The sequence below is a fragment of the Adiantum capillus-veneris genome, chromosome 8, assembly GCF_014529385.1.
Source record: "Adiantum capillus-veneris isolate H3 chromosome 8, ASM1452938v2, whole genome shotgun sequence".
Classification (NCBI taxonomy): Eukaryota; Viridiplantae; Streptophyta; class Polypodiopsida; order Polypodiales; family Pteridaceae; genus Adiantum; species Adiantum capillus-veneris.
In genome coordinates, this window is record NC_140938.1 from 55,604,182 (window position 1) to 55,676,270 (window position 72,089).

Genomic DNA, 72,089 nt, shown 5'->3' on the forward strand with positions numbered 1-72,089 from the left:
CTCCTAAAAGAGATTATCAAGGTCCTTCAACCCCTTCTTAGTGTCAACAATAGGCTGATCCTCTTGAAAATTTGCTATGTCATAAAAACTGATATCTAACCAACCCAAATGATTTTCTCATATTAAACTGATCACTTAATGTGGGAGAATAAACAGGAACAAGGGTTAAGATATTGAGATGTTCTTATAGATCTATCAACACGGGGCAAATAGAAAAGGGGCCCAAATGAGAGATGGTCTATCAAAGAGCAAGGCTAACCAATGGAGAATAAGACCTTAGGGTTAGCTTCATTGAAGACCTTCAATAATGTGTGTAAAATTCCTTTTACCTTAGGTAAGCTAGGGCTGAGCTTGAGGTGGGAACCCAACCCAGCTCGAGGTGCTTGTCATGCTTGATGACTAAGGTGCTTAAGGTGCTTGATGATTAAGATGCTTGAGGTGCTTGACATGCTTGAGATTCTAGGGTTGTACTTGAGGTGAGAACCCAGCCCAAGCTTAAAGTGCTTAAGGGCCAAGCTTGTGATTGGAGCTGGGCCTATGCATGATGGGCTTGAGTTGTCAAAAAGTCAAATATTGAATCCCTACAAGGAGGGGGTGAGCCCTACATGAGGGGGGATGAGAGAGAACACCCACACACTCACACTAGGCATGCATGGTACAAAGAAAGCAGAAGGGACACTTGTCAAGTTCCTCTTCATGTTGCCCTCATGGTGTGCCTGAAGCCTATTGGTTGGCCACCCAAGGGGTCCAATGATAACTTAGGAGATTTAATTAATTGAGCTTGCATTTATCAAGTCCTCTCTCTCAAATGGGAAAGGGGGACACTTGTCCCAAGGCTACCCTTGCTGCTTGTAATGCCTCATGCTTGTGATTAGCTAGGCTTGGAGGGGTCCAATGAGCCTCAAGCATGAGCTACAAGGGGGGGTCGACCCAAGCAAGTTAGGGGGTTTCTTAGGGGGTATACTCACCCACACTCACTCACAAACACTCTCATTGTGTGCTATGCAAAGTGCAAGAGCTCCCTCTACTTCTCCAAGCAAGTAGAGATTGAGAGCCTACACCAACTCTCTTGGCTATGGAGTGCAAATCCAACCAAGAGCCATGCTTCAATGCTTAAGCTTGCCATCTCCTTCTTCTTCATTACTATGCTATTATGTATGCTAGCAAGAAGAGTTATGATAAGTGAGGAACTAATTCTTTCTCCTATGAAATGTTTCTTCTTCCTCTTCCCTACCCTCATTCCCTGCTAGCTTTCTCCACCTTCAAAGGTGTTTGAGGTCTTGGAACTGAGGCTTGGGATAGTTAAAGCTTTCTTCAAGTTTCTGTTATGCTTGTGATGCATGAAGCTTTCCATCTTCATTGCATCACCTAGGTCACAAGGAACACAAAGATTGTATTGTAACAAGTCTCTCTTAATGGGAGAAATCATAATACAAATGCCTGTTTGGTGGGGGGGACCGGCTCCACATGAATCCGGTCCTCAACTATTGTCATGCTCTCTAAATTCTCTCTCTTCCAAAAGTATTGTCCATGCCAAGTTAACTAATTTCTATGATTATGTTGCTATCTTCAATTATGTTCAGTCGCTATGCACACAAAGTCATTTCTCAAAAGTACTCTCATTAATTTTCGCTACTCTCAAGTTAAATAGGCCAATTCCATTACATTGGTATCAGAGAATTTGGTTTCTCTTTTCTTGCTTAAGAAGAGAGGTCCTTAAGTAGCCTATAAATGGTTGATGTTGTTAATTATATTAGGGTAAGTGGAACTGGGATCTATTATCGGTTTTGTTGAGCCCACTATGTGGGATATAGTGCACACCTTGGGAGCTTTGGACTTAATAATGGAGTCTTTTTAGAATTGCCTACTGCTTTACCATTATTGAGCCATAAGAAGTCTGAAAGTAGCTAGCCCTCGGCAACTCTGCTATGTTAGACCTACTCATCTACTCTCTATGATTAACCATTTCGAGCCGTGGGTGTAGATAGATAAGATCCAAATTTTCAAAGGATAAGAGGAGTGGAAACTAAGGTTTTGAATTGCCAAAGTATACACTAAGTACATACATAAATTTTGTTAACATGATTGACAATAATCAAGAGAGTAGAATGATCATTGATAGCTTTGATTTTGCACGTGAAGGTGCTAATGATGATGCTCCCATGTTTGTGAATTATCTCGTCACTAGGTTGCAGCAAGCTATGGGCAACCCTGCTTTGCAAGCCGAGGTTACTCAACAACTTCGTGCTTATGGAATTTCCCTTCCTCTTCAAGAGGAGAGAGAGCTTCGGAGGCCTCTTGAAGAGACCCCCAAAAGAAGACTCTCTCCCATTTGAGAGGAGGAATCCAAAGAGCAAGAAAGCAATGAAAGTTTAAGTTCCTCTAAAGACGTGGCTCCATGAAGACGGCGGTCTAGACGATCGCCCACTCCTCCCAAGAGGAAAATATCAACACAAAGTCCTTCTCCTCGTCACTCCGAAAGGGAAGAGAGGAAACAAAGGAAGAAAAGGGCTAGGAAGAGGTCACCCTCTTCTCCTTCTTCTTCACCTTCCTCCTCTTTCAATGAAAGCTATGGCTATTCTTCTAGAGAATACAAGAGGGGAGAACTTCGAAAATCATTTCTTGCATGGCGAAGGCCACAAAAGCTAAAGAAGTTCAAGGAGGGAGAAAAGAGTATCTCTTTTCTCACCTATGATGGCACCTTTAGTGCTACCAACAAAGTGTTGGCCTTCATCCAGCAATTTGATGCGGACTTTGTAGACGAGGGCTTCATAGAGTCCTCCAAGCTACACCATGTAGCTGTGCACTTCCAAAAATCAGCTCGTCAATGGTGGGCTAGCCTTCATGGCAACGGTGAAGCCCCAAAGACATGGAAAACTCTACGAGTTTCCATCATGAAGCAATTCCTTGCAAGGGATGCAAAGGACAAAGTGCTTACCGAATGGTGCATCTTGAAGATTCTTTCTCATGAGTCTATCCACAAGTATGTAGACAAGTTTTGAGATTTACATCTCAAGGCTACTGTCTTTCAAAAGATAGACTTTGCTGAGCAAAGGCAACAATTTTGTGTGGGATTACCTGAAGAGATCGCCGAATACATCAACTCTCAACGGCCTGGTACTATTAGTGACTTAATCCATCATACCATGGTTGCTTCACACATCAATTTCCATCAAGGGGCTAAACAGAATGTCAAGCCCATGGAAAACAAAGACAAAAATGATGCAAAGGGGAAAACCAATGTTCAAAATTCTTCCCAGTGCACTAACAACAACAACAACAACAACAATCTGTCCAAGGAGAAGGGAGTTTAGAAAGGCAAAAACAAACTTTCTCCTGAAGAGCTTGAAGCTTTTCTCAAGGACCATAAGTGTTTCAAGTGTGGGGAGCAAGGACATGGCTATCGTTCTTGTCCCAAGAAGAATACTCGCAATGCGACTCCTAGGGCTTCCCCCATCGAAGCTCCAAAAGAGGATGCTCATTGCAAAGGATCATCACTTTCCTATGCTTGGGGAAAGGTAAGAGAGCATGATGCCTTCATCTTGTTTGACCCTAGCTCTACTCACAACTTCATATCAACAGAGTTGGACACCAAGTTGGGCATTCAAGCTTTCGAGATGGGAGATATGGTAATGGATGATGCAGCTTTCAAAGGACAGCAAGCCTCTGTTACTCCCTTAATTGGGAAGTTGAGGCTTCATGTCCAAAGCTATGTTGACAAAGAAGACTTCTACATCTCTCCTCTCCAACATGAGGATGCTATCCCAGGGGCGCCATGGTTTGATCACATGGCTGCCAATATGAAGTTCCCTGAAAGGAGAATCCACCTCACCTACAGGGGAAAGAACATGTATATAGATGCTAGTGAGTGTGGTTGCACTATTCCACTTGTAAATCCTCTTGCTTTTGATAAGTCAATGAAGAGCTCAGTTTCTGCGTACATGATTTTTATCAAAGAGTCTCTAAAAGATCCTAATGTTTCATCAAATGTAAATGATAAGAATCAAGAAGAGTTAGAATTGTTTAATTTTCTAAAAGGATTCCAAGATGTGTTCATTGATGATAACCCTATGGACTTACCTCCAAAACGAGGGGATGATGAGCATCGCTTTGAGATTTTTCCAGGAAGCTCACCGTCTAACAAGCCTCCTTATCGAGTCTCACAAGCTCAGCAAGAGGAGATCATGAGGCAAGTACAGCAATTGGTAGACAAAGGGATGGTGAGGCCTAGTTCCTCTACCTTTTGTTCTCTAGTCCTTTTAGTGCAAAAGAAAGATGGTACATACCATATGTGTGTGGACTATTAAGCACTAAACCATATCAATATCACAAAAAGATTTCCCCTGCCTCGGGTAGAAGATTTGTTTGATAAGCTACAAGGCTCTACCTACTTTAGTAGGATTGACCTTAAGAGTGGCTATCATCAAATAAGGATAGTGGATGAAGATATCCTAAAGACCGCGTTTCGCACAACGTTTGGTCTTTATGAATATCTAGTCATGCCTTTTGGCTTGACTAATGCACCAGCTACGTTCAATCGTGTAATGGAGAAAATTTTTAGACCTTATTGTAAATTCACTAGAGTGTTCTTTGATGATATCATCATCTACTCCAAGTCTTTGAAGGAACATAAGCAAAATCTCCAAGTGATTTTTCAAGCATTGAGGGAGAATAAACTTTTTCTCAACCAAAAGAAAAGTGAATTTTTCCTTCAAGAGATTCAATACTTAGGTCATATTATCTCTCAAGATGGTATCCATATGGATCCATCGAAGTTAGAGGTAATAAAAGCACGGCCTAACCCAAGGAATCTACATGAGCTAAGAAGCTTTATTGTTATATGTGCATACTAGAGACGCGTCATAGCAAAATTCTCTCAAGTAGCAGGACCACTACACGACTTAACTGAGAAGAACGTAAAGTATGTATGGAGTGCTAAGGAGCAAAATGCTTTTGATAAGCTCAAAGAGAAGCTTACTTTCCAACCAGTCCTCATACTTTCGAATCTCTCAAAGCCATTTGAGGTCCAATGTGATGCTTGTGGTGATTGCCTTGGAGCAGTTTCGCTTCAAGAAGGGCATGCCATAGCATATGAGAGCCGAAGGCTCAATACTGATGAGCGAGTCTTGGGCATTTATGAGAAAGAGATTTTAGTTGTTCTACATGCCCTAGACACATGGAAGCACTACTTATTGGGGACACCATTCATTCTACGAACCGATCACCAAAGTCTCAACATGCCGCAAACCAAGCTTTCCGACAAACTAATGAGGTGGGCAAATTTTCTTTCGCAATTTAATTTTCATATTGCTCACATTGCTGGTAAGCACAATCAAGTGGCCGATGCACTTTCATGATGACCAAAAGTTAATGCGGTGTCTAAGCTACTCACAATGATCTATCTTCTATGATAGATGAGTATGCTACTGACGCTGACTATAGAGACATAATGTCAGCCCTTGCTTTGGGGAAGAAAGAGGAACCATTCACCATGCAGGATGGTTATCTTCTCCACAAAAATAGGCTATGTGTTACACATTGCCTTCGTGAGAAAGTTATGTATGAATCCCATGCTCCTCCATATGTGGGGCATAGAGGTATTCAACCTACTCTTTGAGGAGTAGAGACGTATTTCTATTGGCCTACCATGAAAGTGGACATAGAAGAGTATGTTTCAAAATGTGTAGTATGCCAAAAGACCAAATATGATAGAGGGAAGCAACCTGGATTACTCCATCCATTGTATATCCCACATTCACCATGGGAGAGTATATCCATGGATTTCATCTTTGGATTACCCAAGTCTATCCATGGGAATACGGGAATATGGACAATAGTTGGCAGGTATAGCAAGCAAGCACATTTTATTCCTATCAAAAAGACTATTAAGGCACATCAAATGGAAACTCTCTTCATATCACAGATTTTCAAACACCATGGATTACCCACATCCATTGTGTTAGACAAAGATCCTAGAAAGACCAATAATTTTTGGAAAGGTCTCTTTAAAAATCGAGGAACGAGATTGAATTTCTCTTCGGCCTATCACCCACAAACGGATGGCCAAAGTGAGATAGCCAATCTTACTATACTCGATCTACTAAAGACTTATGTTACAGAAGGTAGATCAACGCTCACAATGGGAAAAGTACTTACCTCTTGTAGAGTATGCCTACAATAATACTGTACATACTTCTACGGAAAAAGCACCTTTTGAGATCATTGAGGGAAGACCTAAAAGTCCCTTGCTACTCAAAGTACATGGGAAGATCTTCGCCACCAATGAGTATAGCCGTGACCTACAAGAATCTTTTCAAAAGATTAACGAGGCTATATCCATCTCTCAACAAAGGCAAAAAGCTACTGCTGATAAGCACAGAAGGGCCTTAATGTTCAAAGAAAATGATTGGGTCTTACTCAAGTTTCCTAAGGCTAGATTAATGCAAACGACGGGTAAAAATCCTACGGGCCATCAAAAGTATTATACTAAACTAGCAAAAAGATACCATGGTCCTTTCCAAATCTTGAAGCCCATCAATAAGACGGCTTATCAACTCAAGTTACCCAACCATCGGCTCATACACAATGCCTTTCATGTAAGCCTACTTAAGCCTTACAAAGGAGAGCCACCAAGTGAACCAATTATTGAAGACCCTCCCGAAGTTGAAGACCAAGAAGAGGTGCTACAACCCGAAGCTATCCTTCGACATGACGACAAGGTACTAGGATATGGTAAGATTATCCGCCGACGGTATCTTATTAACTTCAAAAATCACACACTTAGACGATAGAGTCATGGGCTAAGAGATTCTAAGAGTTAATCAAAGTAAGGGAGTAATACAATGTTATTGGTGAGCCACTTAGGTATATATCTACATCCAATAAATAAGGTGCCCTTTCTTCTTTCTTTGCAAATCACTTAGCTTATGTTGCATGGAATGTCTCTTTTTCTTTGTAGATGATGTGAATGGATTGACTATAGCTTCTTTGTTGTTTTGTGATGCTCTCCTTCTCCAAACCCTCTTCTCTATACAAGGTTGTGCTCTCCTCAAAGTATCACTATCTTTGGTGGCAGAAAAGCTAGAGCTTGTTTATAAGCATCCTCTTTTGTTGCCTTTAGTTCATTTATTTGTCCAATGCTCTTATTAATGATTGAACAAGCTTCCTCTATCAAGTCATTTCATCGCCAACACTTAATACAAGCTCCTAAAAGAGATTATCAAGGTCCTTCAATCTCTTCTCAGTGTCAACAATAGGTTGATCCTCTTGAGAATTTGCTATGTCATAGAAACTAATATCTAACCAACCCAAATGATTTTCTCATATTAAACTGATCACTTAATGTGGGAGAATAAACGGGAACAAGGGTTAAGATATTGAGATGTGCTTATAGATCTATCTCAACACGGGGCCAATAGAAAAGGGGCCCAAATGAGAGATGGTCTATCAAAGAGCAAGGCTAACCAATGGAGCATAAGACCTTAGGGTTAGCTTCATTGAAGACCTCCAATAATGTGTGTAAAAGTCCTTTGACCTTAGGTAAGCTAGGGCTGAGCTTGAGGCGGGAACCCGACCCAGCTCGAGGTGCTTGATGATTGAGGTGCTTGAGATGCTTGAGGTGCTTGATGATTGAGATGCTTGAGGTGCTTGACATGCTTGAGATGCTAGGGTTGTACTTGAGGTGAGAACCCAACCCAAGCTTAAAGTGCTTAAGGGCCAAGCTTGTGGTGGGAATTGGGCCTATGCATGAGGGACTTGAGGTGTCAAAAAGTCAAATATTCAATCTCTACAAGGAGGGGAAGAGCCCTACATGAGGGGGGATGAGAGAGAACACCCACACACTCACACTAGGCATGCATGGTACAAAGAAAGCGGAAGGGACACTTGTCAAGTTCCTCCTCATGTTGCCGTCATGGTGTGCCTGAAGCCTATTGGTTGGCCACCCAAGGGGTCCAATGATAATTTAGGAGATTTAATTAATTGATTTTTCATTTATCAAGTCCTCTCTCTCAAAGGGGAAAGGGGGACACTTGTCCCAAGGCTACCCTTGCTGCTTGTAATGCCTCCTGCTTGTGATTGGCTAGGCCTGGATGGGTCCAATGAGCTTTAAGCATGAGCTACAAGGGGGGGTCGACCCAAGAAATCTAGGGGGTTGCTTAGGGGGTATACTCACCCACACACACTCACAAACACTCTCATTGTGTGCTACGCAAAGTGCAAGAGCTCCCTCTCCGTCTCCAAGCAAGTAGAGGTTGAGAGCCTACACCAACACTCTTGGTTATGGAGTGCAAATCCAACCAAGAGCCATGCTTCAATGCTTAAGCTTTCCATCTCCTTCTTCTTCATTACTATTCTATTATGTATGCTAACAAGAAGAGTTATGATAAGTGAGGAACTAATTCTTTCTCCTATGAAATGTTTCTTCTTCCTCTTCCCTACCCTCATTCCCTGCTAGCTCTCCACCTTCGAAGGTGTTTGAGGTCTTGGGACTGAGGGTTGGAATAGTTAAATCTTTCTTCGAGTTTATGTAATGCTTGTGATGCATGAAGCTTTCCACCTTCATTGCATCACCTAGGTCAAAAGGAACACAAATATTGTATTGTAACAAGTCTCTCTTAAGGGGAGAAATCATAATACAAATGCCAATTGGAGGGGGGATTAGCTGCACATAAATCCGGTCCTCAACTGTTGTCATGTTCTCTAGATTCTCTCTCTTCCAAAAGTATTGTTCATGCCAAGTTAACTAATTGCTATGATTATGTTGCTATTATGTTCAGCCGCTATGCACACAAAGTCATTTCTCAAAAATAACTCAAGTTAAACAGGCCAATTCCATAGGCTACGCTCTTCATCCTGTGCTTTAATAGAGAGTGCTGGCTTCATATGGAGATCTTCTACTTGTCTTCCATACATCTTCAAGAACATATCCTTTAAAGAGAAATAAGATACTCCTAATAAAAGTGTGATCTTTATTTGGTGTTTGTAAATGTTTTCCTCTTATGACCAAGCGCATGTGCAACATAACCATATGCGCTAGGGTTTCATACAGTGTGCACTATCTTGTGGTTTGATGCACTTTGTACTAGTGCATGGGATCCATCCTCCTCAACCTTCATAGACACATGTTGTAATGGAAATGGCCTATGAACTTTGAGAGTAGCGGAATTAGGAAATTGGATGAAGCACTTTGTGAGATTACTTTGTGAGCATAGCGGGTGAACTTAATTGATGGTAGCAACATAAAAATAGTACTTAGTTAACTTGGCAGAACAAAACTTTTGCAAGAGAGAGAGTTTAGAGAAAATGACAACAGTTGAGGACCGGATTCATATAGAGCTGGTCCCCCCTCCAATAGGCATTTGTATTATAGTTTCTCCCATCGAGAGAGACTTGGTACAATACAATCTTTGTGTTCCTTGTGACCTAGGTGATGCAATGAAGATGGAAAGCTTCATGCATCACAAGCCATAAACTTTGTAGAAAGACTTAACTATCCCAAGGCCTCAAACACCTTTGAAGGTGGAGAGAGCTAGCGGGGAATGAGGATAGGGAAGAGGAAGAAGAAACATTCCATAGGAGAAATAAATAGTTCCTCACTTATCATCACTCTTCTTGCTAGCATACATAATAGCATACTAATGAAGATGGAGAAGATGACAAGCTTAAGAATTGAAGCATGTCTCTTGGTTGGATTTGCATTCCATAGCCAAGAGCGTTGGTGTAGGCTCTCACTTCTCACAAGCTTGGAGAAGGAGGTGGAGTTCCTCAACTTTCACCAAGTGAGAATGAATCCACAAAATGATTGTGTGTGTGTGGTGTATACCCCCCCATCACACCCTTTGCTTGCTTGGGGCAAGTTCTACCTTTTTCTCATGCCTCAAGCTCATTGGACCCTTATCCCCCTAGCCAATCACATGCAGCATGCATTTCAAGTACATGGGGTACTCTTTGGACAAGTGTCCTCCTTATCCCTTAGAGAAAGAGAGCTTGAAAATATCTAGATATTTGTTGGATGGAACTAGAAGCTCATTGGACCCCTCTTTAGCCCAACCAATAGCATTCAAGCACACCATGTGGCTAAGCATAGGGAGAGTCTGACATGTGTCCCATGTGCCCCTTTAGAAAAGGGGTGCCCTTTGGGTGAGTGGAAGGTTAAGTCAAAGATTCTCCTAAATTTGGGGTTTTCCTCTCCTTTGTAGGGTCTCTTTTTTACTCAAGCACCTTACCCCCCATGAATAGGAAGCTTCTCAAGCACCTTCCTCATCAAGCATGACAAACACCTCAAGCACCTTAGTCATCAAGACAACAAGGACCTCAAGCACCTTAGTCATCAAGCACGACAAACACCTCAAGCACCTTAGTCATCAAGCATGACAAGCACCTCAAGCACCTTAGTCACAAAGCACGACAAGCATCTCAAGGTTAGGTTGGGTTCCCACCTCAAGCTCGCCCTAGCTTGCCTAAGGTCAAAGGACTTTAAACACTAACTATTGAAGGTCTTAATGAAGCTAACCCTAAGGTCTTTTAAGCCCATTAGATGCACGTTGCTCTTTGATAGACTACCTCCTTTTGGACCCATATTGAAATGCAAGCATCTCTCCTTTTGGTCCCCTACTGAGATAAGTCTAGAAGCACTTATTGCACATTGCTCTTTAGTAGATCATCTCCTTTTGGACCTGTATTGAGATGCAACCATCTCTCCTTTTGGTCCCCTGTTGAGATAGGTCTAGAAGCACATGTCTCTATTCTAATTCTTGTTCGCGTTTATTCTCCCACATTAAATGATCAGTATAATATGAGAAAATCATTTGGGTAAGCTAGATATTAGATTTTATGGCATTACCTCTCTCTTGAACTCATAGTCGTCCTCGACTATGAGGTAGAGAAGATAAAGCCTAGTCATTAGTCCATGTTTCTTAGCGGGTAGAGGATCCCTTTTTACCCTATGACATCATTCCAAGATGGATAACTAATCCATTTGGTGCTTGGGAGACATAGCTGCCGCAAGCATGTCTGCTCTTTAGTCCATATCATACTTCCAAAGTAGAGTGACAAGTTCTACTTGGTGTTTGCGAGACGTCGTCACCATAAACATGATCCTAAGCATGCATACTTCTTAAATTTGTGCACAATAAAAATAGAACTAGTCTTATGAGACAAAAACATTGTTCATTTAAAATGCATTTTCATATGCTTATTTTAAGGCATCATTGTGAGCATTGACAAGGTTCATATTATCCTTAGGCTAGGTTCTTTGCATCCATCTAGCATCTTTAAGAGAATAATTCTTAAACTTAATAAGATATTGTCAGATAATCTTACCATTTCTTAATACCTTGTCTTCATGTCATAGGATGGACTAACATTGAAGTACTTGGCCTCCGATTTTTGGAGGGTCTGCAACTATTGCTTCTTTTAAAGGTGCTCCTTTGTAAGGCTTATGTAGGCTCTCATGGAAAACATGGTGAATGAGCCAATGCTTGGGGCAACTTTAATTGATAATCCATCTCATTGATTGGCTTAAGAATTTAAAAGAAACATAGTATCTTTTTGTTAGTTTAGCATAATACTCTTGGTGGCCCATAGGATTTTTGCCCATAGTATGCCTTAGACGAGCCTTGAGAAACTTTAGGAAGATCTAATCATTTTACTTAAAGGCTAAGGCTCTTCTGTGCTTATTAGCAGCAGCCCTTTTTGCCTTTGCTTTGAGATGGATATAATCTCTTTAATCTTTGGAAAAGGTTCTTATGAGTATCGGCTATATTCATTAGTAGCGAAGATCTTCCCATGTACTTTAAGTAGTACGAGACTTTTAGATCTTCCCTCTTTAACTTTGAAAAGGTGCTTCCCCATAGAAGTATGTATAATGTCATTGTATGCATACTCTATAAGAGGTAGGTTTTTCTCTCATTGAGAACATCGATCTACTTCCATGGTATAGACTTTTAGTAGATCAAGAATCGTTAGATTAGTTATTTCACTTTGTTCATCCGTTTGTGGATGATAGGCTAAAAGAGAAATTTAATCTACGTCCTAGATTCTCAGAGAGACCCTTCTAGAAATTACTAGTCATTCTAGGATCTTTGTCTGACACTATCGATGTTGGAAAGCCATGATGCTTGAAAATTTGAGATCTGAATAGGGTTGCCATTTGATGTGCATTAATAGTCTTTTTGATAGGCATAGAGTGTGTTTTCTTGTTAAGCATGTCGACTGAAACAATCCAAGTTGCTTCCCTCGATCAAATTTCAACTTTTGGTATACCACGCATTTTGAAACATACTCTTGTATGTTTACTTTTCATGGTAGAACAACAGAAAAACATTTCTACTCCTTGAAGAATAGATTATGAATTCCCTCTTTGCCCCACATAAGGAGAAGTATGGGATTCATACATGACTTTCTTATTGTATGGGTGAGTAAGACATAGCCTATTGGCTGTTTGGAAGATAACCATCCTTCAAGGTGAATGGTTCTTTTTTCTTCCCTAATGCAAAGGCTCTAATTACATACTTAAATTCTCGGTCAGTAGCATACTCATCTATCATAAAAGATAGATCATTGTGAGTTGCTAGAGACACCACATTTACCCTTGGTTGTTGTGAAAGTGCATCGACCACTTGATTGTGCTTGCTAACAAGGTGAGCAATATGAAATTTAAATTGCAAAAGAAAATTTGCCCACCTCATTTGTTTGTCGAAGAGCTTGGTTTGCGTCATGAAGTTCTTGAGGCTTTGTGATCCATTTCTAGGATGAATGGAGTCCCCAAGAGATAGTGTTTCCACGTGTTTAGGACATATAGAATAGCTAGTAGCTCTTTTTCGTATTTGCCCAATACTCACTCATCGAAGTTGAGTCTTTGACTCTCATATGCTATGGCATGTCCTTCTTGAAGCAAAATAGCTCCAAGGCAATTACCACAAGCATCACATTGGACCTCAAATGGCTTTGAGAGATCTAGTAGTGTGCGCACATGTTGAGAGATAAGATTCTCCTTAAGCTTCTTCAAAAGCTTCTTGCACTTTTGCAGTCCATGAATACTTAACGTTCTTTTTTGTCAAGTCATGTAATTGGGCTTTAGCGAGAATTTTTTTAATGAAGCATCTACAGTATGCACACATACTTATGAAGCTTCGTACCTCCTGTAGATTCCTTGGATTAGGCCATCCTTTTATTATCTCTAACTTTGTTGGATCCATACGGGTGCCATCTTTAGAGATAATGTGACCTAATTAGTGACTCTCTTGTAGGAAAAATTTACTTTTCTTTTGATTAATGAAAAGCTTATTCTCTCTCACAACTTGAAAGATTACATGGAGGTGTTGCTTGTACTCCTCAAGAGAATTTGAATGGCTTGAAATTTTTTTGTCATCATGAGTTTGAATGCGTCTGGAGCATTTGTCACGCCAAAACTTGTAACTTATCAAATAGATCTTCTACCCGCAGCACGGGAAATCTATTTTTGTTTGTGATCTTATTTAGTGATCTATAGTTGACACACATGTGATATGTGTCGTTTTTCTTTTACACTAAAAGTAATGGTGAACAAAATGGAGAGGAGTTAGACCTCACCATCCCTTTTTCTACCAATTCATGCACTTGCCTCATGATCTCCTCTTGTTGAGCTTGTGAAACTCAATAAGGAGGCTTGTTCGGCGGTGAGCTTCTTGGTAGGAGCTCAATGGCATGGTCATCATCCCTCATTTTAGAGGTAGCTCACTAGTCAATGAAAACATCTTGGGATCCATTTAGGAAATTAGACAAGTCTAATTCCTCTTGATTCCCTTTATTGCAAGGATATGGTGTTCCCCAACTCATTAGCATCTATGTACATGCTCTCTTCCCTGTAGGTGAAGTAGATTCTCCTTTCAGAGGACTTCATGTTGAAGGCCATGCGGTTAAACCATGGTGCCCCAACGATAACATTCTCATGTTTGAGAGGGGAGATGAAGAAATCCTTTTTTTCCACATAGCTTTGAACATGAAGCCTTAATTTTCCAATTAATGAAGTAACTGAGACATCTTGTCCCTTGATAGCTCCATTGGCTTTCAATGCATCTCCCATCTCGTGGGCTTGTATGCCTAGCTTAGTGGTCAACTCCGTGGATATGAAGTTGTGAGTTGAATCAGGGTCAAACAGAATAAAGGCATCATGCTCTTCCATATTTCCCCAAGCATAGGAAAGGAGAAATCCTTAGCAATGAGCATCCTCTTTTGGAGCTTCAAACATAGAGGCTCTAGGAGTCTCATGGCAGGCAATTCTCTTGGGGCAAGGACAATAACCATGGCCTTGCTCCCCACACTTAAAAAATTTGTGGTCCTTACAAAAAGCTTCTAGCTCTTTAGGACAGAGGTTATTTTTACCTTTGTAAACTCTCTTCTCCTTGGACCAATTGTTGTTGTTGTTGGAATAGCCTTGGTAAGAATTTTAGGCATTGGTTTTCCTCTTGGCATCACTTTTGCCTTTATTTTCCATGGGCTTGACATTTCGTCTAGCCCCTTGTTGGAAATTGATGCGCGAAGCAACCATGGTGTGGTGGATTACTTCGGTGATAGAACCAGGCTGTTGAGAGTTGACATACTCGGCCATCTCTTTGGGTAATCCCTCACAAAATTGTTGCTTTTGCTCGACGAAGACTATCTTTTGAAAGACAATAGCCTTGAGGTATAAATCCCAAAACCTACCACATATTTGTGGATAGACTCATGAGAGAAAAGCCTAAAACTCCGCCATTTGGTGAGCACTTTGTCCTTTGCATTGCTTGCAAGGAATTACTTCATGATGGAAACTCATAGAGTTTTCCATGTCTTTGGGGCTTCGCCGTTGCCACGAAGGCTAGCCCACCATTGACGAGCCAATTTTTGGAAGTACATAGCTACATGGCGTAGCTTGGAGGACTCCGTGAAGTCCTCGTCTCCAAAGGCCGCATCAAATTGTTGGATGAAGGCCAATACTTTGTCAGTAGCACCAAAGGTGCCATCATGGGTGAGAAAAGAGATACTCTTTCCTCCCTCTTTGAACTTCTTGAGCTTTTGTGACCTTCGCCATGTGACCTTCGCCATGCAGGATAAGATTTGCGATGTCCTCCCCTCTTGTATTCTCTAGGAGAATAACTATTGCTTTCGTCGGAAGAGCAGGGAGGTGAAGAAGAAGGACAAGAGGGTGACCTATTTCTTGTCCTTTTCTTCCTTTGTTTCCTCTCTTCCCTTTTTGAAGTGATGAGGAGAAGGACTATGGGTAAGCCGTTTTGTCTTGGGAGGAGTTGGCGATCGTTTAGTCCGCCGTCTTCGTGGAGCCACATCTTTGGAGGAACTTAGGAATTCATTACTTTCTTGTTCTTTGGATTCCTTCTCTCGTATGGGAGAGAGTCTTTTTTTGGGGGTCTCATCAAGAGGCCTCCTAAGCTCTCTCTCCTCTTGGAGAGGAAAGGAAATCTCATAAGCACAAATTTGTTAAGTAACTTTGGCTTGCAAAGCGGGGTTGCCCATAGCTTGTTGCAACCTAGTAACAAGATAATTAACACACATGGGGGCATCATCATTAGCACCTTCATGTGCAAAATTAATGTTATCAATGTTCATTCTACTCTCTTGGTTATTGTCGGCCATGTTAATTAAATTTATGTGTTTACTTGGTGTATGATTTGGCAATTCTAAACCTTAGTTGCTACTCCTCTTAGCCCTTGAAAATAGGCACTTAAGTATCTACACCCACGGCTCGAATTAGTTAATTATAGAGAGTAGTGGAGTGTGTCTAACATAGTAGAGTTGCCAAGGGATAGCTCCTTTTGGACTTCTTATGGCTCAATAATGGTAAAGCTATAGGCAAGTCTAAAAAGACTCCATTATTAAGACCAAAGCTCCTGAGGTGTGCACCATATCCCACATAGTGAGCTCAACAAAGCTGATAATAGATCCCAGTCCCACTTACCCTAATATAATTAACAAAATCAACCACTAATAGGATACCTAAGTACCTCTCTTCTTAAGCCATAAAAGAGAAACCAAATGCTCTGATACCAATGTAATGGAAATGGCCTATGAACTTTGAGAGTAGCGAAATTAGGAAATGAGATGAAGCGCTTTTGTGAGATTACTTTGTGAGCATAGCGGGTGAACTTAATTGATGGTAGCAACACAAACATGGTACTTAGTTAACTTGGCATGAACAATACTTTTTCAAGAGAGAGAGTTTAGAGAACATGACAACAATTGAGGACCGGATTCATACGGAGCCGGTCCCCCCTCCAATAGGCATTTGTATCATAGTTTCTCCCATTAAGAGAGACTTGGTACGTACAATATTTGTGTTCCTTGTGACCTAGGTGGTGCAATGAAGATGGAAATATTCATGCATCACAAGCATAACATAAACTTTGTAGAAAGCATTAACTATCCCAAGCGTTAGTCCCAAGGACTCAAACTTCTTCAAAGGTGGAGAGAGATAGCGGGGAATGAGGATAGGGAAGAGGAAGAAGAAACATTCCATAGGAGAAAGAAGTAGTTCCTCACTTATCATCACTCTTCTTGATAGCATACATAATAACATAGTAATGAAGATGGAGAAGATGGCAAGCTTAAGCATTGAAGCATGGCTCGTAGTTGGATTCACATTCCATAGCCAAGAGTGTTGGTGTAGGCTCTCACTTCTCACAAGCTTGGAGAAGGAGGTGGAGTTCCTCAACTTTCACTAAGTGAGAATGAATCCACAAAATGAGTGTGTGTGTGTGTGTGTGTGTGTGTATACCCCCAGCACACCCCTTGCTTGCTTGGGGAGAGTTCTACCTTTTTCTCATGCCTCAAGCTCATTGGACCCATCTCCCCCTAGCCAATCACATGCAGCATGCATTTCAAGTACATGGGTAGTCTTTGGACAAGTGTCCTTCTTACCCCTTAGAGAGAGAGAGAGAGAGCTTGAAAATATCTAGATATTTGTTGGATGGAACTAGAAGCTCATTGGACCCTTCTTTAGCCCAACCAATAGCATTCAAGCACACCATATGGCTAAGCATAGGGAGAGTCTGACATGTGTCCCATATGCCCCTTTAGAAAAGGGGTGCCCTTTGGGTGAGTAGAAGGTTAAGTCAAAGATTCTCCTAACTTTGGGGCTTTTCCCCTCCTTTGTAGGGTCTCTTTTTGACTCAAGCACCTTACCCCCCATGCATAGGAAGCTTCTCAAGCACCTTCCTCATCAAGCATGACAAACACCTCAAGCACCTTAGTCGTTAAGCACGACAAGGACCTCAAGCACCTTAGTCATCAAGCATGACAAGCACCTCAAGCACCTTAGTCACAAAGCACGACAAGCATCTCAAGCTTAGGTTGGGTTCCCACCTTAAGCTCAGCCCTAGCTTGCCTAAGGTCAAAGGACTTTTAACACTAACTATTGGAGGTCTTAATGAAGCTAACCCTAAGGTCTTTTAAGCTACATTAGATGCACGTTGCTCTTTGATAGACTACCTCCTTTTGGACCCATATTGAGATGGAAGCATCTCTCCTTTTGGACCCCTGCTGAGAGAAGTCTAGAAGCACTTATTGCGCATTTCTCTTCGATAGACCATCTCCTTTTGGACCCGTATTGAGATGCAACCATCTCTCGTTTTGGTCCCATGTTGAGATAGGTCTAGAAGCACATGTCTCTATTCTAACTCTTGTTCCCATTTATTCTCCCACATTAAATGATCATTTTAATATGAGAAAATCATTTGTGTAAGCTAGATATTAGATTTTATGACACATGGTCTTTGGGAATTTTATTGCCCTCTCAAAAGATTTCTCCACAAGATTCCTGATTACATTGTTACGAACAAAACCTTTATGTTTATTGTTTGAACGTACCAATATAAAGGATGAGCCAAGGAGGTTAATTTGTGCAGCAGCCAGCCAATTATGTAGCCAATCATCTTCCTCGAGCTCCCAAGAAATCTGGACTTCAACACACCATGGTGGGCTTCGATGACCCATTGTGTCTTGACCTGAATATGGGAGTATCCTGGCTACACGCATCCACATGTCTTTAAAAAAAAGCACATATGTAGTCAATCCAAGAAAGGAGAGCTAAGTGTTTCTACATGATCTAAAGCCACCATACATACCAATTTTTGAGAGCCAATATATTTTGAAGTACTCAATGAAGGCATCCTCCTCATGGTATTTGAGTAACAAGAAAGCTAGCATGCCTTGAATGTGCTCTCATATTTCCACCTCACACATGCTTGAAAGCCCTCGCATGTGCACGACTCCAAGGCTATGAAACATGGAAGCCCTAGTTGGCCAATCACATACCTTCCTAACAAGATTCTTAAGCCAACATCAATGCACATGCCACAAGCACAAGTAGATAGGAACATTGAAGGCGTGCCTGGACTCACATTGAAAAAAATAAGCAATCAAAGAGAACCGATAAGTATTCATGTATCTACATGATAGAGGGAGGCATAACACCTAATTTTAGATATTTCTATCTCTGCATCCTCCACCATGACAAGAAAAGGCTCCCAACATTTATGGTAATCAAGCATAGAATCTCTAAATCGTGACAACCATAAATAAGTCACCTCCAGCGTGGCACTTAAAGTCAATACCCAAGTTATGGACACACCATTGTGAGTGAAATTAAAATTGACAAAGATGACCATTTCATTATGCCAACATGCAGGTCAAGAATTGAAGTACATACCTTGTATTTGTTTGTTTCAAATGTGGCATCCATCGCAGTAAGGTTGGTATCACCATACATTTTGAAGATCTCCTTTTACCATATTCTGATTGAATGCCAAGAATGAAATCCTTCTCTCGTGTAGAATTGTCTCAAGCGCTATCTTTCAGGCCATGTTGAGAATGTCATGGATGGAGAGGAAATCATCTCTCATGGTAGAACGAAGGGAATCCACGGTAAGTTGATTGTGCAATGCTTTGATATGTCCATCCGATACATGTTCAGGAGTGAATCCTCGCTGAAGAAGATTATACACCCATATTTTCTTTTTCCTTGGAAATGACAAGGAGAGAACAAGATTTGGTAACCCTCACCATGACACACCAAATTGTCTTTATCAGTGATAGGGTTAAACATATGAGATCAACCTAAGGCTTTGATCATGCTATAGGCGGCTGATATTGAAATGGCACTAACATCCTCTTTTGATGAGGCTTTTATTTCGTCTCCTTCTAGTTTTCTTGCTTGTGGAAGTCTCACTTTGGTAATATGATGATGCATCATGGGCATCACTAGAATGATGGGAAGAGACATGTTGCTTGTCGTGCATACCATATGTACACCAAAACCTACAAGTTGCAAGTCAAAGTATGAGGCCAATGCAAGAAAACACCTAATTAAGAGGTGATTGATAATCATTTGCACTCGCACAATCTTTTCAATCCATGCATCATTGAGCAACCTCTTTTTTTGATCCGGGTGATGATGATGGTGAGTGTATTTGTGCAACATAGCACTCGTCATAGCCATCAATTTACCTTCGTTGTGCGCACAAAGTCATCAACTTGTAATAATTGCCCGCCACGTCTCACTTAATGAAATGCCACTTGGACTCCCACTGCTTGAATCTCCCAACTCGAGGTTGTTGCATTTGTTAGTTGCTCAAAGCAAGCTGAAGTCGCCACTCTCAATATGCGGGCAATTGGAGCTTGTGTGGACTCTTGCACTGCTAGCTCATGGGTTTTGTATGTGTGTTGTCGAAGGTGCTAGGAAGTTGTGGCAAGGCAATGTAAAGCTCATCCCGAGAGGCTCTCCCGATTTGTAGCCACGTGGATGGGAGTCTAGCATTTTTTTTATGAAACTATAGATATAGATTCCCATTGGATGCAAAAGAAAGATTCGAGTGTCATTCTAAAGACATGTTATGATCACCCTTACATTGAAGCCAACATGTTATGATCACCCTTACGTTGATGCCATCTTTATGATGCATTTGGGTGTCCTTATATTGCAGGCTAGTGAAGTTTTGAACAAGACCTAGCTTTTCATCGTGTGAAGTGTTGTATTTTGGCATCATATTGCACCCTTGACAATCTAGGTGCAATGAATGGGGACAAGAACGGGAAGTCGAAGACGTGCGTGGAAAAGCCAGGGAGGAGTAGAGCGCTCTCTCTCTCTCTCTCTCTCTCTCTCTCTCTCTCTCTCTGCCTACTCGTGTGAGAAATAAGAATAGAGAATTGGGGAGGAAGGTCGAATGCTTGTGGGCGGTGGGGAGCTTATAGATCCATCTGATGCAAGAGATGATGAGGAGCAATATGGAGGAGAGATTTATGATAGACAGAGGTGACATGGAGGAGAGAGGAGAGAAGGAGCTGTTGCAACGACGCGAGGATTACTATGAGGGGTTCGCAGAGATCGATGGAAGCTCGCAGGTCCTGCGCATGAAGATGGACGCCATGACGTGGGCAGCCAAGGCCAAGGATGCTGAGCTGGCGGCCCTGCAGGCTGCCATTCGCGAGGGCCGTGACCGTGAGCGCCGCCTGGAGGCTGAGCTGGCGGGCCTCAAGGCCCGGCTGGAACGTGCTGAGCTGGCAGAGGAACGCCTCGCCGCCGAGATTGCTGATCTGGAAGCTGATGCTTTCGAACGAGCCAGGTCAGTGGCTCCTCTTGAGAGAGAGAGAGAGAGAGGGGAGTTGGTCAGTCTTCTTCCTCTCTATGTTTGTGTGTATGTGTGTGTGTGTGTGTGTGTGTGTGAGAGAGAGAGAGAGAGAGAGAGAGAGAGAGAGAGAGAGAGAGAGGGGAGTTGGTTAGTCTTCTTCCTCTCTATGTTTGTGTGTATGTGTGTGTGTGTGTGTGTGTGTGTGTGTGTGTGTGTGTGAGAGAGAGAGAGAGAGAGAGAGAGAGAGAGAGAGAGAGAGAGAGGGGAGTTGGTCAGTTAGTCTTCTTCCCGTATGTGTTGTGGCCGCGGGGGGGGGGGGGGGGGGGGGGGGGGGGGAATAGGATTTTAATGTCGTGATATATAATATTATTAAGGCCCGATCCAGACTGGAAGAGTGGAAGAAAGGGAGCATCTCATTGCTTCGGGGCGGAATAGAGCATAGCGCAGTTTTTTCGCCGCCCTGCTATTCACACAAGGTGGTAGCTTCCTGACGTGCTTTGCTTGCATGGCGATTCTCCATAGGCTACAAAAGACTCTTGTCAAGGTGGAAGTGCTCACGGGGGGGAGGGGGTTGTTCTCGGAAGAGAAATAGGGCAAGGTGGAAGAGAAAAAGCATTTCTCTTCCTTGACGTGGCTGCCCCGTCAACGACTTCCACAGCCCTATGTGAACGGGGCATCGAAAAAGAAGTGGACTTCCATCGCCCTCTGTGAACCCGGCCTAACTGAAAAGTGTGTTTGTGTGTGTGTGTGTGTGTGTGTGTGTGTGTGTGTGTGTGTGTGTGTGTGTGAGAGAGAGAGAGAGAGAGAGAGAGAAGAGAGAGAGAGAGAGAGAGAGAAGGGGGGGGGGGGGGGGGGCAGGGGGGAGGAGGAGGATGATAATAGAATTTTCAATGTAATAGGACAGTTCCAATAGGGTTTAAAGGTCTCTCTCGCTATTGCTTAAGAGGGAAATGGATAGATTTGGTTACTGTTCTTTTGTGTGTGTGTGTGTGTGTGTGTGTGTGTGTGTGTGAGAGAGAGAGAGAGAGAGAGAGAGAGAGAGAGAGAGTCATTATGTGATGCTCAATAGAGAGGACAGAAAGGTGTGTGGTGTGTGTGAGACGAACTACAGGAAGTGCGCGACCTTACTATGCTTGCGACGGTCGCATTAGGGTTTCTGTCCTTTGTGTAACCTACCTGCATCTGCGCATTTCTCCTGTGCGGGCTCGAATTGTCTTTGCCTAGGCATCCGCCTTAGGGTTTACTGTGCGTCCACATCAAGTTCCTCACTTGGACACTCGCGTTAGGGTTTCGCGCACTGTCTATTCAGAATTGTGGCAGTTCTGTGCTTGTGTGTGTGTGTGTGTGTGTGTGTGTGTGTGTGTGTGTGTGTGTGTGTGTTCTGTTTGAAAATGCATGTAGGACCTGGGAGGGTGCGGAATCTGAGAAAGAAGTTGTCATTCATGTTCAACAGTTGATGGATCCTATTGCCTAGTATGCGTTAAATGTTGTTATACTTTTCTTTCTCGGCAAAATGCTTGCGGCACAGGATATGGGACAATGGGTGGATTTCATGTTGAAACGCCAAGCGGTTCGCGGGGTTTATTTCGGAGCTTGAGGATTTTACGAGGTTTTGTTGGCCAACGGTGAGGCCAGGGAGGGCTTGCTTGAAATGTCGCCCTTGTTCTTCAACATGCAAATGACACATGTATTGCCATGGGCTCTCACTAAGGACTATCAGAGTCTCATTCAGCATAAATATCTAGTATGGGTGGAGGTGGAGGACTTTCCTCGTACATGGCGTCACTTTCTTCTGCTTATAGCTGCCCAGTTGGAAAAAGTGGTTTGTCCTCCCAGGTTGGATGCGATTACTAATAGGTTTTGGATCTTGTGGGATACAGATGTCCCTACACCAACAGGCATAATGATAAATTCAGGTGACTCGTAATTAATAGGGAATCGCCCTTTTAAGTTGAAATGTGGCAAATTTTCCAAGTCTTGTTTTCAATGTGGTAAGTTTGGTCACATGCAAACAGAATGTCTGGAACCCCGTTTGCAGCTTCTTCCTTCAGCGCTACCCTCTGCATAGCCTTCTCCACCCCCAAAGTCCCCTCCGAAATTTAGACACAGTGGTGCTTTGAGTTCGGCAACACCTTTCTTCGTGGATAAGGGGAAAGGGAAACAAGGGTTCATTCCTACTGCACCTCCTTCTACAGCTTCAAAAGAAAGGGAAAAAGAAAAGAACCACATTAAGGGATTTTAGAAAGATTCCTTGAACATACGTGATATTGCAGTTTTACACATGGTGAACCTCTCGAGTCATACAAAAGACCCAATCAACCTTAGTAGTTGATAAGAGTCTCGCCTAATAGCAACAAGATAATGAGATATCCCAACCAATGAGAAAGCTGATGGAGGCTAGACAATGGATCCCTTGAACATACGTGATATTGCAGTTTTTGTTGGGGTATAAAGCCCAATGTGGTCGCCCAGTTAAGTTGGCGGACCGCCAGGTATGTACACATATTCTTTTGTAAAAACCTAATAAGAACTCACTATGCTCTACACATTACGGTAGAGCCAGTTCACCATATCGTCGTGCTCTTCTTCTCGCACTCTCTCTCGCGTCGCACTTCCGCTCGTACTCCTTCAATTGGTATCAGAGCTCATATCGAGGCTCGGGGCAGCATTTTGCAGGTAGCCAGAGTCACCTGCTCAGATTGGAGTGAGATTCGACAGGCGAAGACACGGCCCCATATCTTGTGAGGAAGCCCGAAGGGTTCTGTGTTCTCAGAATTTCATTCTGAGGTCATCTCGACCACCGTTCGGCTTCGACAAAGTTCTGCGCAGGCCATTTTCGACTACGTGGTCTCGACGGGTGTAGATTTGACTCTGCAAATTTGGGGTTTCGGCCTACGACTGCAGGTGCTGAGGATATCGTGTAACAGACTTGGACACTCCAAGTCAAGAATCAACCGCGACAGCACCAAATAACCACTTCAAAACAATTCACAAATCACAATAGATTTGCACTGGCCCGGCGGAGTTCCGTGCCTAGAGATATTGGCCCCAAAGACTGGCGCCCCTTTCGGTATTTCTTTTTATATTAATCAATCATCAAAGTACAAGAGAGCGGTTAGGGTTTCACTCTCAGACTCTGCGTCCTGATGCTCTGAGAAGTGGGGCCCTCACCACTAATTTAAAGGTTACAAGGGATGCCCAAAAGCAGAGCCCCAAAAGCTTCAAATCAAAAGCAATTGCTCTCTCTCTCTCTCACAGAGAGTCAAAACATGAAAGCAAAAGCATTCTCTCTCTCTTTCTCATTTAAGTAGAGAAAAAGCGAAATTTGCGTCGCTCATCATTTTCCAAATTTTTTTTAAAATAAAATTTAAAAAAAATCAGCCTCTGCGATTTCCGGAATTAGGGTTTCTGGCAAAAATTAGGGTTTGCAAGAATTTTAGGGTTTTTGGCAGAAATTAGGGTTTGTGTTGTCCGCCACGTCATCACTTTGTGACATACCCCCCTCTTGAAAGCATTGTTATCGACCGCGATTACGCCTGCAAAACCGACAAAAGCCATAAACCGTCTTAGCAAACACTGACTGTTAGTACCTACGTACTAGGAACACACATCTAGCACATGTACAAAATCGACAGTCACATCACACGACATCACAGGACATCACCAGACATCACATGACATTCAACATTCATTCGGATCTTAGACCATGATTTATCGGCAATGTAGCTAGCAATCACATCTAGGTCCAATCGGGACCTCATCGATGTCCGATTGACTAACCCCTATTGCAACCATGTCTATTCGAGATCAATCAGACCAAAATGCTGTAGTCCTTTCGGCTATCAGTTCCTGCACTCACAAGAAGTCAAGAACAAATCAGTATCATAATCAGGAATTCCATTTCAATATTTTCCCAGGGGCGGGTGGGTATGGGTAAAGGCTGTAACAATCCCTGTGCCTTATGCCTGTCAAACTTGACCTTCTGGCATACCAGGCAACTGCGCACAAACTCTTCCACATCCTTCTTGAGTCTCCGCCAAAAGAAATATCTCTCTACCCCTTTCATGGTGGTAGCAATGCCGTGGTGATCCGTAAAAGGTGGACAGTGGCAATCAGTCATAACCTTTTCCCTCAACGGCTGTGTAATGCACAACATAGTCTTTTTCATCAAGTAGCCTTTCCGAAGGGAGTATCCAGCTACTGTCTCCCCATCCCGTATCCGTGTGAAAATATCTGCAAAATCTGTATATGTGGCACACTGATCGACCATATCCTCGAAGCTCCTATGATGTATCGCGGAAATAGCCAGAACCAACGGTTTTCGAGACAAAGCATCTGCCACCACATTCTTCTGTCCCTGCACATGGACAATCTGTAAGTGGAACCGTGACAAGATGTTCACCCACCGCATCTGCTTTTCCGAAAGCTGCTTCTGCGACAAGAAGTAGCGCAAACTCTGATGGTCTGTAAAGACAGTAAAATCCGCTCCGAGTAGGTAATGCCGCCACTGAGTAAGAGGGTGGATAACCGCCAAAAGCTCTTTCCCATAGATCTGTGCTGTCATCTCGGCCTAGAGAACAAACGGCTCTCGTAAGCTATGGCATGGCCTTCTTGCATCAAGACCGTACCCAGACTATGACCACAAGCATCACAAAATACTTCAAATGACTTCTGCAAGTCCGGCAAAGTCAAATCTGGTCCTGTAGTGAATTTCTCTTTCAATGTCTGAAAGGCAGTCACCTCTGTGGGTCCCCACGAAAAAGGTACTCCTTTCTGTGTCAAGGTATGCAAAGGGGAAGCAACCTCTGCAAACTTTTGTATGAACCGCCTGTAGTACGAACACAGTCCCAAGAAGCTTCTAACTTCATGGACATTCCTCAAATCGGGCCAATCACAGATAGTCTCTATCTTGGCCGGGTTCATTTGCACTCTTGCTGTTGACACTATGTGTCCCAAAAAATGTATCTCTGGTAGGAAAAATTCACTTTTCTTAGCATTAATCACTAATGTGTGATCTCGTAATGCCTGAAAGACTTGAAGCAGATGATCTCTGTGTTCTGCCTCATTTTAGGAGAAAACAATGATGTCGTCAAAGAAAGTGCCAACAAATAGCTTGTACTCTCGAAAAATCCTATCCATCATCCGGTTAAATGTCGCAGGAGCATTGGTTAAGCCAAAAGGCATCACCAAAAACTCAAATAACCCAAAAGTCGTCCGAAAAGCTGTCTTGTAGACATCTCCTGGCGCTATCCTGATCTGATGATATCCACTCTTCAAGTCAATCCTGCTAAAGCACGAGGATCCTTGTAACCTGTCGAGTATATCATCGATCCTAGGAATCGGAAATCTGTTCTTGATGGTGATTTCGTTGAGAGTGCTATAATCGATGCACATTCTCCAAGATCCGTCTTTCTTCAAAATCAACAACACTGGAGAGCAATACGGTGAAGTACTAGGCTGGACAAGACTCTTTTCCAAGAGGTCTTTCACTGGGTTCATAATCTTTTCATTCTGTACTGGGCTCACACGATAAGGTGGCCGATTCGGTGGCGTGCTTCCAGATATCAGATCAATGGTATGATCTTCAGGCCCTCTCAAAAGCAATCGACATGAGCGTGGAGAAAAAAATCTTGGCGTTCTTTTCTTCAGGTCAAAACATATTCAACCTTTATCCATCGTTCAGTTCTCCCAAAAGAATGAGTAAGAAAATTGAAGTTCATCAAGTACAATCTCTAAGCCCTTCATTTATCAAAGTCGCTTTCTCGGCCCGGTAGTCAACCACGGCGTAGTTCTTGTGGTTCCAAGGGATCCCGAGTAGAACGTCACTCGCGTGCCCTGAACACCCCTGTCATTGCAAACGAAGTTTGCCAATGCTCGTTGTAATGGAAACATCCCATCCGGGTGCCAGTCGAACTACCTCCGCCTGTGGCGTCAGTCTGTCGGGCGTAGTTCCAAATCGAGCCACCAATTCCAAGTGAAAAGAAGTTGGCCTTGGCTCCTTCAAAAGAGCTTCCTAATCCTTCACTTTGCCCCAAAAGCGGCAAAGTTTGTACTTTCATTCATTAGATTCGGTGCGGGTCCCACGCCATGTGGTACCAGTTCTGCTTTTCTATCCGCCTTTTCTGCCACATTCCTCAGCTGCTCTCGAACTCTCAGACCTGTCCTTGTTCTTATCATTCTGTTGTTTCTGTGCCTTTTTAGGGCACTTCGCGGAGATATGTCCATGTTCCCCGTATCCAAAGCACTTCCCCTCTCTGATGAAGCGAGCTCTCTCCTCAGGAGTAAGCTTGGGTCGTGCATCATTTTTCTCTTGGTTGCTCTTTTTTCTTTCTACTTCATTCCCAGAAGTCTGTTCGGCTCGTTGTGTCATGGCCTCATCTGTGGGGTAGGTCAGACTGCCAGAGTGAATGGCAAAGCTCCACTTCGCATGACTCATCAACTCCTGAATAGAAGCTGACTTCTGTTTCAAGCAGTGATCTCGGATCTCTGTAGGTAGACCCAAGGTAAACCGCTCAATCTGTTCTCTGAATGAGATCTTCTTGAATGAAGAGGCGGGTAGAAAAGAGCTCCAGAATCTTTCACAATAAGCATTGATTGTATCGCTCTTGGTCATCCGGAGATGGTTCCAAGCAGCTCATATATCTCGCTCAAACTCTTGAGTCAACCAAGAAGAAATAAAAAGCCTCTTGAATTTCAGCCATGTAACTGGCACAATCTTGCTTAATAGAAGCGTGGACCACCAAGTACGAGCATTCCCCTTAAAGTAAGAGGCAGCTCTCCGAATCTTGGAGTGCTCTGAATAGCGTCCTCCCGCGAAAGCGATGTCAAACTGCTGTATAAAAGACAAAGCCTTCGAAGCATCTGAGTATCCTGAAAAGTATCAAACTTGATCGAGTGGCCACCTTCATTAAACTCTCGGACTTTCTTGCTTTTATCTTCGAGAAAGTCATACTGGTTGGCTTTGTAAAAATTCTTCTTGTTCGCATAAAACTTTTCGTCATCGGAATCTGAGCTGTATGTAGACGAGTCCTCAGTAGAACTGTCAGTCTCTGGGCGAGATGTAGCCTTCTTTGCCATTTTCTTGCCCTTTCCGAAGCTTTGTTTCTTGCTTCGCTTTTTGCTTTTCCTGTCTTCTTTGCTCGAGTCTGAAGAGCTAGAAGAACTGTCAGAAGAAGAAGAAGAAGAAGAAGAAGAACTAGGTAGGCCTTCAAACTTGACGCGCTTCTTCAGTTTCTTTGCCTTGTCGAATGTCGACCGACGACCCAAATATCCCGGGAAGTCAGTGCCTTTCTTCTGCTTTTTGCCGTGCTTTTTGTCCTTCTTTTGCACGTCGAAAAGCTGAGCAATCCGTGCATCAACCACGTTCTCCAGTTCCTTCTCCGTATATTTCTTGGAGGCAGAAGGTTTCTTGAGAGCGGGTTTCGGGAGTGGTGTTGTGGTTCTCTGCCACTCCACCTGTACCTCTTTCAAAGAGGTCTGGTTCATATATTTTGCCATCTTCGGGTCCTTGGCAAAATTGAGCATCATCTTTGTTGCATCGCCAATCAATTGACGACGCTCCATCTCTCTTTGCTCCGTCTGAGTAGGCCGAGGCGGGCCATACACTCTGTCTGAATCTTCGCTGTGATCCCAGCCCGCATCTCCAGATGCAGAAGGAGTCGACTGATCATTGCCTGAAGCCATAGGTGCCGCGGAAAAAGAATTCGGAGATCGGATTTCCCGTAGAAGAGAAATCGGCCGTGCTCTGATAGCACTGTAACAGACTTGGACACTCCAAGTCAAGAATGAACCGCGACATCACCAAATAACCACTTCAAAACAATTCACAAATCACAATAAATTTGCACTGGCCCGGCGGAGTTCCGTGCCTAGAGATATTGGCCCCAAAGACTGGCGCCCCTTTCGGTATTTCTTTTTATATTAATCAATCATCAAAGTACAAGAGAGCGGTTAGGGTTTCACTCTCAGACTCTGCGTCTAGATGCTCTGAGAAGTGAGGCCCTCTCCACTAATTTAAAGGTTACAAGGGATGCCCAAAAGCAGAGCCCCAAAAGCTTCAAATCAAAAGCAGTTGCTCTCTCTCTCTCACAGAGAGTCAAAACATGAAAGCAAAAGCATTCTCTCTCTCTTTCTCATTTAAGTAGAGAAAAAGCGAAATTTGCGTTGCTCATCATTTTCCAAATTTTTTTAAATAAAAAATAAAAAAGTTTAGCCTCCGCGATTTTCGGAAATTAGGGTTTCTGGCAAAAATTAGGGTTTGCAGGAATTTTAGGGTTTTTGGCAGAAATTAGGGTTTTTGTTGTCCGCCACGTCATCACTCACAGAGAGTCAAAACATGAAAGCAAAAGCATTCTCTCTCTCTTTCTCATTTAAGTAGAGAAAAAGCGAAATTTGCGTTGCTCATCATTTTCCAAATTTTTTTTAAAAAAAATAAAAAATTCAGCCTCCGTGATTTTCGGAAATTAGGGTTTTTGGCAGAAATTAGGGTTTGCAGGAATTTTAGGGTTTCTGGCAGAAATTAGGGGTTTTGTTGTCCGCCACGTCATCACTTTGTGACATATCGGCACTCCCAGAGTGCTGATTTGTGGCTGTCTACACATCCAAGGACGGCTCACAACTTTCTTGGAGGCTTGTCACATAGGACACGGGTGCATCTACACAGATTGTAGGCGACATCCACTAGTTCATCAGGTTGATATTGGTTCAGAGGTCAGTTTAAAGGGGAAACTCTCCCGAATTTTTCCCAGGAAAGTAAACTACTGTGAAGCGTAGTTATGGCTGGATCACAAGACACTGCTCTTTACAATATCAAGAAGCTGGATGGAACCAATTTCCCATTGTGGAAGAAGCAGATTGGCACGTGTTGGTACAAAAGAAGCAGATAAAACCTATAAAGCTCAAGGGGATAAAACCAGAAGATATGGACGAAGATGAATGGTGCAAAATGGATGAATTGGCACTTTCTACCATTATGCTGACTTTGGCAGAAAGCGTATACTTCAATGTAGCAGACGAGATGTCGGCTTATCAAGCATGGACAAAGCTGAGTGATCTTTATGAGAAGCAGAGTGCAGTTTCACAGGTATACTGGCTTAAGAAGCTTGTTGACTTGAAGATGAAAGAAGGGACACCTATGTCCAATCATCTAAATGAATTCAACACCATCTACATGTTGGATTGCGGGAGCACACACACAAGCAAGAGAGAGAGAAGCACAAAACACACAGAGTGGGTGGGGAGACTGTGAAGTGGCAGCTCCCCCTATACAGTATACTCGCTATAAGTATAGGGTAACAGTGGACGGGCGCCCATGATCTGGGCGACTGGTCAAGGCACATAGGCCTTAACCCCAACAACCTCCCACTTAAAGGCCAATGTGCCTTTAAGCAAGATCTACTAGTGTACAACCAATAGAAGGTGAGATATTCTCTCAACCTATACCCACTGACTCTCGATGAGCTAGTGCATCCGGCTCTACTGATAGAAAAACATCCGCTGCGGAAGCCACACAGAGCTAGCTCCAAGCTCTGCAAATAGTCTACAAGAGCTCATGCACTCTTGCAAGTATCGGTCCAATACCTGCAAACCTCCCCTATGCTCTATGCCAAGATCAGTCATTGAACAACTAATCAACCATGTTGCAAATGCTCCCACTGCAGCTGCTATGTCAAGCCTCGAGATCAACATCTCGTACATGAGGACACCGAACGTTGATGCAACCCTGGCAACCTCTGCCACCTCCAACTCAGAACTCAACTCATGGCAATCATGTCCCCTATCATAGAGACCATGGCACTCTGACTCCGAGCTCTGGAGTGACTCCTCGTGCCCACCACATATCACATGTGTACCAAGAGTATCCATCTGTCCGGAATCTGCATCAAGCTCTGGCATAAGCATATCAAGAAATGACTCCACAATAGCCGACATCTCAACATCCATGTGAGTCATCTCTGTCATCACCTCTGATGACTCATCCTGCTGTTGTGACTCACTAGAGCTGTCCCGCTCTACCTGTGCATCCGTAGACGCAACTTGCACAACAAGGTCACTGTTCTGCACTCCATGCAAAGCATCCTGCAACCCACAAGCAAAAGAGACTCGCCTGCTCTCTCGCTCTCTACCTGGCTGCATGATCACAGAGACAACACCGTCTCTCCTGTGATGCACATGCAATGGGTAACTTGTACCACTCCTGGCACCTCTCGCAATCACTAGCGAACCCAAATGCATCACAAAATCTCGCTCTCGTAGCGAAATCTGACATCCACAATCTCTAAGCTGACCAATCGAGATCAAACTCACTGTCAAATCTGGTACATAGCGTACATGTCGTAACAAGTAAGATGCACCACTCGGTAATGACAGTCTCACATCTCCTGCACCTGCTATCGCATGCATCGATCCATCGGTCAAACGTACACTGCCAAGCATCCCGCTAGAATAGCTACAAAACCATTCACGATGCGACATGACATGAAACATAGCATCTGTGTCTAGCAACCACTGCGAAGGGAGTGCACTGTCCACATGTATAGCATCTCGTGCATAGCTCGAGGTAAAAGTGACATCCCCGTCACTAGTATACTCCGACACTACATCTGCCTCAACTGTCAAAGCAACTGAGTCCATGGCATCACTACATACATCTCTAAGACTGCCATGTCTCCTACGATGTCGCATACGACGAAAACAGCACCGTCTAACGTGTCCAGAATGACCACAGTACCAACATGTAACCTGTCGGTGTACTCGTGAATGTACATGTCTCACGCGAGTCCTTGATGACTCAGATCTATCATACATATCATGTAATCTGTGCCAAAGTGCTCTCGAAGTAGTCTCATACATAATAAGAGCATATACAGATTCCGCAAGGTGCAAAGAGAGAGTAGATAGTGCCATCTCCTCTAGCTCCTGCCACCACTGATCGTCAGACATGTTTGAAGGTCTACCTGCATCACCACTCAATGGTCGATGCAACCCTCACTGTGTCAATGCATCAAGCATACAATCTCTCCATGCCGCAAAGTCTGACCCATCAAACACGCGCATTTGTGAGAGGTCACAATCTGATCGATCACCTGTCTCTGCCATGAGCACAAGAAGCAAGCTAGATAGCAAAACCACCTCACCAACAACACCTGAAAACTGTCTACAAATATAGCTACAAACACAATGTAAAACCTGTGAGACACACTCCAAAATAGAGCTCCCGCAATGTCAATATAAGCCTCGCCTGCTCTAGTATCACACTGCAATCTGTGAGCTAATCACCAAGCCCACACTGTGCGGTATCGATGCATACACACGCACAAATCTCCCACCTGCAGAGAACACCGCACAAATCTCCCACCTGCAGAGAACACCGCACTGTCCACATGTATAGCATCTCGTGCATAGCTCGAGGTAAAAGTGACATCCCCGTCACTAGTATACTTCGACACTACATCTGCCTCAATTGTCAAAGCAATTGAGTCCATGGCATCACAGCATACATCTCTGAGACTGCCATGTCTCCTACGATGTCGCATACGACGAAAAAAACGCCGTCTAACGTGTCCAAAATGACCACAATACCAACATATCACCTGTCGGCGTACTAGTGAATGTACATGTCTCACACGAGTCCTTGATGACTCAGATCTATCATACATATCATGTAATCTGTGCCAAAGTGCTCTTGAAGTAGTCTCATACATAACAAGAGCATATACAGATTCCGCAAGGTGCAAAGAGAGCGTAGATAGTGCTAGCTCCTGCCACTTATCATCAGACATGTTTGAAGGTCTACCTGCATCACCACTCAATGGTCGATGCAACCCTCGCTGTGTTAGTGCATCAAGCATACAATCTCTCCATGCTGCAAAGTCTGACCCATCAAACACGCGCATCTTTGAGAGGTCACAATCTGATCGATCACCTGTCTCTGCCATGAGCACAATGTAGCAAACTAGAAAGCAAAACCACCTCACCAACAACACCTGGAAACTGTCTACAAATATGGCCAGAAACACAATGTAAAACCTGTGAGACACACTCCAAAATAGAGCTCCCGCAATGTCAATACAAGCCTCGTCTGCTCTAGTATCACACTGCAATCTGTGAGCTAATCACCAAGCCCACACTGTGCGGTATCGATGCATACACATGCACAAATCTCCCACCTGCAGAGAATACCGCACGCAAACTCTGAGTGTAACCAACACTCTCAAAGCCAAAAAACTGAGTGCCAAAATCAAGCCAAGCTAAGCAAGAAACATGCACATTATGTCACAAAATACTGGGAAAAGTTTTCCAGAATTTCGACGTAAAATGGCTATCTAACCCAAAATAACCATAAGTCGATCAACCGCTCAACAAGAGCCAATGCGCAATCAATCAGCACTCAACATGCATGATCAAATCCCTGCAAATCTGTGCATTAAATTGCCTGCACAAAACCTGTGCTACAAACCTGTGTCATAAAACCAGCCAGCAATGCAATCAGAGTGACCACCTGTGAGCGCATAAGCGGTAAACCTATCCGCAAGCAACAAGTCAATGCATGACTAATACCTTACGAACACTGTCACAACATGCATAAAACTCTTGGCACAAATCAGACAGAGTCTTATTTGTATGGGGACTAAGTCACACCCAAAACAACAAAGGAAATAAGATGCCAAATCCTATGGCAAACAATCTGGGAGTAGCTCAACCAGATCACTGAGCATACAAAGAGCTCCCGCAGTGTACATACATGAGCACAAACCGGCTAACAAGACACTGCCATGCATGAAATCGAGTCACTGTAGTACATCTGCCATCTGAAGAGAAGTCACCTGTACACCTGTGGCAAAGCAAGATACCAAAGCCAGTAAACAGGACACTGCAACACCTCTGGAACTGATATCCAGGAGACTAGAGCGTAACAGCTCTCCACAATGTCATACATAGCCTAGCAAAGCACAAAACACGCTCTATGCCAACCCGACACCTAGAGCAATCTGTAGTGCAAACCCTGTACCTGTACTTCGTCTCTCTGCTGCGAATGCGAGTGGGCTGAACTTAGAGCTCACCTGAAGCTTATCTGCAAGCCACCGTATGGCTGTCCGCAAGCTCCATTGCTCTCTCCGCAAGCAAACACGCCTGCAACCCTCTCCTGCAAGCTCCGAAACTGTTTATGGCTTCAAGTTTCCAAACGCTGCTGAGCAGCGCGACACACACACTAGATTGTGTGTGTGTGTGTGTGGACACTACACACACAAACCCCTTTGCAGAGAGTGCACAACGTTGCTTGATTTGGTCTTCAAAAAACCTCGAGTGCTGCAGTTTTATTTTGAAGCAATTCCCTCTGCGCTGCTTTTAATTTGAAGCTCTTGCTTTGATTTGATGCAGGTCGTTGTAGACCCCCCTTGAATCTTGCTCCCAGCCTTGTGCAAGCTCTCGACTTTTGCTAGTCGATGTCCAAGCTTTCCAGCTATTTCTGTGCTTAAGCTTGCAATCGATTGGCTATCGATTCCGTGTTCGTGGCAGCTTCAATCGGTTCTCAAGCTACCCAAAGCTCTGCAGAGTCGACAGATCTCCTCATGCCCCGCGCTGCTCACTCTCAAGCTTTCAATTTGCTATATGCAAAATATCTCATGCCTGACTCACCAAGCCCCAAAGCAAGCTCACCTCTCTACGAGGTCGAGGCTGCCATAGCCAAGATCCGCATGCTCACACACTCGTATCGCTCCCGTCAAGACCGCGCGCGCAACCACGCACACACCGTCGTCCCTAGCTCTGATACCACTTGTTGGATTGCGGGAGCACACATACAAGCAAGAGAGAGAAAAGCACAGAACACACAGAGTGGGTGGGGAGACTGTGAAGTGGCAGCTCCCCCTACACAGTATACTCACTATAAGTATAGGGTAACAGTGGACGGGCGCCCATGATCTGGGCGGCCGGTCAAGGCACATAGGCCTTAACCCCAACACTACAGTCAGTTGTCAGCTCAAGGTGTCAAGTTTGATGAACCTGTTAGAGCTATGTTCTTGTTGATCACATTGCCGGAAAGTTGGGACACTTTTCGCACAGCTTTGAGTAATTTTGCACCTCCAGATGGTTTGACCATAGCAGGTGTAGAAGGCAGTCTGCTTACTGAAGAAACCAACAGAAAGACAATGGACAAAGGCAAAGGAACAATCTTAGTTGTCAGGGGAAGGACCAAAGAAAAGTACAAAGGTGGAAAGAGGGATCAGTCTCGTAGCAAGTCCCGCAATGCTAAAGGCAAGAGTGACATAGAATGCTACCATTGTGGCAAGAAGGGTCACATGAAAAGAGACTGCAGAGAATGGAAAGCAGAAAAAGGCAAAGAGAAAGCAGAAGACCATGGTGAGAAGAACAAGTCCTCAGTGAAGATTCAAGAAATAAATGTGACAAACACTGTTGCAGAGGATGACAGTCTAGTGTCAGGAGATATCTACTTCTTGAAAAATACAATGGACTCAGCTCTTGTTACAGCATCTGATGGAAATGCACTGAGTGACTGGATTATAGACTCAGGGGCATCACTTCATGTGTCTCCAAACAAGGAGTGGTTTATCTCTTATGTGACCACTAAAGATCATGTTCGGCTAGGCAATGGGCAGACATGTGAGATCTTAGGTGTTGGAGATGTTCAATTGAAGTTTCAGAATGGCTCTTTTTTCACGCTGAAGAATGTGAGACATGTTCCCGCAATTACAAAGAGCTTGATCAGCACAGGTTTACTTGATGATGCTGGCTACGTCACCACTTTTGGACAGAACATGTGGAAGATATCCAAGGGTTCTATGACAGTAGCACATGGAGTAAAGTCTGGAGGACTTTACATGATTTATGTATCAAATGTCTCTAAAAATGTAATCAATGTAACTGAGCAGCCGAACGTTTCTTTGTGGCATAGCCGGTTAGGACATATGTCCAAGAAGGGAATGGAAATCTTGTCTCGTTCTGGTTATTTGCCTGGCTTGTCATTTAATGATTTTGAATTCTGTGAACATTGTCTGTATGGTAAGCAAACACAGCAGCCACATAAGCATAGAAGCAGTAGAAGAGATACTCAGTTGGCACTTGTTCATAGTGATTTGTGTGGACCTATGCCTAACCTATCTCTAGGGGGAGCTTCTTACTTTATGACATTTATAGATGATTACTCGAGGAAAGTATGGGTTTACTTTCTCAAGCACAAGGATGAAGCGTTTAGTGTTTTCAAAACGTTTGTGACACTTATGGAGAATCAGAGTGGCAAGAAGCTTAAATACTTACGCACTGACAATGGTGGAGAGTATGTTTCAAAGGCCTTTCAGGACTTTTGTGAGTCAAAAGGTATAAAACGTGAACTTACTGCTCCTTACAATCCTCCTCAAAATGGTGTTGCTGAGAGGATGAATAGGACCATACAAGAGAAGGTCAGAAGTATGTTGTCTAATGCACAACTACCAAATGGGTTTTGGGTTGAAGCTGTATCAACAACTATTCATCTTATAAATAGATCTCCTAGCAAGGTTTTGCAGAAGGATTCAGTGGCAGAGATGGCATGGTCAGGCAAAATGCCCTCATACAAGCATCTCTGTTCCAAAGGAATTTAGGAACAAACTTGAGCCAAAGAGTAGAAAGTGCATCTTTCTAGGCTATGGTAATTCTGGTGAGATGGGGTACAGACTTTGGGATCCCGAATCCAGAAAGGTTATCCGCAGCAATGATGTTCACTTTAATGAAGCCAAATATCATTCTAAACCAGAGAGGGTTGAGGAGATTAGAAGAGTTGTCTTCCAAGAAGATGGACCTGCACGTGCAAGACAAAATGTCAGGGCTCAAGAGGAGCAAGGACAGGATAGAGTGGAACCACAGGTTGTGGCTGAGCCTGAGCCACCTATTGTGCGTAGATCTGGACGTATCACACGACCTCCTGATAGGTTTGTTCCATCTATGAACTATGTCATGTTGACTGATTGCAATGAGCCTTCATGTTACAAGAAAGCAGTGAAAATGAAGGACTCCGGGAAATTGGCCATGCAGTCAGAGATGACAACTCTGCATAAAAACCAGACATGGAAGCTAGTTAAATTACCACAGGGCAAAAAGGCTCTACCTTGTAAATGGGTTTACAGGTATAAGATCACCGCTCATGATAGTCAGCCAAAGTACAAAGCAAGGCTTGTTGCCAAGGGCTTTAAGCAAGAACAAGGCATTGACTTTGATGAAGTCTTCTCTCCGGTGGTCAAGATGACTACATTGAGATGCTTTCTTGCATTGGTTGCCATATTAGATTTGGTGTTGCACCAAATGGATGTCAAGACAGCGTTCTTGCATGGTGATTTAGATGTGGAAATTTACATGCAGCAGCTAGAAGGGTTTGTTGAGAAAGGCAAGGAAGATTTGGTATGCCAGTTGTTAAAGAGTCTTTATGGCTTAAAACAATCACTGAGGGCATGGTATCATAAATTCCACAAGTTTATGCTTTCTCAAAGCTACAAACATAGTGAGTTCGATCACTGTCTATATACAAAGAAGGCTAAGGATGGCAGTTGGCTGATCCTTATTTTGTATGTGGATGACATGTTGATTGCTGGCAAGCACTTGGAAGAAATTTCAGCTTTGAAGTCAAAGATGGGAAAATCGTTTGACATGAAAGACATGGGTGAGGCAAGTCATATACTTGGTATGCGCATTGAGAGAGACAGATCAAAGAAGTTGATTTGGTTATCTCAAACAGAGTATATTGACAAGGTTTTGCAACGTTTCAATATGGAGAAGGGAAAGGCATTGAGTGTTCCATTGCCACCATATGTGAAACTTAGCAAACAAGATTGTCCTGTGTCTGAGGAAGAATAGGCTTAAATGGATAAGATTCCATATGCGTCTGCAGTGGGTAGTTTGATGTATGCAATGATTGCTACTCGCCCAGACATTGCATTTGCAGTGGGAGTAGTAAGTCGATACATGTCAAACCCAGGCAAGAAACATTGGGAGGTAATGAAAGGAATATTGAGATACCTGAAAGCTACAAAGAGTATGCGCATATGCTATGGGAGTCAGGAGCTAATTGTAAAGGGTTTTACAGACTCAGATTATGTAGGTGACTTAGACAACCGAAGGTCTACGTCAGGGTATATCTTTACATTGGCTGGTGGAGCAGTATCATGGCGTTCTAGATTACAAGATTGTGTTACTCGGTCTACTACAGAGTTTGAATATGTTGCAGCATCAGAGGCATGCAAAGAATCAATTTGGCTTAATCGACTAGTAACAGATTTGGGAATCAAGGAAGAGATGCTTGTGTTATATTGTGATAGTCAAAGTGCTATACAATTGGCTCGCAATCCAGTTTATCACTCAAAGACAAAGCATGTGGATGTGAAGTATCATTTCATCAGGGAAATGCTCGAGGATAAGCAACTTCAGCTTGTCAAATTTCACACCACAGAAAATCCTGCTGATCTACTTACAAAAGAACTTCCCTCAGAGAGCTTTGCGCATTTTCGCAAGCAGTTAGGTGTAGGGTAGTACATCACTTCTCTACATCTCTTGTATATTAGCTTGTATAGTAGCTTCTCTCACACTTAAAGTACCACATTGGACTTCAAGTGGGAGGTTGTTGGAGTAAAAAGCTCAATGTGGTCGCCCAGTTAAGTGGGCGGGCCGCCAGGTATGTACACATATTCTTTTGTAAAAACCTAATAAGAACTCACTATGCTCTACACATTACAATAGAGCGAGTTCACCATATCGTCGTGCTCTTCTTCTCGCACTCTCTCTCGCGTCGCACTTCCGCTCGTACTCCTTCAGTTTTACACATGGTGAACCTCTCGAGTCATACAAAAGACCCAATCAACCTTAGTAGTTGATAAGAGTCTCGCCTAATAGCAATGAGATAATGAGATATCCCAGCCAAAGAGAAAACTGATGGAGGCTAGACAATGGATTGAGGATACTCATAACGAAAGAGATACTAAGACAAGTGTTGTCCAGATCAAGAAGGAATCCAAAATGCCATTTTTCGAGGGATTGACCTTAGGAAACTTATCGTACCACATAAGCCCAGGGAAGGGTTTTTTTTTGGAAAAGCTAGTAAGCATATACGTTATTTCTAGGCTTGAAAGAAAATTCTTCCCTTAAACGGAAAATAACGGAGGGGGTGGGACATCAACTTGAAACGAAAAAAGGGGTTTGTGTGTGTGTGTGTGTGTGTGGGGGGGGGGGGGGGGGGGGGGGGGGGGAGGAGGCGTGGTCGACCATGAAATCTAGCAATTGTATCAATCTTGACATATTCATATGGACTTGGATGAATAACCTATGATGTATAAGTTAGGGTTACCATTTTACAATGTGCGACGTTTAAGTGTCATATAACGATAAACTAGTTAACTTATAGTTCTCCTATTGTGATATGTGAGTCTTTGAGTTGGCCTTTATGTAACAATGTTCTATACATCTTTAGAGGTGGCAAGACACATTCTGACATGAGAAAACAACCTCACTCTGACCGAGCACGGCCAATAAACAACCCTCACTCCCTAACACCTTGCCTTGGGAGAAACTAGGACCGATTGAACAAAATCGAGAGAGATGCTATAACTCTAACACCCCTCTCATCTCTTAGAAAGGAAGACAGACCAAGAAGCTGGAGTGAGCAATCTGTAAGTGTAAAGAGAGCATATGCTTTTTAAGTGGTTGAGAGCATAAAGACTTTGTCAGGTAGCTACATTGATTGAAGGATACCTAAAACAATGGGCTTTTTATTTAGTGAAACTCTTATTCAATTCTTAAAACTTTCAATCGATTTTCTCTGCTTATTTGACAAGCTAGATACATTTCCAATACTTAATACTGCTTGTGTTATGATAGCAACTCTTGCTCTAAGTAATTTGGCACCTTTTAGTACAACAAAATGGTGCTCATTAATTTGATTTTATTTAAATTAAATGACATTAGGTCTCCCCAATCTTGGAAAAATAAAAATTCTTTTACAACGTATTAAGTGTGTAAGTGAAGGGTGAGTTTAGAAAATGAAAGATAGATATATGAAGGTGGAAAGTTAAAAGACCTTTTGCGTCCATATAAAGAGGTGGTCAACGTCACATTGTATATTTGTGTTTCTCTTCTCCTTTATTTTCTCTTTACCATTTTTTTCTCGTTAAATCGCTCTCTCTCTCTCTCTCTCTCTCTCTCTCTCTCTCTCTCTCTCTCTCAAAGTTGTATCTGTCCTTCTCATGTCCAACTATTGCAAATCTATGCGCTTTGTCATTGCTCATTGCTACGTGTTGTAAACTAGCGTATCATTTTTGTTGTTATTGAGGGGAATCTTTGAATTAAGAATACGTCTTAATTTCTTTAAAGCCATTAGGAATACTTTTGATTTTGCATGATGGACTTGAATTATACATTTATTTGTGGTCTCTTGGTATGTAGCCATTTGCTATGGCGTTTACTCATTGATCTGTCTTGTGTGTTAAACGATGAGAAGTGCATCATATTTCAAGGCATCTACTTTGACATAAATCTATGAAAGTAAGAATGATCATCTAGTAACTCTTAATCATTAATGCATCTCCAAAGTTTATGATGTTTTATACAAGAGTAGCAATTGTAATATGTGTTGTAAAGAAGATAGAGATATAATATTTGGTGTCATTGCCAATTGTATAAAGGGTGAACACGGCGGAAGGGGTCATATTTACTTTATACTAGTCGTAAATAGGGGGTTTTCAATAGGCGTTATGGCCTACATCCCAAGTGACCTCTAAATGGATTTTTTTGTCGAAACAACATACTAAAGGGAGAAGTCTGTACTTTTCTCCAAGAAAATACTCCAATAAGAACATAACAACTATGGTTTTTTAGTTGCGATATCATTTGTACGTCAAGGTGAGTATATTGATAAATACCCTTCAAAGGATCGCTATCATTATTGATAGATTAATGCCATCAAGACCAAAGTTTTTTTCATTAAAAAAGCATCACAAGAGAGAATTTTATCATCAACATTAAGATTAAGATCTTCAAAACAAAAGCCTTTTGGGCAAGAACACAATTACTTAAGGATTTTTTTTTGGCATGTCCAAAGGGCAAGGACATAGTGCCGCTTAGCCTATTCGACTCAACTAAAATTCTAGAATTCAATGCTATTTTAAGAAATTCTACTATTGGTAGAGAGATTAAACTTCAAAAAGTGATAAAATGGGACTTGAGAAGCTTTAACTTCTTCCATTAGGCAAGCCTCGTGATCTTATTGTTTGTTATATCATACAAGTTGATTTTCACCTACATCGTCTGTTGTGGACTATAGGGAAGCTCATGTTTTGACATTGATTACCTTCAAAGGCAAGAAAGGCTGTAAATTCTCCTCCATTGTCAACCCAAAGAGAAGCAACTTGACATCCTACTTGATTGTCATTTTCTTTTATTTGAATTTTGTAAATCATGAAACTTTTCACAAGAAAACACACCATATTGTATTATGATACACATCATATGGTAGAAGGTAGGACCTAGAACCAAGAAGGTCGGTATCTTGAACTTTATTCTTGCAGAAAGCATGGCCAAAAGGAGAGGAAAAAAGCTTTGGGAGAAGCAAAGATTGATGAGCATTTCATCTGTGGGCTTGTAAATTGGGTTACGATATAGACCACCTTCTTGAACCCTAGTGGCCACAAAAGTAAGGTTAGTTCTATCGGTTTTTTTAACGAATCAATCATCAAGCTAGAACTCAAAATTACTGAAATAACTTTTCATATTGATAGAAGTACATTCGGGAACAGCAATTGCATGGTTTTATGACTAAGGTGATATGATCACATCTACCCCTGGTAAACTAGAATAATCGACAATGTGCAACCTGGAGAGAGAGAGAGAGAGAGAGAGAGAGAGAGAGAGAGAATATATTTGTGCAAAGAGGGCCATCTATCTTCAATCCACTCCTCTTTGATTGATGCCTTGATTTTTTGTGGAGAGGGAGGAGAAACAACAAGAAGAGAGTGTTTGAGGAGGCGGAGCAATCTATGCTACTTCGCATTAGACTTCCTTTGTCTTTGTCTTTGTCTTTGGTGTTAGTGGTCCCCTTTGTGTTGTCTTGGTCTTCATGTTCACCTTGTCTGGAAGCTATGGTTTTGCAATACATTGCTCTTTAGAATAAATATACAGCCACAAAAGTGCCTTCTCATTTCCATGTCAACTCCTTATTTGAAAGATTGGAAACAAGAGAGGCTACCATGACAAGATTTTGCCTAAGGCTGGGTTCAGACTGAACCGGCGGAAGAAACAAGCTTTCCTAAATGTGCCGCCGCCTAGTGTGAATAGTGTGGAGGAGGAAAAGTGAAAAAGTGAAGGGGGCTGAGAGAGGCCATCAACTCTTCCGGGGGGGGGGGTCAGAAGAAAAATGGAGGGCCCAGCGGAAGAGTGCCTCAATTCCAACCAATTAGATTTTGCCATGAAGGAAGAACGCCCCTTTGCTTTTTTCTTCCGCCGCCTAGTCTGAACCCACCCTAAAATGTCTCTTGATATAGAGGTGTCTCCTCTAGGCCTGTCCCTTTTGGATTTTTTTAAGGCGATAGAAGCACTAAAAAAATGGCAACAAAGAACACAATATCGAGAGACATAGAGAAATGGTGGTAGAAATGCTATATTAATTAGTCAACTAGCGGAAGGAAACAACGATAAGCCATTCAAAATGAGACCGTATGCTAACTGTAAAACGTAAAGACAATCAAGAAAGTGGTCATTTCAAAATCACCCATCAAAAGAACCTAAAATTTGTATGCACTAGCAAATAACACATTACAAGTATATGAATGCTTTGATTGCTATTATCTATTGATATGACGTAATCTCGAATAGGATTGTCCCCATAGAGGAGCTCAATCCCCACATAAGAGCTTGAGCTGTATGCAGTTTTTAACCTTTAAACCCTTCTACATGTGCATAGTTGTTCATACGTCCATTATTCATTAGAAACTTTGGACCATATTCATTTTTTATTTTGAATATCTTGTCACCAATTCATTTGATTAGCAGGCCGTGTGCCATCGATTTAGTTTGTTGAAAAAATGCTATTTGCCATTGGCCATAATATGAAAACGTTATTGAGGACTCAAATTGTTAAGATCAATGCAGAAGAAATAGTATTTTTAAGAAGACATAAACATCTCATGTAACTCATCATTAACAATAAGTATAGTCAGCCTCCTTTGTTGGTGCTAGAGATTTATCATCTTTTTTTGTGACAAATTTCTGTAACAAAATATTAGGCCATCTTAATCAGCTAGTTTGTATTTAAACATATTTGATGTTGCATATCTTGTCGTCGAACCATTTGACACATAGGTTGTGCGCCAAGTTCGTCACGTTTATAGCCAAGATGGCTCAATCATAAGTCCCTTCATAAGTAATGTGGGCCAAGCTGGTCTTTAATTACATACATAAGCAACTACTACTCTTGGCATTGTCTTTCTAGTATCTTCAACTATGTTTCTGAAACATTTTCATGAGATATGTGTGTACCCATGTCGCACTTAGAGAATATGGATGACATGAATCGACTCATGTTGTTAAGCCTGTTGTTAAGTTGGTGCTACTAGAATGTCGATTTGGCATGCCACTACATAGATGCACGGATATCTTTGTCATGGCCCAAAGCCAAAAATAAATAAAAAATGCATGTGGTCTATTTCAAGAATCATTCTCACAATGCAGGCATACATTTACTGCGCCAAACCAGCTTGAAAAGGCCTCTAAGCTAACAAAACTAGTTGATGTTGTGTCTACTTCAGAAAGTCATAGTGTCCATTCCTCATCGGAACAATTTAAGTATAGCAATAATCAATGCAATATGGTAGTGAGGGGGACCACCATGTTTATAACACAACTATAGCGAGGGTAGATGTACCACTCCGAGAGCATATAACATAAACTAAGTAATTCTGAAGAGATTTCTTTGTTCCATGCTTTTGACACTTGAAGATCGATGGATTTGTCTTTCAATGAGGCATTTGACACTTAAAGGCAATTAGATTTGTCTGTTAATGAGGAATTATTTAAGATAAACATCGATTTAAAAATATATATTTGTGATGGACACGTGATTGCATACTCAACACAAGAAGTTTTGGACAAATTCTCACAATATTTCCCACATTGTGACTTACCTCAACATCATGAGCTTTTGTGAGGGAGGCGCCGCATACCTAGCTAGGTACGATTGGGGGCAGGGGACAAAGGTGAACATGAAGACCAAGACCATGAAGATTGGAAACAAGAGAGGCTATCATAACAAGATTTTGCCTAAAATGTCTCTTGATATAGAGGTGTCTCCTCTAGGCTTGTCCCTTTTGGATTTTTAAAGGCGATAGAAGCACTAAAAAACTGGCAACAAAGAACACAATATCGAGAGACATAGAGAAATGGTGGTAGAAATGCTATATTAATTAGTCAACTAGCAGAAGGAAACAACGATAAGTCATTCAAAATGAGACCGTATGCTAACTGCAAAACGTAAAGACAATCAAGAAAGTGGTCATTTCAAAATCACCCATCAAAAGAACCTAAAATTTGTATGCACTAGCAAATAACACAATACAAGTATATGAATGCTTTGATTGCTATTATCTATTGATATGCCATATTCTCCAATAGGATTGTCCCCACAGAAGAGCTTGAGTTGTATGCAGTTCTTAACCTTTAACACTAGGTTGGTAACCTAACAGGACATAAAAGTGTCCTTTCAGGGTTTTGAAAAAAACCTCCAAAACCATAGTAGATCCACTCATTTTGTAAAATCCTTTCATGAGGTTATAGTTCAAGGCCTACTACACATGGAAAAAATAAGAAACTTGTAAAATTTCTCATCTTTTGGTCACACCAAGCCTCCAAAGTTGATGGACCATTAGATTTTCATCAAAACAGTCATTTCTTACGTTTTGTTGCATAAAAATAAGATTAGGGATTTTTGTAGGACTTGAGATAAATTCCCTAGTTAACTTCAATGGGTTGGTGATCAGACTATATGATTGCTTTTCACTCACTATTTTTTGTTTTGCCAAAAGAAATAGGTACAAAAAAGTGAAATTTTTACCATTCTGCAAACCTATTATCAAAGTTTCTATAGCCACGCTCAATACAAATAATATATGCATGTTTTCTTAGTTCCCTATTGTCCTTTAGGTTCATAGGGAGCCATGGAGCATGTCAAAAGAATAATACATCTCTTACCAAGGGGAATCTTGGGGACAAAGATGAAGTGCTAAATACATCAAACATGAAAAAACTGGGTTCAACATTATGAGTTGTAGAATCCCATAGAAGCTATTCAATATCTAGCCAAATTTGATCCTGACTAGATATGGTTACTACCTGCAGAATGCGTGTAGTTGTCACAAGAAACTAACAATATTGAAAAAGCTATACTTGATATACTAGGATGTTTCATTTTCTTCTATAATGAAAAAATCAACCATCGTTGTCTACTATGCAAAATAAGGTATTAGGTGCCCCAAAACTCAAGGAATATTAGCTTTATGTTACAATATGCGACATAGAAAATCAAAACTGCATTTGGATATCATGAAAGCCACCAAAAAAATCATAGAAGAGCTAAAATTGGCTAAAAAAAGGATTTGACAATTTCTGTAATTTGGTCATAACTTGCAACTTTAACATTTATTTCTCCCTAGAAGCATCAGGACATGTTGAGGACTACTAAAGATAGTTCTCTAGAATTATAGACCTCACAAACATGAATTCTAGAGTGGTATGATTGCAAAAAGTTGAAAAAAGCCAAAAACAGGACCCGTTTTTTCACACAGTTTAGGTTGTGAAATGTTGTGCAAGGACAAAGTTAAAGATGGAATTGATATTCCAAAAAAATGTCGAGTTTTTTTCAGCTCATGAGACAACTTTCTAGACAGATATCACCTCAAAATCCATTTTGAAACTCTTGACATAATTCAAGGAAAATGGTCACTTAAGAGGACATAAAAGTGTCCCATTACCAACCTAGTGTTAAACCTTTCGACATGTGCATAGTTGTTCATACGTCCATTATTCATTAGAAACTTTGGACCATATTCATTTTTTATTTTGAATATCTTGTCACCAATTCATTTGATCAGTAGGCCGTGTGCCATTGATTTGGCCGTGTGCCATCGATTTAGTTTGTTGAAAAAATGCTATTTGCCATTGGCCATAATATGAAAACGGTATTGAGGACTCAAATTATGATTGAGTCAAGCTGGGACAAGCTGGTCTTTAATTACATACATAAGCAACTACTACTCTTGGCATTGTCTTTCTAGTATCTTCAACTATGTTTGTGAAACATTTTCATGAGACATGTGTGTACCCCATGTCCCCTGCCCTCAATCATACCTAGCTAGGTATGTGGTGCCTCTCGAGCAGAAGCTCATGATGTTATGCATTGTATGAAAAACACTAATAAAGACTCCGTTTTCCTACATGAGAAAATTTCTAAACTTCTTGTGTATAAAGTGATGACATGCATGCACGCACGCATAATCAATGTAACACATGCACATCACGCTTGTGTGTGTGTGTGTGTGTGTGTGTGTGTGTGTGTGTGGGCGGGCGCGCGCGCGCGCAAGGTGTAGGAAAAACTTTGGCTTGGAGCATAAATATAATTGTTATCATTTGCTAACATGGTGGCATGGTCTTGACAGGACACACAAGCGTCAAGTGAACGAGCTTGTGGGAGAGCTACGCGAAAAGCAAAAGCAGTTAGTGGACGCAAGAGGCCAGTTGCGAATGCACGTTGGTGCTGGTGCTGGGATGAATAATAATAAGAATGCAGGTGGATCAGGGAAGAGCAAAGGAGTCGTGAATGAGACTCCACAACGCACTCCCCCTCGTCGAAGCCCATCTCACTATCCACGCAGCCCTATGCGTCTCACACCGCCTGTCAAGCTCTCCTCTTCTTGGTGGCCTTGGTCCCGTAAATCCCCCGTGCACCTACCCACTGCTCCACCCACTCTTTCCACAAGCTCCCCTCGCCTCTCTAAAGTCCCCAAGCACCTCCTCTCCCCTTCCCCCTCCTCCTCCTCTTCTAGCCTTCGCACCCCCCTCACTCTCACCTAATTCTACTCACCTCCATCCTTGTCACTGTATTCCCTCTTAGCTCTTGCTCTTCTAGTCCGTGTTATTGAAACCCCTGCCCACAAGAAGTTTTGGACAAATAATTCCCACATTGTGACTTACCTCAACATCATGAGCTTCTGTGAGGGAGGCACTGAATACCTAGCTAGGTACGCTTGGGAGCAGGGAACCCGTGGGGGGGCCGGGGGGTTCCCTGCCCCCAATCGTACCTAGCTAGGTATGCGGTGCCTCTCGAGCATAAGCTCATGATGTTATGCATTGTATGAAAAACATTCTCTTCCATTGTGTCACCTCCATCCTCGCCACTGTTTGCCCTCTTAGCCCTTGCTCTTCTAGTCCGTGTTATTGAAAGCCCTGTGGGTAGCACCCAAAGACCCACTACTACAAAGGGACAAAGGTGCTACCCACACTACTACAAAGGGACAAAGGAGAAAACACAGCAATAGCCCATAGCAACACAACAAATGGCTTTTATGGCTTCACTTGCCCCTAATGTCAAAAAACCATGTGGAGCATGTATGCATTAAGGGAACCAAGCTCTATAGACACACTAGTTGTACATAGGGCCACACTCAATTAGAATGCTACACAAACCAAACATGATTTTCTTCCCTACACCACCCTGCATTAATTCTTTTGATATTCTTGCTTGTAGCCTCACTTGATGGATGAGATTTCCATTCCTTGGTTCATTTTTCCTTCAACCATCATCAGAAGAGGATCCAAAGACAACCTTATAAGTAATTCTTTCCATCTTTTGTTGAAAGGAGTGTCGTTTTTGCCATTCTTGGCAAATATCCTAAATTTCTTTTGCCACAAACTGTATAGTCTATGTTCAAAAACTCTTTATTTTGCATTTAATGTGATTTAAGCATGGTTTTCTAAATCATGAGCATCTTTCCTTATGGCCATTCACTATTTTTTTTTATTATACCAATTTCCTGTGATTTAAGTATGGTATTCCAAATCATGAGTATCTTTCCTTATGCCCATTTACTTACTATGTAATTTTTTTTTTGGGTACCAATTTGAAATTCAAGCATCACTTACATGGATAATGATTCAAGACCAACTCCTTCCTACGAGTGGCCTTTTTTTTTAATCACTCTTGCTACATTTGTCTCATAGTGTGATCACCATTCCCATATAGCGTACCTTTACATGCGAACAAGCAGTGCTAAATTTTCTACTAGCTACTTCATTGCTTGTATCTACCAAAGTTGAGCCAGCTCAAACTTGATTTGCAGCCCCAAATAATGTCATCTTGCTCAAGCCAACTTGTCCAAAAAACGATGAAAGTATTCTTACTAGTGATTTCATCCTGGCTAAACATCAAATTATCTAGTGCATCCTACAACAAGCTTTGATAACTAGGCAATAAGAATGTACCGGATTCAAATATCATTGTGTACCACTGGCCCAGCACAACAGATTCTCCAATATTAGAGTTTCTTGACTTCATAGAACTCTTCTACTTAGATCATGTTGGCTTAAAGCTTTTTTTGATTACTTGAACCCATGGATAAATGACCATGATATCTCATGATGTTATAATTAACTCTCAAGGTGGTTAATAAAATCATCCTTCTTGTGTGGTAAAGAACATAGCTTAATGATATTATTATTCGTCTTCTATGTATCCCTTTATCATGTGGTCTCTTTCCTTCCAAAATCATAGGATTTTGTGGCGAGTATTACACGGCAAGCACTTTTGTGGAATTCGAAGAGAAGATTTTGAAAAGTTCTTTTTTACAAAAAGAAACATTAGAATCACAACTCCATTTAAGTGATGCAAGGCTTTCCTCTGACCCTAAGCAAGGATCCTAACCCTCTATCCATTGTGTTCTACACAACTCCTTCCTCCCAACCGTTCACCTTTTACCCTATGCTCAACGCAAACCCTCCTTCCTTCACTCCCTCAAACAAGAAACCCTAATGTTTCTCATATTTATTGGCATTTTCTCCCTATCCACACTCTATATCCCCCCTATCTTGCACACCTCTCACCCCCTTCATTTTTCACAGCTCTTAACCCATAAACATCCACATACTTGATACACCCCATAGACCCCCCCCCCTCTCTCTCTCTCTCTCTCTCTCTCTCTCTCAAGTCCCTTACACATGCTCTAACCTCAAGAACGAGTGACCACAACAAGCTCCAAAATAAGTATCATCTCGATTGCAAGCACTCATTTAGTTCCATTTTCTTTATATAGTATTGCGGACACTTGGAGACAAGCATATCATGCATGCATTGTAGTTGAACCCAGAATGCTTAATATCATCTACCTAATTAGCATTAGTAGCATAATAACCAACACACTCGGTAAGCTGATTAACATATTTAAGATTTTAACTAGCATACACAACATGCTAACTAGCTATATCTTAAAACCATATCACGCATGCACTGTAGTTGAACCCAAAACGCGGTTCAATAGGAGGTTCAATGAAACCAAGAATAACATCTTGATTTTTCACATTGTTGTCCCTTTGCAACCTTTTTGTGTAACCGGTTTATATCTAACATAGCATATAACTCTGTTTAGAACTCACTTGAGTATACTGATTGAGTTATCACAACGAGGAGGTGTCAGAAAGAATAGCGCTTCTCACTTTTTATGAAAGTAACATGCTGACGTAACTCATCAGCAAAGATTATGTCATTGACTTGTTATCTTATCACATCAATAAACAACCCCACCATAACTAGTGTTCAAGGTTAAGAACTTGACTTAAACATGAAACGACTAAACCTAACTTGCTTTACCTTATGGTAGGCAAACTTCAACTAGAGTGATACGTGCTTTCTAATTGGATTGCTTGGTACTAGCGTATGCGCTTTGCATATCCTGTAGCACAAGATTACACTTATAGTCTACCTATCCTCTTTGGATAAATGACAGTAGTAAGGTGTGTTTCCCCACCGTTTAGGGACAGTCTTTCAAAATAACTAGTAAATAGGGATCACAGTGCCATACAACATAGCTGAGGAATCAACAATTTTATAAATAACCATCTTCCTTAACTTGAAAGATCCAGAAGCACCCAAACCGAGCCATCGCCTCTATTGGTGATCGTTAGATCTATGTTATGAATGTGCATGCCGCTCCAAACCAGCTTTTGCTAAATACTAGGACCCATAACACCTAGTGTGCATGCATTTAACAAAAACAAATCCGAACCTGCAATAACATGACCATACTTGACAATACTTATGACGAATATGATGCTCATAGCACACATCAAAGAGGAGGGTAAATAGTTTTAAAAAGAAACTAAATACTCTTTATTACAATCATTTGCAAACCTTTTTGAAACGTTTGAACCATAATAGAATGTGAAACACAAGACATTTCTAAGTACAAACAATGAAACATTTTCATTGATAACACATAGCCTTGCTATATTCATAAACAACCATCCATTAATGTTGTTTAGCATCACTTGTAACCTTAACAAGTCATACTAAGTATTTGACATTTTGTGGCCACTGAAATTGTTCCTAATATAGTGTGCTCAAAATGGTCTAGCAAACAGATTTGAATGGCACATGGAGACTTGCGACACATAATTGATATAATGGGTGACAGTGTCAGTTCCAGAGACTCATATTCTCCACATGTGGAATAAGTTTCAAAAAAGAATGTCTAAAAAAAACATCCTTTAAGTACGAGATGTACTTGTGTGTGGAGGTAACTGTATAAACACTTAGTGACATGAGTGAGAGGGACCCTCATATACTTTGCTCCACACTAGCTCAACCAAACTCCTTGAGTTTCTAGACCATGTTGTATCCCATGTGAAAACATGTACCAAATAAAACCCTACATATAGTCCCATAACTACATAATGCAGAAATGCATTTGAGACACTGCGACCCAAAATTCTTTGCTCTTACATGATCGGAAGAGAAAAATAGATGAAAACATTCAAGCTTATTCATCCAACTTGAAAAAATCAAGCAAAGCATACTCAAGAAAGGGAATAAAGCCAAATCATATGCATACGTGGAGGTTGAACATAACGTTCACTTACCCATAGTCACGTGCACTTTGCAAACCTAAAAGTTACATTTGGAAAGATGTCTTACCACAAAACTAGCCTTAAAGACATAATATATTGGTGACCTATTGAACATTAAATGAAAGATTAGTGAAAAATGAGCAGTAGAGGCTGGTAACCGTGGGTCACTACAAGAGGTTATGTGCACTTGTGACGCTTTTAGCAACGGAAATACATTGGGTTTTTATACTCCCGGCGTCGCTAAGACCGTCGCTAATAGCGTCGCTAAGGAAACGTCGCTATAACCGTTGCTATACGCATCGCTATATAGCGACGCATATAGCGACGCATATAGCGACGGTTAAAGTCATTCTGTAGCGACACTTATAGCGACGTAGTAGAACCTTATATAGCGACGCCCGAGAGTAAAAAATTTTGGGTGAATGCCCTTCCACCCATCAACCATATTGAATGTTTCTAGAATAGAGTAAACCTAAATGAATCCAAGATAAGCCCATTATCACCTTTAAAAGAAAGTGCAAGGTATAGACCCAAAGTAGTCACCCACAAGACAATATAACCATTAACTCCATCATGCATAATATTGTTAAAGATACAAAACTGACAAAAAGAATTAGACAAAAGTAAATTGACGAACGTAAATTGACGAACGTAAATCAATGAAAATTATACACATCATAGGCAAAATCACTTGATTGTTAAGCTTTGCAAATATAATAGTTACAACACAATTGTCATTATTGAGAAAATACATGGTTTTTCAATAGTTACAAAAAGACGTATACATGTCATCTCATTATAAATGCTATAGCAAAAGGAAACTAATGCTTTCTGGCTACGGCTAGATTGACATCGTCTAATTAGACGTCTCATCGCGTCCAAGCGGCGTATCTGTCAGATTCTGCAGAAAAAAACAATAAGACTTTCTGTAAGTATAAACATATAATTACAAAACAATCTATTTTCTTAGCTTATCATTAAATACAACAGATGTAAAAGAGTAAAGTGAAATAATAACCACGTCGCTGCGACAACTCAGAATGTCCATGAGGGCGTTTAAGCCCCTTCTGACTGCATACTCGCGCTCGTACGGTGTGGGATCACGTCTTATCAATCGACCACTGTTCAAAACATACAAAGAATCCATTATGTTCGAATTTAAAAGTACAAATAGACGTAACTACCAAACCTAAAGAGCAATGAAAAAAAACTTACAAAATCGGCCTCAAATGATGCCCACCCGCCGCTCCCCAAGTGGTGTGAGCTCCCTACCTCTACTAGCACTTTGGCTGCCTCCTTTTGTTGCTTCCACTTGTTAGGATTCTCGAGTGCTGCTCGCTTCGCATTCTCCTAATCTTCTTTAGCCAGCCAATCTGGTATGTTCCACCCATGCTTTATTGCTTTTTGTACTTCAGAATGCTTGTTGCAGTATTTGCGCATTCGAACCTTGATCAGGTCTTCATTGAAGCAATCATCCCGACTTGACATGGGAAACTCATCATGCAACATGCTAATGACTGTCTTTTAATTCATTGGCACTTCATATCGGTGTTTCCTTTGCAATACAAACCCCTTGGTTACCTTCTGCAATGTCAAATTGCTTGATTAGACTTTGCATGAAAATTGCTTAATCTAGGAGCCAATGATGATGAACACAGTCTACCGTGGTCAAAAGTGTTTGGAATCAAGTGAGAAAGTTGAATTTGTCCACTACCCCTTGGTAGATTGCAAACTTCTTTCCTTGAAAGTACAATTGTATTGATCTCAAATCATGACTCTCAACACATATGGAGTGATTGTGTACGATATGGGTCATACCCATGAAAATACCACTCCTTGAGATGTAATCAATGCTGCAACTAAGCAAAAAATCTTCTACAATTGGAATCTTATTCACAAATAATTCATGAGAGAATCTTCTTCCTCCGTGAGAACAGAGGAGAAAGATGTCAAAGACCCCCAAAGAAAATAGTCATACTAGGTTTTTTGAGGTGTTCACACAAGAGATTAGCTGCATGGAGTCTCTCTTAATGTATTCATGTCTTCCCATGAATCAGTTGCTTGATAGCTAGACCATGGCTAGGTGCTACCCATAGAAACCATCATTGAGATTGGTTGCACCTTGTGCATAGAGCCAATGATGCGAAGTGCTCATCGATGTATACATATACAATGATCGGAAGCCCATCTACCAACTTCAATTCTTCTTGAACGGAGTAGATGATGGTATTCTTGAACCGTAAACAATGATGGAGTGGATGTACTGCCATCTTATTTGCATGCCATGCATGCGTATCAAAAAATGATATTGATAAGCCCTTGGCTTCAATGATAGTCTCACTCTTGTGAGCTATTGTTGCATGTGCCTTGCACAGTTACATGGGCATGGATACATCACAATGCATCGTTGCCAAACTCAAACTATGAGCTTATATCCACTTAGTGACGAATATGTGTGCGATTATCTTTGATTTGAAGTCAATGGATAGTACCTTGGTACATAATAGATGCCTTGCTTTTCATGAAGGCTGGCAAAGCACTTTGCTTTGCACAATAGAGAAATCTTTTTCAAATGAAAGGTTAAATTACAAAAAGAAACAAATATAAGTTGAAATGTACTAGCCTTGTTGCCTCTTTGAGAGCGGTTGTCTTCCCTTGAAGCTTGCTTGTAGCCTTGTATGCTGAGAAATTTAGAGCTATCGGATGTACCCTACATGCCATCGTGGCTTGGGTCATACCGACCTCCAAGAGAAAATCAGATAGACATGGTGCTAAGTTTCTCGAAGTCCGTATACTAATAGCATATTCCAAAATTAGGTGCATATAGTGAGAAACATGCCATAGTTGTAGACTCAATTTGAAGTAAGATTTCCACATGGTTTCTAGTGCGTGCACCTTGTACATAGAGGTTATCTTAAGTAGAATTGACCTTGTCGATTGTCAAATTTTCATTGATAGAGTGTATTGGAATGTAGCAAAAGAGTAAAAAAGCCTTTGTTATTGAAATGAAGTCCACTAAACGGGCACCATGCTTGCACTCATAAAGATTAGAAGGATAATCCCTTGGCTATAATGGGGTTGATAAATTCAAGTACTATTTGACCTTGTCATACGTAAAATGCAACCATGTATCCTCCTTGTATCCCAATAATGCCAACTCCCTAGCCCATGGTTCCTTTTTGTAGATCCAAACTTAACTAGCAAGACATTAGCACAGGAGTAGAAGCCTTTCTTCTTAGTATGGCCTTCAAAGCTCCTTGCTTTGAAAGTTATGATTCTTTTTACATTAAAGATAAAAACCATTTTTTTTAAAACAAGTGAAAATTTCCAAGCTTGTCGCTCATCCTTTACCATGTTTCTTGGAAGCTAGAATCAAACGCTCGCTTGAGAATGAATTTTGGATGGATTTGAAGTCCTCGCAATGTAATAGCAAGCACAAACTCTAATTTGATAAACCTTCTACAAAGCCTTGGTCTTTGCATGTTGCTGCATAAATTGCCTATGGGAGCCCTTAGTCTGAGTTTGCAAGCTTTATATCTAACTCATAGTCATGGCTTATGATGTTTTGTACTTTGAATCTGGCTCATAGCCATGGATTTTGATATACCTTGAGCCCTTCCCATGTACATTATAAGCCCCTTAGCATGGTTCATGCCGGCCGACTATATCGTAGGCAATTCATCAACCTGGTGTGAAAGTGTTCATATACACCTTTAAATTGATCATGTTTAAGCCCTCAAAACTCCTCAAGCTCGTATGATAATAGTATCTCAAGCTTTGCAACTGGCTGTAAACATCTTGTACATGTAGCACTACTAATTTCTTCAACCTTGGGTCATGTCTGTGCAAAACACGCTTAACAGCTAATTAAAAAAATGTGATAACCTTTGACCTTGCTGAGCAAGTGGGATTGCTTCCACTATGTTGGTTGATGACATTTGCCATGCATAATCTCGTGCATAGACTCTCGTTCAAAATCCATACTCCATGCCATGAACATGTGTATCACTAAGCAATGTATCAATTGAACATGTTTACCCTTGAATCCATGATGGTTTATCTTGACTTAGAATCGGTAAAATCTAAATATTTATCACTTCCAACATTTTTTTGCAGATTTTTGAAACTTGTGTTTGTACTTGCTTTCTTGATTGAAGCTTCAATGCAAGCCTTAATTCAAGAATCAAGGCTTCACAACTGAGGTTAAAGGCTTGCCCCTTCATAAGAGTGGCCCCCTAGTGGCCACTTTTGTTACCATATACATGTGGTAGTGATCTGTGTGAACACACTAGGATCATCGGGGCATTTTTTTCCTCTTTAGGAGGTTTTTTCCTCCGTGCATTGTACATACGCCCATCTCTCTAGGGCTATCTATCTTTCCATTGCACATTAAACAACACACTCTCTATTGTGTGCCTTGAGCTTCCTTCATCTTCTCCAAGCTGTGTGCGTTTCCTTGCAACCCTAACTCCAACAATTGGTATCAAAGCAAGTTGCATCCTCCTAGGCTCAGCCACCAGCAGCTCCAGCACACGCCTACTCACTTTCTCCGATTTTTGTGAGATTTGGTAAGCGTTCGCAGGTCGACAAAAATTTGGGGAAAGCTCATAGAGCTTAGTCTACTCAGATTTTTGACTCGGGCTCATTTTGGCCTCTGTTTCCACTACAGGTAGTATTGCACAAGCTATTTCGTCATTTTGTGCAGAATTTTTGTCAATGCCATTTTTTACATAACAAGTGCCTTACAGTCTTCTACGGTTTGTGCTATATAGCACGTGTTGTTCCCGCTTCATTTCTCCTCTTTTTGGGCAGTTTTCACATCAGGTGCAACATTTACCATGGCTGACAACAACACATACGTGTTCAAGATGTTTGTTGTTTAGGATAGATTGGATGGACACAATTACCCTATGTGGGCTTACATGATGCAACACGTTCTTGTGTCAAAGGACGTCTCGAATATTGTGCAAGGCATTGATGTACGTCTTGGTTCTCAGGATGTAGGCGATGTTGAGGATGTGGCAAGTCTTGTTGCAAGGATTGCTGCTATAAGAGTTGTTTTGCCTACGGCAAAACAATCTCGTTGGGATGTAAAGGATGCGCAAGCTCATGCATTGATTGTGTTGTCTATGAAGTGCACCATTGTTCGTCACATTCATTCAGCAAAATCTGCAAAACAGGCTTTGGATATTTTGGCTAGTCTTTATGCAAGTCGCAATGAGGCTAAAATTGCTTTACTGCGTAAAGATCTGGAGTCGAAGATTATGCATGAGGAAGATGATATGGACACTTTCCTTGCTGGTGTCAAGGAGTATCAATGAGCAACTTATTTCTGCAGGAGGTCATTTCAGACAATTCCCTTGTGCAGACTGTTCTTGATGCCTTACCAGATTCTTACCAGACTTTTGCTAGTACTTGGAGACTTATGACCCAAGGAAATCCTGAAGTTGTTCAAGTTTGATGCATTATGCACATTGCCGTTGCAAGAGTCACTTTCCAAAAAAAACGGGACTACGTAGCGTACAGTTGAACAGGCTTTTATTGCTTCTCAAAGAAAGGGTGGTAACAGCAATGCATACACTTCTTATGGTTCTGCTGCGAGTGGAAAAATTTATGTTCCTAATGCTTCTGCTGGCAGCAATTCATCTGGAAATTCTAGTGATAAGGGCAAAAAGAAGATACGTTGCCATTATTGTAAAGCTAATGATCACTTGATCAAGTAGTGTCCTATGTTGAAAGCCAAAGAGGCTAAGAAGAAAGAGGGTGGCTCCACTGTAAATGTTGGTTCCACTACAAATGCAGCCATTGTTGAGTCTTCTGTGAAAGGAGACTGTGATGTTGATGTTGATGGAGAATGGGCTTTTAGTGCAGAGTGCACTTACAATCTATTGTCCATGATGCATGCATGTCAATTGTTGCTGCAGATTCACATGTGTGGTATTTCGACAGTGGTGCTACAAAGCACATTACCTCACATCGTGAATTGTTCACCTCTCTCGAGTTTGCCCCTCATGGGAATTCAGTCACTTGTGCCAACAATGCCTCTTATCCGGTTGAGGGAATTGGAAAGATTGTGCTTACTGGTGCAAATGGGAGTTCTTTCACACTTGCTGATGCACTTTATGTACCTAGGATCAAGAACAATCTTTTGTCTGTATCTGCACTTGCTAGACTTGGAATTGTAGTCAAATTTGTGGACGACAGATGTACAGTTCATGATCTCAGTTTTGGTGATGAAATTGTTGCATATGGGCTTTTGTGTCGTGGGCTGTATAAGCTCACTTTGTATGAAAAGTGTGGAAAAAAATTTTGCAAATGCATTCAAGGGCTATTTCAGATGCAAAACTTTGGCATGCACGTTTTGGTCATCTGATTTTTGCCAGCTTGTTGCGTTTGCAGATCTGATATGGTTGCTTCTTTGTCGCCTCTTGAAGCACCTGTCAAACATGTTTGTGAAGGTTGTATTTTGGGTAAGATGCAACGTTCGAAGTTTCGAAAGGATAGTTCAATTAGGGCCACATGCAGGTTTCAGCTTGTGCATAGTGATGTTTGTGGGCCCATGCAAACTCCGTCCTTGGGCAATTACCTTTACTTCGTGACTTTCATTGATGATTACTCCAGGCATGCATGGGTATTTCCACTTAAAGCGAAGTCCGAAGTTTTCATGTGCTTCAAACAATTTCTAGCTATGGTTGAAAATGTCTCGAAATGTACTATGGGCACCCTCCATTCAGATCAAGGTGGGGAGTATATGTCTCATGAATTTAATGCATTTCTGGCTAGTCGTGGGATAAAACACCAATATATAGTGCCTTACACACCTCAGCAAAATGGTGTTGCTGAGAGGAAAAACAGGTCACTTATAGAAATGGCACGATGTATGGTCAAAATTCAAGCTTTGCCGCATTCTTTTTGTCTTGAGGCCATCATGTGTGCCACTTATGTGCTAAACAGGTGCCTTACAAAAGCTTTGCAGTCTATTACTCCATATGAAGCATGGCATGATAGAAAGCCTTCTATTGAGCACATGCAGGTTTTTGGTTGTTTAGCATATGCTTTGGTGCCACAAACACAGCGTAGAAAATTGGGTAATAAGGCCGTCAAATGTAATTTTATTGGTTATAATGCTGAAAGAAAAGGTTACAGGTTGTATCATCCGCAAACAAAGCGTATTCTGGTTTCACGGGATGTAGTGTTTGTGGAAGATTCTGCTTAGCCCTTGCTGTCATGTACTAGAGACAGTAATGTAAGCTCATAGGACATTTATGACACTTTGTTGCCTCTTTTCAGTGGTGGAAATACTAATGTAAATTCCAATGAGGCAAATGTACAGCCTATGGAGGTTTCTGAAAATGTTACACATCGGCATATTACTGATGCAGATGTACATAATGTACTTGATGAGGAAAGGGCTGAAAATGAGCAGGCTAGAGGTATGCCAAAATGGCTGGTGCATACATTGCGTGACAGTAAATTGGATGCACCTTTGTCTAGTCGTACTCGTTCAGGCTCTCGCCATGCATCTTATGTATCAAATTGTTATGCTTTGGCTGTGTCTAGCTTACATGGTGGTGAGGAACCTCTGTCTTTTGATGAAGCACAGAATTCAAAAAATTGGATGGTTGCCATGCAATCAAGAATATGATGCACTTATAGAAATTGACACATGGACTTTATGTGATTTGCCTCCTGGCAAGAAGGCCATTGATACGAAGTGGGTTTACAAGTTGAAACGCGAGCCGGATGGTGAGATCGAGTGCCATAAGGCTGGACTTGTTGCAAAGGGTTATGCATAGCAAAAAGGCATAGATTATGAAGATATTTGAATGGTGACATATTTGAGGAAGTTTATGTAACGCAGCCTCGCGGTTTTGTCAAGAAAGGACAAGAGGACAAAGTGTGCTGATGTAAGAAGGCTTTGTATGGGTTGAAGAAATCTCCTCGTGCTTGGTATGAGAAATCTGACACTCATTTGGTCAAACAAGGCTTTTGTAACAGTCCAACAAAAAGCACATTGGATGTAAAGCATGAGGGTGATGTACTTCTCATTGTGGTTCTTTATATCGATGATTTGCTGATCACTGGACCAAATGAGAGACATATTGTTGAATTTAAGGTTGATTTGAATGCTACTTTCAAGATGAAAGATTTGGGGCTGTTGCATCATTAATTGGGTATATAGTTTAAGCAGTGTAATGGTGGTATTGCCTTGTGTCAGAAAAGTTAATGTAAGTTTGGACTTGAGAATTGCAAACCTATTGCCACTCCCATGGAAACAGGTTGTAAATTGAGTCTTCATGATACTGGTGATCCTGCAGATGTCACTCTTTATCAAACTTCTGCTGGATGCCTCATTTATGTATGCAACACGAGGCCAGATATTCAGTTTGCAGTCTCACAGGTCAGCAGATTTATGCATAGCCAAGGGTCTAAGCATTGGCAAGTTGTCAAGAGGATTTTCAGTTACCTAAGTGGCACTTTACATCTTGGACTTACACGCTTTTTCGGACTCAGATTGGGCTGGTTGTTTTAACATGCGAGTGTCCAAAAGTGGTTTTTGTTTCATGCTTGGCAGTTGATGTATATCATGGTTGAGCAAGAAGCAACCTACTGTGGCCACTTTGAGTTATGAGGCTGAGTACAGGGCAATCTTCACAACTACGGTTGAGTGAGTATGGCTCAGACACCTTATGGCTGATTTGGGTGTTGGACAAGACACTGCCAACACTATATACACTGACAGTCAGAGCGCATTGGCAGTTGCTAGGAATGCATTTTTTCATGCTCGCACAAAGCACATTGAGGTGCATTACCACTATGTCAGGAGAGGCTCTCAGCAGGAGAGATCAGCTTGGCTTATGTGCCAACATAGGACAACCTTGCAGATCTTTTCACAAAGGCATTGTCTCGTGAGAAGCTCGAAGCTTTCCGCAAAGCTTTGGGCTTACTTCCCTTTGTGGATGATCATGTCCTCAGGGCATGGCACTTCCCTTTACTCATGTGCCAGCTCTCGTTCACCGCATCACTCCAGGCGGGATTTGTTACCATATACATGTGGTTGTGATGTGTGTGAACATATTAGGACCGCCGGGGCAATTTTTCCCTCTTTAGGAGGTTTTTTCCCCCGTGCATTGTACATACGCCCATCACTCTAGGGCTATCTATCTTTCCATTTCACACTAAGTAACACACTCTCTGTTGTGTGTTTCTTGAGCTTCCTTCGTCTTCTCCAAGCTGTGTGTGTTTCCTTGCAACCCTAATTCCAACAACTTTGGGACCCTTGGGCACACTTTATTCAAAACTTAATATGAAATGGAGCTCTTTCAAGGTATTGCAGAATCAGATGACAAAGTGAGAGAGAAAGAGAGTGATGGTACACTCAATGGGCCTTCTCTGCCATGATGCAGTGAAACGTGAACTACTAGCCTTCACCTTGCAATCTCAAGAAGCCTACCCGTGTTTGATTTCATGTCAATCCTATGAGCAAGTGTGTGTAGGCTCCCACGACCTTCCTCTCAACCCCACCTCCTCTCCTTGTCTTTTTCACTGGCATGCATGCAAGACCATGCATGAAATCATGGAAGCAAATATCCATGACCCTCTCTTTCCCCAAAACTATAGCAACTTTGTTGATACCATCATTGAAAGACCATAGGAAACTAGGGCATGCCATTCTCCACCCAACCACTCTCCTTTTATATGCTCCTTGCCTACCTTTAGGAGACCTTGCCAAATGAGTCCTCCTAGTTCCACCCTTGTCTTGATAGTGTAAGAAGGGCATTAACTAGGCAACATCTTATATGCAAACAATGTGAGAACATCTGCATATAATACGATTGAATATGGCTTAATTTAAGTAAATTGTTTAAAGCCTTTCAGTTCATGCATGAGATGTCTATAAAAAAAGACTCTTGATAGTAGTTATGCATTCTTCAAGTAGCCTTGTGCTTCAAGTCATATGCTTTGAAGTTAGGAGTCACCCTATAGGGTTAGGAATTTTGGTATTGAATGTGTGTGCTCAAGGTTAGCTTGGTGTTCTTGAGCTCTCACGAGATCTCTTAGCCTCTTTGAATTGCTAATTATCGTCTCCCTGATGGTCTCTCTCACTTTCCTTTGATGTTTATGTGTGGATTGATTTCTATTAAGTTGAGAGTTAATCATTCTTGTTTCTGTCCAAGTCATACTCTTGTGATTTGTACTTTCTCTTTGCTGATTCAATTAGTGTTTAGGATGCTGGATTAGAAATGGTCAGTTAGTGTGTGGCATGGGGTAAATTGTGTTTCAATGTGTGTGTGTGGTCTCGTGTTTTGAATGTGTTTGTGTTTACCCCTATTTGAATACTATTACCACAAGTGTATGATGTATTGTTTTGGCACATTTACTAGTGTTGGAAGACTGGTGTGTTATCCAACATTGATGCTTGATTAGTATGTGCATGTCCTAATTACTTTCCTTGTGTGTGTACACTTGAGATTCAAGGATATTATGAGCACCATTGTCTCAATGGGTGTGAGGATGAGTTTATGGTTGATTAGACTAGAAGAGGATCACGGATGGGTGATGTGTAGAAATCATAGTGTAACAAAAACTACACACACATGTCCAACATGATACATACCTATTTGATGAGCTCTTACTTGGATAGGGCATGGAGGATCCGCTGTGTAAACATGGGAGTCACCATACACACAAATGGTATGCACAACAAAACCCAATCTAAGCTACAAAATCAAGAATGCAAAGGGAGATATCTACCTATACATAGACTCAAGGCTTAAGCCTTAATCACACAATCCCTACAACATAGTTTTCACACACTCTAATCAATCATGCTACACATCCACACACTCAAGAGAATGCACATAGACACAATGGAGAGATCACCTCTCTCAATGCAAGCAGACACATGTACATAGAAGCACACACACATGCACATACACTTGAAAAATCAAGAAAATGAGAGAATTTACTCAATGGAGAGCAAAAGAGAATGTAAATTCATAAGGTTCCCATTACTTATACGACCATAACGCAAGCATGCACAATCACTGTCATGTCATCTCTAGCATCAGGACCATGGAGCACATATGGCATACATAGAGAAATTGTGTATGCACAATTCCATGTGCAGTGTGAGGGAGGTGGTTTGCATGTGCACGTGCATGCAGGAAGTGGAAGAAGAAGCGGATTAAATGGGAGAAACAACACGTAGTGAGAAGTTACTACATGTTTCCTTTATTGTATATACACTTGAAGAGTAAATCAAGTTAAGGAGTTAGTGTGTAGAGGGTGCTAATCCATTGGTGGGCGAACACAAGAATTTACCCAAAAATATCCCAATTAAAGGCCGATGTGGAGTGTGAGGGAGGTGGTTTGCCTATGCACGTGTGTGCGGGAAGGAGAAGAAGAAGAGGATTAATTGGGAGAAACAACACGTAGTGAGAAGTTACTACATGTTTCCTTTATTGTATATACACTTGAAGAGTAAATCAAGTTAATGAGTTAGTGTGTAGAGGTGCTAATCACTGGTGGGCGGCCACAAGAATTTACCCAAAAATATCCCAATTGAAGGCCGATGTGGCTGCAAGTGGCTATGACTAAAGCTAGTATGCTAGTGCGAAAGCTTCACCCTTGTACAACTATGCTCACCCAACACCCATTACCTAGATGAAATGCGCAAACCACTCCGTAGCTAGGCTCTTTGTAAGAGCATCCACTGGGTTGTCATTAGTGTGGATCTTGACAAGCTCTAATTGATTATCCATCAATGTATCCGGAATGAGATGATATCTCACCTCAATGTTTCAACTTGGAGTAAAACATGGGATTTCTTGCCAAAGCATTAGCACTGTGACTATCACAAATGAAAATTTGAAGCGTGTTGAATGTCTAAATTTTCCACTAAATGTGCCAACCATAGAGCTTCATTGCTCGCATATCTGATGTTGCAACGTACTCAGCCTTTGTAGTGGAAGAACACGTACAATCTTGGAGATATGATCGCCAAGAAATGCCTTCTTTTGCAAATATAAAAATGTAGCTAGATGTAGATCTCCTACTATCTTTCCAACCACCCCCGTAATCTGCATCCATGTAGCCAAAAATAGATGAATTAATGTTACAAAATCATAAACACATGCTCGTTGTACCCTTAAATTATTTGAGGATGTGTTTCAATGTCGTCCAATGTTGCTTGCAAGGATTAGCCATACACTGACTAACCACTCCTACTACAAAGCAATGTTTGGCCTTGTATCATAGCATACATGAGGTTTCCAAAAAGCTGATATCACACTTGCCAATTTTTTATCTTTTAGCATCTGGTTTGGGATAATCTTTCTTACTTAGTTTAAAAAATGACAGTAGTGGGGTACTTACTCCTCCCTGCCTTCCCACCTTGCATATTGAAACATTGTAAGACCTTGTGGATATAAGATTCTTGAGACAACTCAAGAATACCCTTTTTCTTGTCTCTCTTGATAGGCATACCAAGAAAATGAATTGCTTCACCCAAATATTTTCATAGAAGAGTTTTTTATCAACAAATTTTGCTTCAATTTGGCAATCTCCTTAGTGGACTTCCCTGCAATGAGCATGCCATCTAAATATAAAATGAGAATGACCAAAGAGTCATCAATGAGGTTCTTTGTATACATGTAGTGATCCTCGTCACTCCTTCTAAACCTTGGGGCCACATAAAAGCAACAACTTTTGATACCACTGCTTTGAATCCTGCTTTAAGCTATAAAGCACTTTCTTGAGTTTTTATACAATCTCCTCCCTATTATGCTATTCAAAACCTTTTGGTTGCTTCATGAAAACATCCTCTGAAAGATCCCCATGAAGAAAAGTTGTCTTCACATCCTTTTGGACAAGTTCCATGTCCTCAACGGATACTAGGCCAAGCACTGTGCGTAGTGTAATCATCTTGACCACCGGTGAGAAGAATTCATAAAAATAAGCTCCCTTCTACCACACTTGAATCCCTAAGCAACCAATCTAGCATTGTACTTAGGCTTATGATCATCATATGTAAACTTCTTGTAAACCCATTTGCAAGGTAAGGCTTGCTCCCCTTCTAGAAATTCAACCAAGTCTCATGTCTCATTGTTGACAATACTCAATTTGTATGGCATGCTCCCACTTGACCTTGTTACCTATTTGCATGGCTTCTTTACAACAAGATGGATCACCACAATCTGTGAGCATAACTTAGTCCAATCCTGGCTGAAACCACTCAAGTGGATGTGAGGATCTAGTATATCATCTCAAAGCCTGACTATTGCTCTCTTCCTTGTCAATTGGAGCGCTCCTAGTGGTGGTACATCACTAGTTTTTTGTGTTTTCAATGTCCTTGAATGTGACTTCTCTATACTCAATCTCTTTGATAGGTTTCTTGTGCATCTTTGATTCTTTGAAGATAACATGTGAGCTGCAAATGACTTTGCAAGATTCCAAGTGCCAGAGATGATATCCCATCTTTCCATCTATACCATAACCAAGAAAAATGCACTTGTGTGGATTTGGCTCTAGTTTTTTTAAAATCTCTCTGGGCACATGTGCATATTCGTTGCATCCAAAGACATTCAAACGATCATAATATTGCTTCTTGTGACCAAGCTCCTCTAGAATCTGGTAATTCAATGGCGTACTAAGGGACGTATTGATGATATGTAATGTTGTCAACTCTGCCTCTACCCAAAAGCCTTGAGTTAGCCATCTATGCCACAACTCAACATAGATGGTACCTAGCTCAATTATAAATATACAATCCTCTTTTACACACGAAACAAAAATAAAGTGTTCCATGCTTTTGACCCTTGAGAATCACAAGATTTTCCTTCCTCATCGACCATGAACCATTCCCAAAGGTGGTTGTGTAAACCCAAGTCATCAAGCTGACCAGAAGGAACTCTTTGCTAACTTGGGAACATGTCTAACATTCTTGACTATGAATTTTGTGCTATTATGCATAACTAGCTTGATATCTCCAACACCCATGTATTTCAAGCTCAAATGCATCACTGACCTTTACTTTCTCATATGTATGTGCATACGTAGAGAACCATTCTCTATGAAGTGTCACATGGAAACTAGCTCCAAAATCTACGACCCAATTTTGATCAAAGCTAACATCTTGTTGACAGACCAATGGTAACTAAAACATGTTATTCTCCTCCCAACCTCTCTCTATATAGCCCTTTGGCCTAGAGACCCCTGAGCTACATGCTTAGCTTAGGTTGTGCCCCACTAATTCTACCATTGCCCTTACATTACTCCCCCTTGGAGAATCATTATTGTCCTAAAAAAAAAAAGTTGCGTATTTATTCTCAAGAACACTAACGTTTTCCTCCGTGAACTATACCATGATAGTCAAGAATATAGGTAGGGTCATGTGTTTGGGTGGGAGGCTCAATGAAATCAAAAATAACATCTTGATCAATGACATTTTTGTTCCTATATAGTGGTTATGTAAACGACTTACATAAAAAATTGGATGAATACAAGAGAGTGTAGTCCAAATCTCTAACTCACTTGAGTATTTTGGATGGGTTACAACACTTAAGAGGTAACTAAATGGGTGACCAGTCTTCAAACTTTTCAAAGTTTCTAGAACACATAAGATTACCACTTCTTAACTTTTTATGAAAGTGAAATGCCGGCATTTCCCATTAGCATGGTTCTCAAACATTATGATGTGCAATTTTCAGCCTATCCATATGATCTTGGATAAAGTCCTTGACTTGCTGAATTTTATTCGTAGCCAACCCTATTGTAACTGGTGATCAAGGATGAAAACCATACATAAGTATGGAAGGACTACACTTATTTGTAACATGCTTTGCATTGTTATAAGAAAACTCCAAAATAGAGAGATAATCTTCCTAATCAGATTGCTTCTTACTAATGTACACTTGTAGCATATCCTATAGCATGAGATGAACATGTGTAGTCTATCCATATGTCTCAAGATGACTTACAATTTGATATAGAGTTATGTTACCAATCATATAGACATAGCCCTCCAAAAGTGACTGTTAAACTTGGGATCATGATCACTCACAATATTTTTGAGAAATCCATATAACCTATACAGATTTTCTGCAAACAACTTGGCTAACTCTGGAGTTTTAACGGTGGACTTTGTTGAAATAAACTTAGAAAGTTTAGTCAAACTACTACTTACAAGCACCCATATTGAGTCACGACCTCGTATGGTGGTTGGTAGACCCACAATAAAAACCGTAGAGATAGTACACTTGGGGTGATGGAAAAGCTTAATCAAATATATGAATTTGCATGCCACTATGCCATTGCCAAACACTAGATCCCACAACACCTAATGTGCATGCATGAGAAAAAGCTTATCAGAGCCTACATTTGCAAGCACACGCATGGCTTAGTTTATGCTCATAGCATATATGAAACTTGAGGAAATAGATGTGTACATAGCTCTCGTATAAAGAAATAAATACTTCCCACCTTGAACCTTAGCTATTCACAATGGGCTATACAAAACAAGTACGACATAGCCCCTATGAAAGGATTCAAACCATAATAGAATGTAAGCATAAATCACATCTAGGTTCAAATAATGAAACATTTTCATTCATATGGCATAGACTTGCTATGTGCATAATAGGTATACATAATTGCAACCTAAGAAGCTTAAGCAACCAGCCAACCACTAATGTGTTTATAATACTTGTTACATTAACAAATTTGATTAGATACTCAATAATTTTTGGCCAGTAAAATTGTTCCCAATACCACATGCCTGAAATGGTCCTACTGAAAAAATTTGACCAACATAGAATGAGCCATTTTCATTGTGTTTCTATTTGTAACCAATTAGCATCTATTGACGTTCTTTACTTTTGGCAATCTAAATCCATGTCATGTTAGTCTTAAGGACATCAATCTCCACATCCATAGCTTGATCATTTGGGTCTTCAATCCTCAAAGCAAGTAGGCTCTAAATTTTGCACAATCTTTGCCATATATGCTCAATGGAAAATCACACATGATTCCTTACTTTCCGATCTTTGTGTTACAAAATCACTGCCAACTACGTCTCTGAGTGACTTGAGTCAAACTCAAAGTTTTGATGCCCTTAGTGGCAAGAAACAACCATCAATACCTAAAAAGGCTTTAGGATCTTTTAGCCTTTGTAGAGTCTCTCTTCCACACTTCATTGAGACTTATCTAGCCTTGCAAATTGAAACATTGGTGCAATAATATGATCCAAATTATTGAGTGTGTCAAGGTTGCTCAATATTTTAATTTTCTGCAAATGGGAAGGAGAATTGAAAGTGAGTCTATTATTAAGGTCTTAGGGTCTACACACACATAAGGGTACAAGCATGCTAGTTAATAATTCTTGTTACCATGTATTGAAGACCCAAGAATATATCCATTTTCAAATTAAAAATAATTGATATATTTACTCTCTGGCCAAGTTCAAAGGTAGCATCTTTTTCAGTTTTACTGAAGTCATGGGGTAGTGGATTGGCTCTCTCTCTCTCTCTCTCTCTCTCTCTCTCTCTCTCTCTCTCTCTCTCTATAATCATGTGCATATTGTGTATGCTAATTAAAATCGTGAATATATTAATTAAATTACTGAGTGTGCTAGTTATTATACTAGTAATGCTGATTAGTGTATAATCCATACATGGAAGCATATTGTATGTGCCGATTAGCATACTATAAATGCTAGTTAGCATACTATCAATGATAGTTAGGATATTGTATGTGCTAAGTAGCATATTGAATGTGCTAGTTATTATATTAGTAATGCTAATTAGTATAGAAGTCATACATGGAAGCATATTATATGTGCTAGTTAGCATATTATACATGCTAATTAGCATATTGCTAGTAAAAACCTTGAATATTGAATGTGCTAGTTATTATATTAGTAATGCTAATTAGTATAGAAGTCATACATGGAAGCATATTATATGTGCTAGTTAGCATATTATACATGCTAATTAGCATATTGTATATGCTACTTAGCATAGTAAGTATGCTAGTAAAAACCTTGAATATGTTAATTAGCTTACTGAGTATGCTAGTCGTTATACTAGTAATGATATTATGTATACAAGCCATACATGGAAGCATACTGTATGTGCTAATTAGCATACTGTAAGTGCTAGTTAGTATATTATAAGTACTAATTAGCTGATTATTATACTAGTAATGTCCGGCCTAGGGTAAGATCGTGCAAGCCAAGGGCCAAGATGAACATGCAGTACATGAAGTCCCTATAATTAGCAAGGCAGGACCTATAGAGGACATGATTGGTTGGAAAGTGGCATGCTCTAGTCCCAGTCTTTAGATTGGTATCAGAGCTCAGGGGAGCGAGGAGCTATGGAGGAGGGGGAAAGTAAATGGATGTGGTGGCCTTGCTTGCATGGATATGCATGTTCTTCTCTCTCTCTCTCTCTCTCTCTCTCTCTCTCTCTCTCTCTCTCTCTCTCTCTCTCTCTCTCTCTCTCTCTCTCTCTCATTGCGCCCACGTAAGGCCATGGCAGTTTCAAGGGGAGGACATGCAGGAAACACCTTCTCTCCTAAGTAGGAGGTTGTGCTTCAAGAACCATGGCTTGCATGAAGGGGTTTTGACACATATATTGCGAGATCAAGCCCTTAGAAGGCTAAACAGAGAAGCAAAAGAGGCACGAATGGTCTCTTGACAAGAAGGGAAGCCAGGATCAACCACTACCAAATCATATTCAAGCTGGCTCGTTGAGATCGCCCTACAACATGGGATATTTTTCACTTCTTATGCGAGCCTCGCTAAGCATCACAATGTACAGCATTGGGGATTTCCTTCATTCCCTCGTTGGCTCCATAGTTGGAGTTTGGTGTTTACACACTAATGTGCCCCAAAGCTTGGGCACCCTAAAATTCTAAAGTCTCAAGGGAGGGTACACACCTACTGAGCATGATGATTCGAGTAACGAGCTTGCGCTCTTTGGATGAGATGGAATCAAGTATTGTGCATGTACCACCCAAGGGGTTGTCCCATGGGGCAAGTCATGCGCAACAACAAGTACAACCATCGGCGGCGGCCGATGTGGGCCAAGGACAAGTAGGTAGGAACCTTTATCTTGGCTTTGGATATTTTCTCCACAAGGTATTTCGACCAAGGATAGGTAAAGGGAGGCAACAGGTTTTCAACAACTGTGTAAGACGCTGGTGCAGCTAAAGTTGGTCGAAGCTAAGAGGTGGTCTGTGCCAGGCCAAGACAGCAATCAAGTGTAGTGCAGAAGGCTAGGGCAGGTGCCAAGGCCCTTGGCAGCCAAAGGATAGCGGGAATGCATGCTTAAAGCAGTTTTCTAGGCCAAAAGTGCAGCGTAGTAGTCCAGATGGGATGGCAGGTGAAAATGTCCAAAATGCCAAGTCAAAGCTCTAGAATGTAGAGTTCAGCGTGCTCTAGAATCCGGTCCAGACGACTCGTCAAACAGAGCCATGGTGCTCAAGATATTGCAGCTTAAAGAAAGAGTGTGTAGCAGATCCCCGACGGACAGGGCAGCTGGGGACAGGTGGCCCGGGCTGATGTCAGTATACACATGTGTAGTGCTCGAGTTGTGGAGCATGCCTGTCTTCTCGGAATGCGAATCGGAGCTCTGGATAGCAAGATATGGTCAGTTGAAGATTTTCCGGGAGTCGGGTCTGAGCCCACTTGGCCGAATTGGAAGATGTGCCATCTGGCGTTCTTTGAGCCTCGCCAAGGTTCTCGGTGGGAGTGTTCACCATGTGGAGCTAGTCGGAATCAACTGCACGTCAATCGGATGCTTAGTCGACAAGTTATGGCAAGACAAAGTTGGGAGCATTTGGGCAGTGAACAGTTGCAGATGGTTTTTTTTCGTTTTGGAGGCTTTAGTTCGAGGGCGCCAGGGGATCGAAATACAGAGAAGGCAAGGGTAGTCAGGGCCGGGAATGTGGAGCTTTAGAGAGTTTTTCCTGCTCGGTGATCGGGCCCGGGAGCAATGAATGGGGTGCTACTTAAGTGGGTCACAAAAGGAACCATTGTTATGTAAAAGCTTCAATCCCCAAGGGGCAGCAGTCGAAGGAGCCGGCGCCACGTGGCATGGTAGTGGTCCCACATGCGAGGAGGAAGCCGAATATTGGGTCCTATAAGGGCTGGGGCGAGTAAGCCTCATTGGTATCACAAGGTGAAGGGGGAGCGTGAGCTCCTTGAGCTCGTAGCTATGGCGAGCGCGCTGGCGGCGCTGTTATGGCCGAACGCGGCGCTGCGTGGGCGGATTTTCGCAAAGCAGGGCAACGTAGGTGGCGCGTCCGTGTTGAGGCAGTTGACGCTGATGTGGCAAGGGAGCCGGAGTTCCCGCGACGGCCGAAATTTTGAGGAGGAGGAGGAGGAGGGCACCCCCCCCTCGTGTAAGGGGAAGGTCCCACATCAGAGTAGGTGAGCCAGAGGGAGAGAGAGATAAAGCCCGAGGGCAGCCAGACGGACAAAGCAAGGAGCAACGTAGGCCGGATAAGTTAAGTTGGGTACAAATCAAAGGTGGACAAAGTGCAAGGCCAAATAGCCGGACAAAGAAGGGCAAAGGGCATGGGCGTCCGGGCCAAGCAAATGCAAAGGTAAGAGGGACCAGATAAAGGGGAGAATCAAAGCTGAGCAAGGACAAAGTGGAAGCCAAGGTCAAAAGAGGAGTCGGATAGAGGAAAGGGAGAGTCAAAGTCAAAAATGGAGCAGTGTAAGGTTGAGGCCAATAGGGGTAAAAATGAAGAGATAAAAAATAAAAAAATAATAATTAAAAAAAAAGCCTAGGGGGCAATAGCGACATCGCTAATGCCCCCCTCCCAAGTGCAAAGAGTGAAGAAGAGAAAGATAGAGCAAAGCGGTGCCCTCTTTCCCAAAAGATACCAATTCAAGGTGCCAGGTGGACCTATTAAATTGTAAATTCCCAAATTAAAGTCCCCCCCTATAAAAGTAAAAAATGAATCAAATTGAGGGCTTTTTTCTTGGCCTTTTGAGGTGCCGTTTGAAGCCTGCAAAGTGGAGCTCTCTAGCAAGCTAGCCCCTTTGTAACTTTTGCTTGAAAATGGCCATGGTGATGGCATTGCAAGCCGGTGTATGTGTTTTCTGAAGTGCAATCGAGCCACAGTTGCCTCCCGTGTCGTTGTTTCCCCTTCCCCCCTTCTCTTTCTCCTGATTTCATGTCCCTCCTCGGTGCCGGCTGTGTGGAAGTGTGTGCCCCCCCCCCGGATCGATGGTGTTTTGAGTGAGAGAGTGAGATTGAGTGGTGGTGTGCGTGTGTAAGGGTAGAGACAGGCAGTGATAGTAGGTGTATCTTGTGTGGTGGTTTGTAGAGGGTGTGAGAAGTGGCAATTGGGCAGGCGGTGGTCTGCTATAGTTAAGTGTTTCTTTGAAGGTGTTTTCTGAGAGGATAGGGGTGCTGTGAATACCCTGAGCTATAGAGAGGCCCTTTTGTTTGTGCTAGGCGTGTTCCCCCATTCCCCCTCTCCATCTTATGGTGCCCCCACGGAGGAGCACACTGATTGCTTCTTGTTGATCCAAAAGAAGCGGATTTCGCGTTGGAAGTCATGGCAGGTAGAAGTTATGGACCGATTTTCACAGGAGAAGAGAGCCCTGACGAGTGGATGTCAGATTTCGAGTTGTACATGCTATCGTTACGTATGTCGAACGAGAATAGCAAAATGCAGACTTTTCCTTTGGTGATGCGTGGTAGAGCTAAAGCATAGTACGACGCATTGGAAGGCGAGCCGAATCAAGCCTGGCGGGCTCTACGGGCGAGGTTTCTTCACGACTTTTGCAAGGAGACTTCCCTAGTTGAAATGGATGCATAGTTGAAGGCGCTTAAGCAAGATGTAAGTGAAGAGTTCAATCTGTTTTTGGGTCATTTTGAAGAGTGTTGGGCAGAGTTAGCGGCAGCCATGCAATTGGCTAATGGAGACTATTTCAAGCTAGACAAATTCATGGCGTGTCTGCATCCCAAGGTGAGAGAGAAAGCCGATTTCGAGAGCCCAGAGAATTATAATGGTGTGGTAGCCATTGCACGGTCGAAGAGCAGAAAGATAAAGAATAAAATAGAGCAGGGTGTGTCAGACTACAAGACGATGGCCCATGTTCAACCGCAGAGCCTGAGAGAGGCTGGACATGAAGAAAATCAGGGAATTCGAGGTGTAGTTGTTGTGCCGCAAAATTGGGTGCGCACAGTGCAAGATTTATCCGAGCAGATGCACGAGTTGCGGCTTAGTGTCATGGATAGAGGACAGCCAAGAGGAGCGAGAGGCAGGGCACGGCCACTGCCTGGTAGGTGTTACAATTGTGGAGAAGAAGGGCATTATGCACCTAATTGTCCT

The 72,089-nt window shown here is 41.8% G+C and overlaps 1 protein-coding gene across 2 annotated transcripts; it reads left to right on the top strand.

Moving 5' to 3' along the window:
* The first annotated feature begins 20,024 nt into the window (after nt 1-20,024).
* On the top strand, nt 20,025-47,513 carry LOC147452167 (uncharacterized). 2 transcript variants are annotated; one of them, XM_086517959.1, is made up of 2 exons: nt 20,025-20,591; nt 41,141-41,881. In XM_086517959.1, exons 1-2 carry the CDS (start codon nt 20,230-20,232, stop codon nt 41,232-41,234), a joined length of 456 nt encoding a protein of 151 aa, XP_086374085.1. In that variant the 5' UTR covers nt 20,025-20,229; the 3' UTR covers nt 41,235-41,881. The 2 variants fall into 2 exon arrangements, with proteins under 2 accessions (XP_086374085.1, XP_086374084.1); XM_086517958.1 differs by lacking the exon at nt 41,141-41,881 and adding an exon at nt 46,277-47,513 and having other exon boundaries at nt 20,043-20,591.
* Nucleotides 47,514-72,089: the final 24,576 nt, after the last annotated feature.

Excerpts from the sequence above, each read along its gene's own strand:
- LOC147452167 (XM_086517958.1), top strand. The coding sequence starts at position 20,230 with ATGCAAGAGATGATGAGGAGCAATATGGAGGAGAGATTTATGATAGAC. Across the intron at positions 20,592-46,276 it reads GATGCTTTCGAACGAGCCAG|GACACACAAGCGTCAAGTGA; the intron begins GTCAGTGGCTCC and ends TGGTCTTGACAG.